The sequence below is a fragment of the Nicotiana tabacum genome, chromosome 4 (assembly GCF_000715075.1).
Source record: "Nicotiana tabacum cultivar K326 chromosome 4, ASM71507v2, whole genome shotgun sequence".
Classification (NCBI taxonomy): domain Eukaryota; kingdom Viridiplantae; phylum Streptophyta; class Magnoliopsida; order Solanales; family Solanaceae; genus Nicotiana; species Nicotiana tabacum.
The window spans coordinates 101,659,508-101,731,596 of NC_134083.1; the positions used below are offsets into that span (position 1 = coordinate 101,659,508).

At 37.5% G+C, this 72,089-nt stretch overlaps 2 protein-coding genes, 1 non-coding gene and 1 pseudogene across 3 annotated transcripts; all 4 read left to right on the plus strand.

Moving 5' to 3' along the window:
• The first annotated feature begins 19,071 nt into the window (after window positions 1–19,071).
• LOC142180057 (uncharacterized) lies at window positions 19,072–19,938 on the plus strand (annotated as a pseudogene).
• A 476-nt stretch (window positions 19,939–20,414) lies between these two features.
• Window positions 20,415–21,618, plus strand: LOC107825181 (uncharacterized). Its single transcript, XR_012708869.1, has 2 exons — window positions 20,415–20,501; window positions 21,196–21,618. It is a non-coding gene; the product is annotated as an uncharacterized LOC107825181 (transcript).
• A 19,922-nt stretch (window positions 21,619–41,540) lies between these two features.
• LOC107777157 (zinc finger BED domain-containing protein RICESLEEPER 2-like) lies at window positions 41,541–43,054 on the plus strand. The gene is made up of 5 exons (XM_016597145.1): window positions 41,541–41,824; window positions 41,925–42,420; window positions 42,507–42,753; window positions 42,841–42,918; window positions 43,011–43,054. The coding sequence occupies exons 1-5, from the start codon at window positions 41,541–41,543 to the stop codon at window positions 43,052–43,054; spliced, it is 1,149 nt and encodes a 382-aa protein (XP_016452631.1).
• A 25,280-nt stretch (window positions 43,055–68,334) lies between these two features.
• On the plus strand, window positions 68,335–70,934 carry LOC107826236 (superoxide dismutase [Cu-Zn] 2). Its single transcript, XM_075252280.1, has 7 exons — window positions 68,335–68,499; window positions 68,591–68,692; window positions 69,086–69,181; window positions 69,300–69,331; window positions 69,431–69,506; window positions 70,240–70,293; window positions 70,727–70,934. Exons 1-7 carry the CDS (start codon window positions 68,418–68,420, stop codon window positions 70,753–70,755), a joined length of 471 nt encoding a protein of 156 aa, XP_075108381.1. The 5' UTR covers window positions 68,335–68,417; the 3' UTR covers window positions 70,756–70,934.
• The last annotated feature ends 1,155 nt before the right edge of the window (window positions 70,935–72,089 follow it).

Sequence of the window (72,089 nt, forward strand, 5' to 3'; positions counted from 1 at the left end):
TATCAAATCACATACTTATGGATTGATAAATAGCATGCTACAATGTATGCTTATTGGAAATGTACAATTACAACTCAAGTTAGGCGGGTACGCCATACAACATCGAATATCGTGTTCAAACAGGAAATCAACACCTACACATGATCTCTAGCATGATTCACGGAGTTCACGTAGTCATACAAACATGTAAATCATGATAGCAAGAAATATCCAAATCAAGGCATAGTTCATACTAAAGACAACTCCGATCATGAATCAAACATAGCACTCGTATATACGCTCGTCACCTCTCATATACATCACTTCTAACACATTTCAATTAGAAAAATAAATTCATATCCTAAGGGTTATTCCCTCAACAAGATTAGGCAAGATACTTACCTCAACTAGGCTATCCTCCAACCACAAATCGCGTAGAAGTCTCACTCTACACCTCCAATTGCGAAAATCCGAGTCAATAACCAACCAAGGAAGTCAAACAATGTTATAGAATATGATCACAATCCAAAACTCCTCGATCTTGATGATTTTCAAAAAGTCAACACAAGTCAACCTGGACCCGCGTGCCCAAAATTCAAAACCAATACCAAAATTCGATGACCTATAATTTGTCGAGTCCAAATATGTGATTATATTCCAAAACTAATTCCAAATCGGTACTCAAATCCTCAAAATACACTCTCTTAAAGTGTAGGGAAGAACACGAAATTTTATTTCAAAATTCCATGTTCTTTCTAACTCCATGGGGAAACAAGACATATAATCAAATCTAAGTAGAAATTACTTACCCTCAAAGTAGTAGTGAAAATCTCCTCCAAAATAGCATCTTTTTATGCACCAAAACTCAAAATAACGAGAAAGGAATAAACCCTTGAAATATAACATGCTACCAGGGCTACTCACATCTGCGAGCTCGCTTCTGTGCCACAAAGTTTGCATATTCAAACCCTTCCCAGCTAACCCTCGCACCTGCGACAAATAACTTCGTAGATGCGGCTCCATAGGCGCGCACAAATCCCGCAAAAGCGATACCCGTCTAGCTTGACGACTCTCGCAGATGTGCCTCTTCCTCGTAAAAGTGAACCCCGCATCTGCGCTATCACATCACATATGCGGCTATCTTTAGGCTTCTACGACATCGCTTCTATGATACAAAAAGTCACAAATGCGATAGTAGATGCGAACACCAGGCCGCAGGTGCGACCATACTAGAAGAAGCCTTGCCATCAACTCCCAAAACACACCCCGAGCCCCTCTAGACCCCGTCCAATGATACCAACGAGTCTAAATACATTAACCAAACCTATGTTAAGTCTCAAAACACCACAAACCACATCAAAATCAAGAATCAAAGATCAAAATCCTCCTTTGAACTTCCAAACATTCTAACATTCGCTGAACGCGTTCGAACTCACTTAGACATTCCGGATTCTAGCCAAACTTCGCGCACAAGTTTCAATCGACTATGTGAACCTATACAAGGTCTCAAAACCGCAATAAAAGCCTGATAACACCAAATCCATCTCCCAGTTAAACCTTTGAACTCTCTAATTCATCAAATTGCTAAATTTCGACGAATATAGCCAAAACCCTCTACGAACATCCAAATTCAAATCTGAACATACACCCAAGTCCAATCACCATACGAACCTATTAAAACCATCAAATCCTAATTCTGGGGTTGTTTACTCAAAAGTTAAACCTTGGTCAACTCTTCCAACTTAACACTTGCAAATTGGGAATTCTAAGCTCTTTCACCCAACAAGAACAATTGCCAAATTCTAAGCTAACTAATGACATTCTTCTCCAAACATACCTTATCTAAATCCGATTGCACTAATTATAGGTCCAATGACCTCATCTCACCCAGTACAAGTTGCTCGACCGATAAGCCCCACCAAATGCAACCTAAAGCCACATATGATGCAATTTTTGCACCCAACAAGCAACAACTCGAATATGATCAATAATGGAAACAGAACCAAATAAGAGAGCTATCCGAAAAATTCAACATATACAGCCACAAAAGCAAAATGCTATGAATCCATCCCACAAGGAAGAAGTAGAACACACGAGATGAACACAAAGGATCATATCCTAACATAACTCTGTTGTGGGGCGTAACTCGATCCAAAATACCAATCCATATGGAATACACATCGAGCCATAATGCTCATAATCAACAAACACACCTGTATCAATAGTAAGCACGCAAAGTGCGTGACCATAACCATGGAGAGAAGGATAGCACAACATACCACATACATGAAAAAGCACTACTAAGGTGCAATAAGCAACTCAACATCCCAAGAGCTGTCTCGCTCAAATCTTGCCACAAGGCCTAAACGGAACCACAACATGCGTGTGAATAGTCAAGTAGTGTCACAACCCATCATAGCATCAGAGAGTAACATATGAATTGAATCATGGCATGAATAACATCCATTCCGCTCGATAATACCCCCATAGTATATGTTACGCAAAAGTACGTAAACCTCATCCGATATAGAATACACATTCTAACTAGGCCTACCAATGGGCCCCAAATCAATTCCAAACATCTAAAAATAGGTAAATAACCATCCAAAAGTCCACAGTACCCTATCCATAACATATACTGCCAGCTTTCTAACTTTTAACATACGTTCACAGTCCGCAACCAAGGAATAGTCTGCCTCGGAGAACATCTATTCTCTAAACCTCAAGAATACATGAATATCCATATTTGACCTCTAACTCTCCTACTCAAATGACCCGTACGTCACTTATACACAATCCCTCATGAAAAGTACTCCCCTAAAACCTCTACATCGAGTGGTAAACCTGAACATCAACAGTCACAAACAATGCGATTTCTGTAGTACTAGTTAAGCAACTGCAGATCATTACACAATGCATCTTCTGCATGCTGCATCCTTCTCAAACGATACAAGGTAGTGCTAGCATAATTCTAAACCTCTAAAATCTCCCATGCTGTCTAGAACTCATGACTTTCCTTTCGAAACTGAACTGTAACCTCGTGCGTGCAAATCTCAATCCCACACGACCCACTATATCTATCATGCTATCATATGAAAATGCGAGAATATCATAATCAACTCTAAATCACAAGTAGGATAGACACTCCATCAACTAGAAAACTTCCACTTAACTCAATCCAAGAGAACATCGCAACACGCAATAACCTTCCAAACCTATAGAAGACATCAGTCCCACCTGTTAATACTTAGACAACCCATCGGAACTGAATTCCTCTAAATCAACCAAGCCACATAGACTTTCCAAACCCAAATTATTGCCACAAAACACCTGTAAAGCCGTATCATACCAAAGGAACTGATCATTGCTATTACTATGCTGATCCAAATCACTGCTAAGTTGACCCCAACTTCTTCCAATTCTTCCTGTCTGGCCTTCAAGATAATACTTCCCTTTCCCAATACACTATGTTCCTCAACCAAAGCCCAAGTGACCCTAACATACAATCAGGTCGTCCTAAGACCCATAAGCCACTTTATTTCCTATATGCCCCCAATAGTACTGCAAACCGAAATGCTCGCTCTGAAGAGACCTTCTATGAATCTGAAGCTATTTCTTTTATTTTTCTAATATTGCAATATAGAATCAATAATAATACAAAAATACCGCAAGTCTTAGTGTCATCCAATGCAAATCTCAGATCTTAGTGATACACAAATCCGGAATCCTTAAATACCACATATAAATCTTAAACCCATTAGAACCTTCTCTAGAGTCATTCACCTTGTTCTAATCTCCAATGGACAACCAATATGCGCCGAACTACTTGGGCTCCTCTAGCACATGAATACCCAAAAAAGAAGCAATTGGGCTATTCCTTTTAATTGCACACTACATCCACAATGATTATCAAAGCTAAATCATTCCAAGATTTTCATATACCCATAAAGTATAGTAGATCATGCACCCAACAAATCCCTTGCTTGAATCATCCTCGAAGTCATCCTCTTCAAGTCAGAACTATTCCACAAACGTCCCTTAGCCCAGGAACTAATATAACACATGACCATGCAATTCGATCATCGATATTAGACTCCCCCACTTTGCTCGAAGCCATAGAACGCATCATCTGTTAAACCACAGTGCTCTTCCTTCATAATTGCCATGATCTAGCACTGCTATTCAGCTGAATTATTCATAAGCTCATGTAGCATTAGTCATAAACCACTCCAAATCATCTTCCAAGTGCATCCTCATCCTCGTGGCAGTCATGTGAATTTCCCCAAGTGATCCGAACTCTAATCGTAGAACATACATCCCACTGTATAGGAAGAAAACTCTTCATAGGAACCTTATAAGTGTTACACAACCTCACACCTCCTTGTAGGAGATAGCCCACATGCTTATCCTCAAACCAACATCTCTCTATGATGGTCACAACCATTATGCAATCAATTAACCCTCCCAAGTCTACAATCATCATCAAGATATAAGAATCTACTTTATCCCATAAATTAACAACTGAAAGATTTAATAACACACTCGTAACGCAAAACTGTACAACATATCAAGACAAAAAACAAGCATCCAAAGCAAATCCTTCCTGTGATATCCAACCATATAGGCGTAGTCCTATGTCATATAATACTCATCACATAGCCATCTGGCAACTCACTGAGCTATCAATCCCACCACTAGGGACACCACCGGACGTAAGAGTCCAAAGTCACATATTTATACAACTGAATTTGCCGAGCCCAAACTGTAGCCTAAATTTAGCCTCAAGTCCTCCAGACTGGCCTACCTTCACAACATAAAAATACATCCTCCACCTCATCCACGACATCGCAAGCCACCGATGCATAGCAGATATCGAGTGTTCAACATCACATACACGTAATGGAAAGAAATTAAAAATATAAGCTTCAAGCTAAATCAAGGTTGCATGATAAGAAAATAAAGAAGGTGAAGTTTCCTAGATGCCCTGTATCCTCTCGAAGATAAGTATGGACGTCATTATACCGATCCGCAAGACTCTATTAGACACTTACTCATGACTCGTAAAACTTATGAACCTATGGCTCTAATACCAACTTTTTACAATCCAAAATCTCACCTAGTTATGATGCACCTAACCCAGTATGCTAGGTAATCCAAACTGTAAATGATGCAACTCAAGTGAAAGATCATCAATATAAATGAATATAATAGTTGCATGATATATAATTTCCCTAGGATTGGTAGTAAATATTATGAGCCACTAAGATTTAGATTTACAAGCTGGTACGAAAATAATACAACATCTATTAGGATATACACGAACAAAAGTACAAGTCCTAAACTACCAACAACAAGGGGTATCTATATATGGAAAGCAGGTACATCTTCAATGCTAGCCTCCGTCATCCTCAGCAGCTCAACTCCAAGATCTGCACATAAGGTGCAGAAGTATAGTATGAGTACAACTGACCCCGTGTACTCACTAAGTAGCTTGACTAACCTCGGTGAAGTATTAAAGAGGTATCGGGTCAAGGATACTCACTTTACATAACTTGTGCAACTCAATACATTTATATAGGTACCCCAAAAAGTATCGAATTTAAGCATAAAATACAAGTACAACCAATCAGTGCACATAGAGATGATGTGTGCAAGTCTCTGAATGGTTCAGCATATAAAAAAGATTTGCATTTGATATCAGATAACACATCAACAATTGCATATAGAGAAGATATGCACATGTATTGTACCAGTTTAACAGCTCAACATATAGAAAAGATATGCATCTAACATCCTTAGATCATCAAGCTTGCATATAGAGAAGATATGCATGAAATATATAATAATCCCTCAATAGTTGCATATAGAGAAGATATGCATGAATAAGAAAGTCAGGTTGCATAGTTGAACATATAGAGAACATATGTATTTTGAATCAAACCAATCAATTCTTAAATCAAGAGTCATATAGGGAAGATATGCTTAAAATGGCATGTATACATTATGAAACTAGCATATAAAGAAGATACTCAATAAAAATATCATGTATACACCCAAGGAGTCTGTATATAGAGAAGATATATAAAATCCAACCACTGGCCAATTTTTCATAATCCGTGTATATGTCATCAAGGAGAAACATGAGCGGAGGACCCTAGGGGGATGGATCCTTATCCACGCGCTGCATGAACAATTCACGTGCCATAATCATAATCACTGCACGGGTAACTCGCGTGCCATAATCATAATCATCGCACTAACAACTCACGTTCCATATTCATAACAACCACACGGACAACTCACGTACTCTAATAGCTCAAACCGTATGGACCATTCACGTGTTGTCAAACCAATCCATATCACATAAAACATATACAATAATATGTGTATACAATCAACAAATATCAAATCACGTACTTATGGACTGATAAATACCATGTTACAGTGTATGTTTGTGCGAAGTGTACAATTACAGCTCAAGTTAGGCAGGTACGCCATAAAACATCGAATATCATGTTAAGACAGGGAATCTACACTTAGATATGATCTCTAGCATGATTCACAGAGTTTACTTAGTCATACAAACATGTAAAGCATGACAACAAGGAGTACAATATCCAAATCAAGGCATAGTTCAGCCTAAAAACAACTATGGTCACGAATCATACATAGCACCCGTATATACGCTCGTCACCTCGCATCTACGTTGATCCTCACACATTTCAATTAGACAAACAAAGTCATATCCTAAGGGTTGTTCCCTCAAGAAGATTAGGTAAGATACTTACCTCATTCGGGCTAGCCTCTAACCACAAATCGTGTAGAAATCTCGCTCTAGCCTTCAATCACGCAAATACAAGTCAATCACCAACCAAGGAAGTCAAATAATACTATGGAAAATGATCCCAATCCAAAAAGCCTCAATCTTTGATGAATTTCAAAAAGGTCAACAAAAGTTAACCTGGGCCCGCATGCCCGAAATTCGAAACCAATACCAAAATCTGATGATCCATAACGTGCCGAATCTAAATATGTGATTAGATTCCAAAATAGAGTCCAAATTGGTACTCAAATCCTCAAAATATATTCTCTTAAAGTGTAGGCTAAAACACCAAATTTTCCTTAAAAAATCCATGTTCTTAGTGTATAAATCCATGGGGAAACAAGATACATAATCAAATCTAAGTAGAAATTACTTACTCTCAAAGTAGTAGTGAAAATTTCCTCCAAAATCACATCTTTCCGTGCTCCAAATCTCAAAATAATGAGAAAAGAACAAACCCTCGAAATATAACATATTGCTAGAGCTACTCGCATCTGCGACCAAAAAGCTTGTTTCTACGCCACAAAGTTTGCATATGAAAACACTTCCCAGCTGACCCTCGCACCTACAACAAATAACTCTGCAGATACGGCTCCGCAAGCGCACACAAAATCTCGTAGAAGCTACGCCCGCCTGGCCTTACAACTCTCGTAGATGCGTCTTTTCCTTGCAAAAGCGAACTCTGCATCTGTGTTACCACATCGCAGATGCGGCTCTCCTGAGATTGATCCCACATTGCTTCTGTGATACCAAAAGTCGCAAATGCGGCACTGTTGATGCGAACACCAGTTGCAGGTGTGACTACACCAGAACCAGCCATGCCATCAACTCCCAAAAGGGATCCGGGACCATCCCGAGCCACACCCAAGCCACTCGGGACCCCATCCAATCATACCAACAAGTCTAAATACATTAACCAAACCTATGCAAAGGCTCAAAATACCACAAACCATATCAAAACCAAGAATCAAGGATCACAATCCTTCTCTTAACTTCCAAACATTCCAACATTCGTTGAACGCGTTCGAACCACACTTAGAGATTCCGGATTCTGGCCAAACTTTGCGTCCAAGTTATAATCCACTAAGTGGACATATACAATTTCTCAAAACCGCAATAGGAGTCCGATAACACCAACATCTACTCCCGGTAAAACCTTTAAATTCTCTAATTCTTCAAATTGCTAACTTTTGACAAATAGAGCCACAATCCTTTTCAAACATCCAAATAAAAATACGAACATACACGCAAGTCAAAATCACCATACATACCTATTAATACTATCAAATCTCGATTCCGGAATCGTTTACTTAAAAGTCAAACCTTGGTAAACTCTTCCAACTTAAAGGTTCCAAATTGAGAATCACTCTATCAAATCAATACCAAACCACTCAAAAGTCAAAACTAACCATGCCTGCAAGTCATAATACACCGTATGAAGCTGTTCGAAGTCTCAAATTGCAGAACATAATGCTAGAACTTAAAATGACTGGTCTAGTCATTACAACATGAGCTCTATAGAATACTAAATACAGAGTCTGAACAAATACAATATTGTCCGTAAGACTAAACAATAACAGCATGATATAAAGAGGGGACTTCAAGGCATGCGAACGGAATAGCAGTGCTACCTCGAAATCTCCTACTAGTCTGGATCCGGCTCACTGGTAATTACCATGATGAGCAATACTTGGATCTGCTCATAAAGTCCAGAATGTAGTATGAGTACAACCGACTCTGTACTCAATAAGTAGCCAGCCTAACATTGGGCTGAAAGCAGTGATGAGCTTGGCAAGGTCCAATACTCAATTTCAACAGCCAACAACAATAATAACAACAGAATAATGGCAAAAACATCACAAATTTTGCACACAAGTTCCAAATAATATAACGAACCTATTTCAATTCCCGGAACAACAATTCGAACCCGATATCATCAAAGTCAACTTGCGGTCAAACTTATGAACATTTCAACCTTCAAATTTCTAAGTTTCGCCAAATAGTGTCAAAACCTTCTAGAAACATCAAAATGCAAATTTGGGCATACACCCAAGTCCAAAATCATCATCCGGACCTAACGAAATTATCAAAACTTTAATTCGACGTCAAATACACAAAAGTCAAACTTGGTCAACTCTTCCAACTTAAAGCTTCCTAGTTGCGAATCATTCTTCCAAATCAATCCCGAGTCACCTGAAAACCAAAACCGACAATCCACACAAGTCATAATACGTCATATGAAGCTTGTTACATCCCGTACTTTTCTACGTTGGATTTGTCATAAGATAATTGACATAAGTTCAATGACAAGACTATTTATGAGGTTATAAGTGCTTATGATATTTATATCAAGTGATAAGTAAGTGTTGTGAAGGTCATAGGGTAAACAAATCGAAGAAAGCGAGTTTCGTTGATGTTTGATATTTTGGGATAAAATACGGATCATGATAGCAAGGTATATGAAATATATTAGTATTTAAGTGAATCGAGACCTAGAAATTATTGTATGAATAATTGGTTAACTGTTGATATAAAGTCATGGAATATGAAATTAGTTATAAGTGGATAAGTGTCATTTATATGAATCCACGTGGAATCATGAGGATAAGGGGGCTCATGACTAATCAACTTTATAAGGATTAAGGTGGCAGCAAGTAGGGAATTCAATATTGACTAGGCAAGTCTTGGAGCTAGGTGGCAAGATTAGGGAGTTTTGGTGGCTTAGTCATCAAATTATTGGGATGGATAAGTAATTAACATGTTTGGATAGGCTTGACTTGATAAGACTCCCAACGTGGCAGCCAAGGAAAGCCCAATAAATGATTCTTAAGTCATAGAGCAAGATGGAACATTTAGTAAATTGGTGGATAAGTTAGGTGGTAAAATCAACCCCCACGTGGCAACAAGTGAAAATGACTCAAACATCCAAATGGTGACTCTTTGATTTATGGGATTAGGTGGAGTTTCAAGGGAAATTGTGGGCTGCCACATAGCATGAAGTTGGCCAAGGGTGGCACCAATGTGCACATGAGTCATAGCACTTGGTGTGCCTTGTTTACACTTGACAATGCAAGCCTTTAAGCCTTCATATTATACTTCTTTTGCAATTAAGATGTAGAAAGAAGGTTGAAATCTTTCCTTCTATTATTAGGAAGTCTCTTACTTTAGAAACATAGCAAAAACATACATCCATGATACTCCATATGTCAAGCAACATGAAATATGCCATGATCATAAGAAGTGCTTAGTTCTTGGAAAGCTCAAGTTAAAGTAGTTGATAATTTCATCAAGTAAGGTATGTTAAGGCTATCCCTTCTTTTCTTTTGGCATGATCCATATGATACAAACGAAATGAGCAAACGCTGAACTTTCAGAAATGATTCTATTTTAGTACTAGGGTTGCCTATGTTCTTGAATCCCCATGTGTCCTACTATCATATCGTTTGTTCATGGGTCTCATGACATTTCAAGAGATCGTATTGACTTACTTCATTATGTATTGTATTCATTTATACATATACATTTACCCATGATCAGATGGCGTTATATATGCCTATATTATATATATATATGGGGTATGAGAAAAAGTTAAGGCGTTATATACGCACCACCACTTGATCAGTTAGTATACGTTGATGATTTTGCCCACTGAGGCTGGGATGATATGATGGGATGCCCTCAGAGGCTTGATGATATTATGTACGCACATACCTATGCATTATATGACATTTATACGCATATGCATGACATTATAAATATTTCATGATTTACAGAGCTATCCAGACTTACAGGTTAAGTCCTTTATTCCATGTTTCTTCCATGTCCTTTATATACTGATTTGCATGCCTTACATACTCAGTACATTATTCATACTGACGTCTTTTTGTTGTGGATGTTGCATTCATGCCTGTAGGTATAGATAATCAATTTGATGGGCCCTCATAGTAGACGAGGTTAGCATTCAGCGAAGGATCGGTAAGACTCCACCTCATTTGGAGTGCAGCCGAGTCTATAAGTCATCGTGTCAGCATTTTGTTACAGACTTATGGGTAGGCCGGTACTCTGTCCCATTTGATGTCGAATAATCTTAGAGACTTTGTAGACAGAGATTTATTTTGTACAGTATGTCAGAGGCTTTGACAGCCCGTATGTATTCATGTTTTAAGAACGATGGTTCATTGATACAACGTTTTCCCACTTATAGTTATACATTACGAATTGTGGTCATGTTGGCCCATGATAGTTGCAGAAGAAAAAAAGTGAGTTACAGAGTGGTTCGCTCGGGCCGGTACGGCACCGGGTGCCAGCCACGCCTTTGCAGGTTTGGGCGTGTCAAAGCTACTCAAGACTTCAAATAGCTGAACGGAACGCAACTGCTCAAAATGATCGGCTGGGTTGTTACATATATCATTAAAGTCAACTCCCGATCATACTTGTAAACTTTTAAAACCTTCAAATTGCCTGCTTCTAGTAAATAGAGCAAAAATATCTTAGGAACCTCCAAATCCAAATTCGAACATACACCTAAGTCTAAAACCAGCATATGAACCTATTTGGACCATCAAATCACCAACTCGAGGTCGTTTACATAAAAGTTAAACCTTCGGCAACTTTTACAACTTAGCTTTTGGAACTAATTATTCAATTCATTCCAAAACCTTTTTCGGAACCAAACCAACCATCACTGCAAGTCACAAACCAATAATAAAACATACATGAAGCATCAAATAGGGAAACATGGCTCAAATATACAAAATAGTTGGCCAGGTTATTACAACATTATTTATTATTTGGGACTGGGGAATCACTTTCGTTCAACAGATTGAGTCATTAATTTTGCACATTATACTATATAGTGCATAATTTTACTCTTTTTCCTATTTTTGTCTAATTTAGCCAACAAGAAAAAATCTTAAAAAACATAAAAGCAGAACTGGTGCATGGCAGCTTCAACAATAATGGCTAGCTTAATGTCATTACTATTATATACAATCTCTTCATCGGTGTCATATATCTGTTGGGAATATCCTTTATCATGTTAGAAAAAAATCAAAACACCATCCTTGGTAATTTATAAAAACGCTCCACTTTTTCTACATGTATGTGCAACGTAACATTTGGTAATTTAAATCCATTAAAAATTTAGTTACCTTATATAATTTATTTTATTTATACAATGTAATAATTATAATTCCTTTCATGTTACAATCAAATGTTTAATATTTGGAATGAGCTAATATTAAATATTTGGAATGAGCTAATATTAAGAATTGAATCAACAAAATTAAATTAATTCTTTAATGTTGAGAATAAATAATTAAATATTAATTAGTTAGCCAAAAAATAATTCAATTGTATTCTATTCATTAAATAAGTAAAAATTATTTTTTCAAGTTAACAAAACTCATAGACTCTATAAATCTATTTCCATAAGAATAGTATTTGCAGTAAACGAAACCAGACAAAGGAGTGAGACATGAAGCAATAAGGATGAAACATTGCAAAATGTGTTATAAGAAAAATCAAATTATGGTGGATGTCTATCTTCCTCCATGATCTTACTCTCAAATGCTTAATGACATATTCAATGATATATTTCTTCATTTTTTATGCCTATATAAAGGCATTGTAATAGATGGAAAGAACATACAATTGAAGAAGAAATAAAATCTCTTCCTTCTCTCTATCTCCATTTCTTGTTCATATTTTACTAAATTACTTTTATTTCATAACACGTTATTAGCACGAGACTCTACCATCTCAAGAAGCTCTTTGAGAAGACTAAGGTATAATTTTTCTCCTCTTTTTAATTATGACTGATATTATGAAAAGAAAGTTCGTTGCCCTTGAAATTTCGGGCAAGAACTATATAACATGGGTGTTGGATGCTGAAATCCATTTAGATGCAATGGGTCTTGGAGACGCTACTAAAGATAGAAATAAAGCATCTACCCAAGACTGTGCTAAGGCCTTGATTTTCTTGTGCCATTACCTTGATGAAAGGCTGTAAATAGAATAATCTAACAGTCAAATATTCACTTATTTTATGAAATGGCTTAAAGGAAAGAGATGACAACTTAAAGTTGGTCACTCTTCCACAATCAAGATATGATTGGGCTCATCTGAGACTTCAAAACTTTAAGTCTGTTTCTGAATATAATTCAGCGATGCTCATAATTACTTCTAAATTGAAACTCAGTGGAGATAGTATCACTGACTATGATATGCTTGAAAAAATGTTCACAATATTTCATGCCTCCAATATGGTCTTGCAACAGCAGTACCGGGAGAAAGGTTTCAAGAAGTACTCTGAGTTGATTTCTCTTCTCCTTGTGGCTGAATGAAACAACGACTTGCTTATGAGAAATCACAAAAATCGACTCACTGGGTCTACACCATTGCCTAAAGTGGATGAGATGTATTCCCATTATGCTAAGCATGGAAAGGGTCGTAGCCCTATTCGTGGTCGTGGCCAAAGAAGAAATTTTCCTAGTATTAATCATTCCCCAAAGAAAAATAACTTCCAAAAGTGGAAAGGGAAAGATGAGAAGCCAAAGGCAAGGAGTTCAGAAACTGAATGCTATCGTTGCGGTGAAAAAGGGCATTGGGCAAATATTTGTCGCATACCAAAATATTTGGTTGAGCTTTATCAAGCATCTCTAAAGAATAAAGGCCCTAAAACTAATTTTGTCTATGACAATGAATTTGACATCACCCGATGTGGCAGACTTCTTTGAGCACCCTGATAGAAATATAAACCACTTGATCGGTGATGGATCTGTGGTTAAAGATGATTGAGTAGTTTGATGTTTATTTTTTGCCTATTCGTAGTAGCTAATGAATAAACATCATATAATTTTTATTGCGCTTAATAATACTGCTTATGTAGTTCTTAAAAATATATGTATTTTCGAAAAAAAATTAAAAAATAAATGAAGATTCAATGTTTCACAAATCTCACAAACGAGGGGTAATATCTAATTAATTAGTATCCTAGTCTAAGTGATCTTTTAACGCTTTTGATTTTCCTCCGTTACTTTAATTCTTTTTAAAAAAAGTTTACAAGCACCCTGGAACAACTTTTGTTACTTGACCCTCAATTCCCATCTTTCTTTGGGAAAAAAAAAAGAAAAAAGAAAAAAAAATCTAGTACATCGGGGCCTCATTTTTTTCATGTACATGGATAAAATATTAGGAATAAAGAAAAGAGAACCTGCTAAGTATGTTCTTTTCATACACGAATCAATTATTTTTCATGCAATGTATAGGAAAATGTAAATAACTTATACATTTAAATAATTTTGTTGTAGTTGTATTAGTCATATGTGTAATGTACTTATAATTGTATTATTTTTCCTACGTAATTATTTGTATCATAATTAGAATTTGCTCGAAATTGCATTAAAAGGTCACTATTGAATCATTGGTTTAACTTTATTTATTTATTTTTTTCTCTGAAAATACTAATATTTATTCATATACATCTTTTTGTATGTCAAAACATGGGAAGCAAATATGGATATCTCTCAAAGTAAACTTGGATCAAAGTTCAATTGTAAAAATATTTGCTTTGATTCATGTACGACACATACAATATTCAAAGAAAAAAAATATTTCTCTCATTTAGGTATGTATAAGGCAGATGTTACTACAATTTTTGGTAGTAGTAATCTAATTGAAGGCTCTCGAAGAGTCACTATAACTCTGTCTAATGAAATAATACTTATCATAGAGAATGCAATATTCTCCTTCAAGTCCAAGAGGAACTTGTTGAGTTTTAAAGATATACGTCGAAATGGATTTCATATTGAGACAATAGATGAGAATAATCTCGAATATCTCATCATTACCAAGAATGTCTTTGGCCAGAAAAGGGTTATTGAGAAATTTTCATCTTTATCTTGTGGCATGTATTGGACAAGAATTAGTGCAATTGAAGCATATTCTATCGTAAACCAAAAAGTTACTGATTCCAATACTTTTGTACTTCGGCATAATCGATTGGGACATCCTGGATCAATTATGATGAGACAAATTATAGAAAACTCAAATGGGCATCCGTTAAAGAATTTAAAGATTCTTTTAAATAATGAATTTCCTTGCACTTCTTGTTATCAAAGCAAGTTAATTATTAGACCATCACCAACAAAGGTTGAGATTGAGTCCCTTGCATTTTTGGAACGTATACAAGGGGATATTTGTGGATCTATTCACCCACATAGTGGGTCGTTTAGATATTTTATGGTCTTAATAGATGCATCTTCTAGATGGTCTCATGTGTGCCTATTGTCATCTCGCAACCTGGCGTTTGCAAAATTAATGGCACAAATAATTCGATTACGGGCACAGTTTTCCGATAATCCAATTAAGTCTATTCGACTTGATAATGCTGCTGAGTTTTCATCCCAAGCATTTAATGAATATTTCTTATCAATAAAAATAAAAGTAAAACATCATGTAGCTCATGTTCACACTCAAAATGGCCTTGCAGAGTCTTTGATTAAACGTCTGTAATTGATAGCAAGACTGTTACTCATGAAAACGAGATTATCCACTTCTGTTTTGGGTCATGCTATTTTGCATGCAACAATGCTAGTTAGTCTTAGACCAACAAATTATTATAAATATTCTCCGTTGCAATTAGTTTTGGGTCATGAACCTAATATATCTCATTTAAGAATTTTTGGGTGCGCAGTATATGTGCCTATAGCACAGCCATATCGCACCAAGATGGGTCCCCAAAGAAAGTTAGGAATATATGTTGAGTTTGAATTGCCCTCCATTATTCGCTACCTCGAAACATTAACGAGATATTTGTTAACTGCTCGATTTGTAGATTGTTGATTCGATTAGGCATTTTTCCAAAATTAGGGGGAGAAATTGGTGAAATCAAACGGAAAATTTTGTGAAAAAATCAATCATTGTCTCATCGTGATCCACATGCCTCTATTTGTGAAAAAAAGGTGCAAAAGATTATTCATTTGCAGAAAATAGCAAATCAAATGGCAGACGCATTTACAGATCTGAAAAGGATAACGAAATCACATATCCTTGCAGAGAATGTTCTAATCCGTATTAATGTCCCTGTTGGATAATATTCTAGTATCATAGCTAATGAGTCAAAAGTACATCTAAAGCGTGACAGACCATTGGGTTCTAAGGATCGAAATCCTAGAAAAAGAAAAATAAATGATCAAGATGACACTACGAATGAGTCTCATAAAGAAACTCATGATTTAACCAATCTTGAGATTCATGAGGAAATCAATGAGATTGAGACTCAAGAAAATAAGGAACTATCAATAAACCCAATCGATATTGAGACAGATTTGAATCGATTGAATATAGTGGTGGATTATGTCTTTGCATACAATGTTGCATCTAGAATTATGCAAGATAATGAGGATCTTGAACCTCAATCCATTGGAGAATGTCGACAAAGATGTGATTGGCCAAAATGGCAAGAAGCAATCCAATCTGAGTTGGATTCACTTGCGAAACGTGAAGTTTTTGGGTATGTAGTCCAAACACCTAATGGTGTTAAGCTTGTTGGCTATAAATGGGTCTTTGTACGTAAAAGAAATAAGAAAAATGAGGTGCAAATATATAAGGCACGCCTTGTTGCACAATGATTTTTACAAAAAGGCCTGGTATCGATTATGAAGAGACGTATTCTCCTGTTATAGATGCTATAACATTCTGTTATCTCATTAGTTTTGTTGTCCATTAAAAGCTTGACATGCATTTAATGGATGTGGTTATAGCCTACCTTTACGGCTCACTTGATAATGAGATATACATGAAAATTTCCGAGGGATTTAAAGTGCATGACGCACATAATTCAAAGTCCTGGGAAATGTTTTCAATCAAATTGCAAAGATTTTTGTATGGTCTAAAGCAATCAGGAAGAATGTGGTATAACCGCCTTAATGAGTATTTATTAAAGGAAGGTTATATAAATGATGTCATTTGTCCATGTATTTTTATAAAGAAAATAACACCGGAGTTTGTTGTACTTGTTGTATATGTTGATGACATAAACCTTATTGCAACTCCTACAAAACTTCAAAAGGCAATTGATTATATAAAAAAGGAATTTGAGACGAAAGATCTTAGAAAGACAAAATTATGTCTTGGTTTGCAAATTGAACAATTGGCAAACGGAGCTTTTGTTCATCAATCTGCCTATATAGAAAAGGTATTGAAACAGTTTTACATGGATGGAGCACATCCATTAAGTACTCCGATGATTGTTCGATCACTTGATGTGAATAAGGACTCGTTCTGACCTCAAGAAAAGAATGAAGAACTTCTTAGTCCTGAAGTACCATGTCTTAGTGCAATTGGTGCGCTAATGTATCTTGCTAACACTACAAGGCCTCACATAAATTTTTCAGTTAATATCTTAGCAAAATATAGCTATATTCCTACAAGGAGACATTGGAATGAAATTAAACACATATTGCGGTATCTAAAAGGGACTACTAATATGGGCTTATTTTGTGGCAATGATCGCAGTCCCGATCTTGTTGGTTATGCTGATGCTGGGTATTTATCTGACCCACACAAGGCTCGATCTCAAACATGCTACAAAAGGCTCGATCTCAAACAGGCTATGTGTTTACATGTGGATGTACTACAATATCTTGGCGATCGACTAAGCAATCAATCATGGCTACTTCATCTAATCATGCTGAGATAATTGATATTCATGAAGTAAGCTGAGAATGTGTATGGTTGAGGTCTATAATATATCTTATTCGAGACAAATGTGATTTGAAGTGTCACAAACTATTCACAATTTTGTATGAAGACAATGCAACATGCATAGCCCAATTGAAGGGAGGATTCATAAAAGGAGATAGGACAAAGCACATTTCATCAAAGTTATTTTTCACACATGATCTTCAAAATAATGGTGATATCAATGTGCAACAGATCCGTTTAAGTGATAATATGGCTGATTTGTTCACCAAATCTCTACCGACGTCAATCTTCAAGAAACTAATGTATAAGATTGGGGTGCGAAGGCTCAAGGATGTGAATTGATGCTCTCATTAGGGGGAGTTAATATGCGGTATACTCTTTTTCCCTCACAAGGCTTTGTCCCACTGGGTTTTCCTTGCAAGGTTTTTGATGAGGCAACCAAAAAGCGTATTTCTAAACATGTGTACTCTTTTTCCTTTACTAGAATTTTTTAAATAAGGTTTTAACGAGACACATGATCTATGGACATCCAAGGAGTAGTCTTATAAGAAAAATCAAAATACGGTGGATATCTATCTTCCTCCATGATCTTTATCTCAAATGCTTAATGACATATTTCTTCATTTTTCATGCTTATATAAAAGCATTATTATATATGGAAAGAACATACAATTGAAGAAGAAATAAAATCTCTTCCTTCTCTCTATCTCCATTTCTTGTTCATGTTTTATTAAATTGCTTTTATTTCATAACAAAATGATATATTAAATTGCCATTTATTTTTTTCTTTCTTTTCTGCATACATTCCAATACATGACAGTTCCCTATATTTTTTTATGTATTAAGTTATTCGTCTTAAGCTTTTAAATCAATAATATTAGTTATTTCTAAACTTCAAATTGTCACTACTATATTCTCAAATAACTGAAAGACCAAAAAATCTAGTATTTTAATTTGTGTTATGTGATAAATCGTTGAAGAATCATAATAATTTTATTTTGTGTGACTTGTTGCTTTTGTCATAGAAATAATTATAATTTTCGTAAGATATCATAGAAGTCATCACAATCACAATAAAACATCGAAGAATTTTTGTAGGGCATATTCCCACAGATGTCCTCAGAATCTCAATAAAACATCTATGAACTTTTGTAGGGAAGGATTTCTTCCTTTATAGTGCTAGCTAGCTAAATGTGATCAACATTCAATATTTTCAGAGCTTGCACTTTTTAAAAAAATTACTACTATAACGCAAACACATTGTTTAATATGATTTATGTAATTTTATAAAACTACATATTAATTGATATGGGTACACACACAAAATACGTACACTAACACTAGTATTAATAACGTTGAATCCAATGAAGAGGCAATGATCAAAATGGTCATTAATATACATGGGTTGGATTATTTTGGTCCTTATTATATATCAAGTGATAATAATAGTCTTAATGTGTACAAAAAGTATATGGTTTTAGCCACAACCCTAAAAATTAACGGTACAAAGAAAATATACTGTTAACTTAACCTAGAGGTTCTGGACCCATCAAAAGAAAAGCATGACAGACCCCTCTGCTTCTCCCTTTCAGCATTCACAAAGCTTTGAAAATGCTCCAGCTAGCGTAGAAAGCAAATTAGATCAAAGTGAATTGTCTTATAGTCTCCCTGTTGGTGTGCTCTCATCACTTCCCTTCCAAAAAATCCCTTTCTTCTCCCACCGATTCGTGCCATACAAATCTAAATTTTTATTTCTACATGCATTGCAAAGAAAGAGCGATCGATCTCCCTGTACAGAAGAGGCACCAGAGCCATGAACGATCTCATTGTGGTTCATGTAGTTGAAAATGTTACTGTCCATGAACTCAAATTATTCAGCAGACTCTTCTAGGGTCCAAACTCACCTCAAAATCCAACCTTCTATTCATATTTCTGTCAAAGTCTATTTATTTTTATAATAAAAATTGCTGAAGAGAACAACTCACTCTTGAAACTCTTTCAAAGCTACCGAGAAACTAAAGCAATATCTACTTTTGACATGAACTAATTCTTGATTTTCAGTAAGAAAGTGAATGAAAGTGCCGAGCCCATAGCGGGTCGCAAAATACGGAGACATTTCAGTAAAGTACATGACAGTATGACACTGAGTCAACTCGATTGTGTAATGGCTCAGTGATCGTTTCTACGCTGAAGAACTTGACCGGAAAAATTCCTTAACTGGAGTTTAGACCATGTCCCTATGAGTTTAAGAAGATGGCTCGTTATCCAGTACACTTGGTAGAAGAAATTTCAAGCATATAATACGAGTAGATGTGAAGGAAATTTTAATACTTGGTAACCCACTAAGTTAAATCAAGAATCTGAGACTAGAATTAGTTCGTGTTGCAAGAGAAGACAAACTTCGGATAATACTCACCCTAACAAGCTAGCATTTGGGGGGGGGGGGGGCAAGAGGGATTAGATGATTATCAAATTTGATGCTAACAGAAATTCGTTTCAAAAAAACAGTGAAAGAAAGCAGCAGAGGGAGATGAGCTAAGTTTAACGGTATATTTGCTTTGTACCGTTAGTTTTTAGGGTTGAGACTAAAATGATACACTTTTTATATACATTAAGGACTATTACTATTACTTGATATATAATATTGACCAAAATAATCCAACCAATGTACATTAAGGACCATTTTGATCATTTTCCTCCCCAATGAATGTACCCCAAAAAAACCCAATGAAGGAAAGAAAAACAAAGAGAAAATAAAAAAGAAAAGAAAGGACAACCAAATGGTGGTTGACAATTTGTTCTCTGTCTGGCGATTATGCCCTCTAGACTTTTCATTGAGAAAGGGGCACCAATGTAATTGCAGAAGCAGCTCCTGCATATATATAGACATCTCCTAGGGTTTTACTTCACCCCAATAGAGCAAGGCATTTTTTCTCCTATTCGGCCGTCATAGCAATTTGCGCTTTGTGCTCGCTCGTCTGCTCCTCTCAAGGTTTTAGCCTTCTCCGTTTTCCCTAAAACCCTTTTAGGACTCTTCGTATTTTTTCTAATGCACAAGCTGTTTCCTTGAATTTTCTGTTTCTATTTTGTGGTTTAACATGTTCAACGTGTTAGTAGTTTCACCAATCTCTGTTAGTTCTGTTCAAATGCGTAGTGTGACTCAATCTGTTCTTCAAATTTTGTCTCTTTTCCATGTTGATTGCAGAAAACTCTTAATAGGATTTCTGTTTAATCTTTTGTCCATGCTCAGTTTTTTTAGTTTTAACTATCTGTTCGTATCATTGAAGTGTGAAATCTATTCGTTTTGTGTGGCTATCGTTGGTTATATAAATTAATATGATGGTGGGGCTATGTCAAGTCTGAAATTAATTTCTCCAAATTAATGTTTTAGCACAACATTTTGGCCCTTTCTGCTAATTGTTTCACTATAATATTTGATCCATTCAAAGGTTTTATCCTTGATATACCTATTGTTTTTGTCGTTTAAGTTGCTGATAGGTTAAAGATTGTTTACACTATCACTAGTTTGAGCCTGTGATTCTAGGTTTACCATCTTTACTAAATACCAAAATGTGTATAAAGAGATTTGCCTAGAATTACCCGATGAATGACCTAATTGTGTACTGTTAGTGCATATAACTTAAACACTGTTGACAAATGTAAAAATAGTATTATGCGATTTGCAGGATGGAATCTGCAACCAAGCATGCTATTGTGGTGAAAGTCATGGGCCGTACTGGGTCCAGAGGACAGGTAACTCAGGTGAGAGTCAAGTTTCTTGATGACCAGAACAGGTTTATCATGAGAAATGTCAAGGGACCTGTCAGAGAGGGTGATGTTTTAACATTGTTAGAGTCTGAGAGAGAGGCTAGAAGGTTGCGTTGAAGGGGCGTGCTTTTGAATTCCATATGGAGCTGGTTTGAGTATTATACTGTCCTAGATTTTGTTATAGTCTTTTAATGTTATGTTTTGTTTTTTGCAAGACTTGGTTAATTGTGGACGAGAATTTTAGTGCCAAGCTCAGTTGTTTTGGTGATGTTTGTAATCCATGATGGTTGAGTAATTTTGGTTGTATTGCAAGTTTTGGTAATATTTTATGATCGTTCGTAGCTGGCTTTTGCTCTCTATATCTTTACTTGGTTTAACTTGTCAGCATGCTTGTCGGATAACCCTCTATTGTTGCTAAGACGATTTTGCATTTCTTAATCTCTATTTTGATCTCCTTTGTTTTATTAGGGTTGAAGTTCTTAAGCATTCGCTGGTGTAACTTTATACTAGAAAGCCAGAGAAATGAAGATTGGAAGTACTGTCTAGGAAATGAAATGATAAGAATGGGAGAGGGAAGTCTCGATTTGTAATGAAAAGACCAAGTATATGATCCTTTTTTCTAGGGAAGGGGGGTGGTTGCTTTTTGCACTGGACAATATTTTCCAATATTAGCAGAGAAATATATGGAAAGCATTTGTTTATGTGTTTGCTCTAGTTGGGAGGTCCAAGACTGGTGTGTTCTATGGGGGACCTTTTGTTTTCTTGATTGCATTTATAGGAAGTGTCATGTTCATCCAATTTGTTTTTCTTATTGATCTTTAAAGTTGTGCCTAAGAACCCTTGTTTGGCCCTTTTTTGCTTGTTTAACTTGATTAATTCCTCTTGTAATCCATAAACTCCTTTGGAACATTAACAAAAATGGCTGATGTGAGTTGCTGGTGCATCTTCACAGCCTCTTGCTCCAAATTTCTACTGTATATATATCTGGTTTCTTGTCTTTGCCCTTAGAAGTCAGCATTTTGATGGCATAGCCTTTTATGTTGGATTTTTAAAATTTTAAGCAGTAGATAATATGCTTTGTTCATTCGTTATTAGCAGTGGAATTAAAGTAGACCATGTAACATGCATGTTATTATCATTTTCATGTTTGGTTTTAAGAATCGTTCGAATTTACATATAGCCTTAGAATGACCAAATTCCATTGCTCTGCTTCTCTTTTTCTTCCCAAAAAGACGCAAAATCGTGTTGAGTTTGAATGAATTTGAAGCATCATCACCAAAATGTATGCTTACCCTCGTTATGTGTTTGTTTTGTACCATGATACAGTGATCAAAACATATTTTTGATTGGACAAAGTAACTTTGTACAAACAACTAGCACTGTTTTGTGTTGAAGGGATTAAAGATGGAGGGAAACAAGAAGTGTTTGAATAAGTAGAACAAGTAGTTTCAGATACTATTTGTACTGCACATTCACAAAAACAAGAAGCAAAATCCCTCATTCTTGAAAAAAGAAAGGAACTGAGATTTTTGAAGATAAATGAAGAGAGGATTTGGAATTATGCTAAATGGGAAATTTCAGAGGAAGATGGAAGTAAAATTCTCCTCTTTACTTACAAGCCCACGTAAAGGGTATTAAATAGCGAAAACTATCCAAACTGTTGACAGCGGCATAGATAACTAGAATTTGTTTTTCAATTGGCAGTGCATAAACAATTTCAACCCAAATTAGTTCAAAATAAAATATCTACCAGAAATTGCCAAAATATCATTTTGTGACACGTCTATTTTGCTCAAAAATAAAGGCAGTTCGAACACCTTAATTCAGAGAATTGAACACCTTATTTCGATTTAGAAATTACTATTAAACGTTAGTTTGTTGAATTGGGTCAGTATTAAACTAAAAACTCAATGGACAATCATTGAAGCTTGCTAAACTTGATTTAAAAAATTTAGGTTTTCGAAATTGGAATTTATTTCGAGTGGTTATTGTTGGAATAGATTGGGTACATCTTAAGGAGTGTGAATCTCAATTTTGGGACGATTTGGTGGAGTATTTAGGTGGTTTGAATTGAAATTTTAGCTAAATTCGAAGTACACAAGATGAACATACAAGAAGATGATATGTGTATCTCCCCGGTATCTTTTGTGTATCAAACATGTATCTCTTGTGTATCTCCTGTGAGATACATGTTTGATTCATATGTCGTAGAGAAATTTTAAACTCGATTTCAACTACGAATTTTGACTCAAACTAGTCCAAATCACCTCCATTTTTTTTCCAAATTTTGCATATTGACTCATCTATATGTTTTCAATTAATTCCAATCATACCCATTGAAAAAAGTCCTTTTTTGCTTAGGTTTTTAAAATGTTATATAATTTTTCTTTGTATTTCATCGCCTTGTTTGTTATCTCATTCATGAAATTTTCTTTCCGTCTTATATTTAATATTGCTGATCACTCTTTAAAATATGGAAGGAGATCTTTGTGCGTGATTCTCGGAGGGAAAGAATTCTTATTTATATGAGATTTTTAATTTTTGTATGCACTTGACTAGCTAGTTTTGGTAAGTATATCATTAATGGCTAGAGATTGATAAATTTAGGCTTATTTTGAACATAAGGTGTCCTATTAAATATGATTTAAAAAAATCCTAGTAAAGAATATTTTTCCCTTTTAATAAGCCTTGTGAATTTCAGATTAATCGGGTCTCAATATGAATATCATACATGGAATAAAAGAATTTAAAAATCGTGTTTCTTGGATTAAACAAGTTTTTTAGCACCAGTTTGGCCATAGATTTTGGGTACATTTCTTGGAAAAAAAAATTGAAAACTGTGTTTGTTCATGGACTATGATCAGTTTTTTTTAAAATTTAATTTTGTTTTCAAGTTCCCAAGTTTAGGGCAGTTTTTGGGTAAAAGTTTTTCTTCCACTCACAAAATTTCAAATTTTTTTCAAATAAAATACATGTCCAAACACAAATTCAACTTCCAAAAATTATTTTTCAACACAACTTCAAAAACTTTTTTTTTCAAGATTTAACCAAATCTATGTCCAAACGCTTGCTTATATTTTAGTTGTATGTATATTCGGGTTATCAAAAAGCAAGCAAAAAGTGGATAGTCAGGAGACTAGGAATAATAATATATAAGAAAATCTCTACCATTGAAACTATTAAATTGACAATTTTGTCGATTAGGGTTAGTGCGAAAGATTGAATATTAAGAGGCAATTCAAATAATGGAATTCAAAGATCTACTAATCTAGAATATTAAGATTTTCAAAAGGGTAGAACACGAGCACAAGGATTTCATCATTTCTTTCTAACTCAAGACACGAGTTTGGATTGAATTTATGTTTTCCTATATTTTAATTTTATTTGTGATGAATTTCTCCATATCTATAGAGTAGTTCTCTTTAGGGTTTAATGGATTTGGTGTATTGATGATTGTTTGTGGATTATAACTCTAGTTTTATATATTGAAGCGTTTTTTGATGATTTAATTATTGCATCTATACTTACTAGTTCATGTAATTGAGAGAGGCATAACTTGTGATATCTTTGCATTATATTGTTGGTTGAGTTCATAGATTCTTCTAAGTAATCGAAAGAGGCTAGTTGAATCATTGATTAAACCTAGTTAGGAGAATAATCGAAAGAGGTTTTCCTAAAAACTAATCCACTACGCATTCTTGCATATCTTCACGTGCTTAAATTGGTTCATCTTGTGAGGTTAAGACTTAATCGAGAGAGAATTTTTTGTTGAACGTTTGAACTAATAATTGAGTGAATTCGAGAAACTCACTTGAACATTAGAAGTGAATTATCTAGAGTTAGATCCCAAAAAATTATCTTGCACCTCTCCTATCAAAACCTTATCTTCTCCCATTGATAACTTTCTTTGCTTATTCCTTGTTTCGATTGTCATTAGTCAATAGCTTTAGATTCTTAGTTAATTTTAGTTAGACATCTTATAAATCTCAACTATTGATCATCTGGGATAACAACCAATCTAGAAACTACGAGAATACTATTTAAATCTAATCCCTATGGATATGATATTTTACTATACTATCTTTGATTAGCGAGTATAATTTAGGTGTGTATTTCGAGCTCGTCAAATTTTGGCACAATTGCCGGGGATTGGCAATCAATAGTGTTTGAAATAGTTTGTAGTGCTAATTCAGGAATTTTTCTTTTTATTTTTATTTTTTCCTTTTTACGTTTGGTGTTCTTTGACTGTGCGCAGGTTACAGGTTGAGGTTGGTGCATGACTCGAGCTTTTGTGAAAGAAGTGCTACCATACAAGCCAGAGATAGAAAAATAACTACGACAAATGAGGAAGGAAAGAAATCTGACCGAGATGTTAGAAAAGATTGGGCAATCTTCAACCAAAAAAACTATGGCTGGAAACAGTGATGGTAATGTGGATTTGGCTGCAAGAGAGGCAGCCCAACAACGAGAAAAAGCTATGAGAGATGCACAAATTAATTGAAGACGTGTGTTTCACATGTCTAAGTGTCATCTTAATTGAAGACGTATTTTTTATATATATTTTATATGTTTTAATTCAATGTATATTTTTTATATATACGTTTTGTATATATTAACATATATTATTATCGAAGTAAGGTCTTTATGTTAAGAAAGGAAGAAAGAAGGAAGAGAAAAACTTAAAAAAGATAATTAAAAAGAAAACAAATGGAACAAATTTAGAAAATATATTGGCTTCGGTAGAAAACAAAATTAAGAAGATGAAGAAAAAGAAGGAAAAATAATAGATAAAGAGAAAAAAGGCATGATTTTTGTACAAAGAATTATTGACTTTCCATTCAAATTGCTTATGTTTAGGGATTAATAATTAATATTCCTATTTTAATGGAATTGTGTGCTGCAAATATAAATATTTTTCTGCCACAATTGTAATATTGGGTTTCATGCTAAGAATTTGTTATATTTCTTTTAAACTGTGACAGTTATGTAAAGTTCACATATTCTTTCTATCACGACCCAAACCAATGGGCCGCGACGGGCACCATGTGCCTTACTCAACCGAGTACCAACGTAACGTATCTTTCTGTCACGACCCAAAAAAATCCACTAGTCGTGATGGCACCTAACCCAACCCGTTAGGTAAGCCAATTTTCAACTATCCAATTCCAATGAAATTAATTAAAAGAAAATATCTAAAACCAATACATCTCCCCAAGAACTGGTAGTACAAATAATGAGCTTCCAAGAATAGAGTATACAAAGCGAAAATAAAATAAATACATAGTCTGTTTGAATAATACATAAACAGAGCTTTTATAAATCTAAGGCTACCCTGAACAAGAGGCAGCTACAACAGGAACGCAGGTACATCTTCAAGTCCCGCAACCATCAAGCACATCAACAACAACAGCCAACATCTGCACACAATGTGCAGAAGTGTAGTATCAGTATAACCGACCCCATGTACTGAGTAAGTAACAAACCTAGCCGTAGGTTGAAAGTAGTGACGAGCTTCTACCAAGGTCAGGTCCACAACTAATAGTACACAACAATCCATAACAAAATAAAGCAAATAATACCAGAAGTAACTCAGGAATAAAATACTCAGCCAGATAATGATTTTCAAAAATAGTAGTTCTTTCTTTCAAATACATCAGTAAAAACCCAAATTGTTTGCCGAAGTTTCCAATAATATGAATAGTTTGAAAACAATAATTTCTCCAAAATATTCTCAATAATAAATAATATATTTTATTTTCCTTCCGGATAACCCGTATAAAACAAATGCATCACTATGCCCATCTGTCAAAAATGTGTGAGAAATCAGGAATGATGTGATGTTGTACAACATGAGAAAAAATACATCTCTATGCCTGTATGTCATGTGTGCATGCCAATGCGATGCAACTCAATGATAAAATCATAAACAGCCCCTCAGGCAGAACATCACTCATATACAGCCCCTCGGGCAAAATCTCACAGTCACTCGTGCCACTCGGGCATACCTCACAATCACTCTTGCCACTCGGGCATACCTCACTATCACTCTTGCCACTCGGGCATACCTCACAATGACTCATGCCTCCCAGTCACTCAGCACTCGGCACTCGACACTCGGCACTCGCACTCAGTAGGTACCTGCGCTCACTAGGGGTGTGTACAGACTCCGGAGGGGATCCTTCATCCCAAACGCTATATCAAGCCAAATCATGGCATAAATCACTCAGGTATGCTGCAGGCGAGCAGCAACGATCCACACTCATCCTCACAAATCAGGCCCTCAGCCGATATCAAATATGCTGCGGCGTGCAGCCCTATCCCATAAATATGCAACATGCTGTGGCGTGCAGCCCGATCCCATAAATATACAACATAAATCAGGCCCTCGGCCTCACTCAGTCATAAACCTCTTAAGCCACTCGGGCATCTCAGTTAAACAGGGCATTCGACCCAAAGCATTTTTATGCATCAAAATAGAGTCATAAAACTGAGTTATGATATGCAATGAAATGAATATGACTGAGTATGAATTTTCAATTTAACACAATAATTCACAGCAATATGACCTCTGTGGGTCCCAATAATACTGGCACATAGCCTCAACATGATTTGTAATATGCTTTTCAGCTCAATTTCTTTAACACATAACACCGCATGGAAAATACCAAGGTTATTTAACTATAAAATTCTATATAAACAATTATGTCATAATTTCTATAGTGCACGCCCACACGCCTGTCACCTAGCATGTGCGTCACCTCCCAACAATTCACAAAATACATATATTCAGGGTTCATACCCTCAACTCAAAGATTAGAAGAGTTACTTACCTCAATCCAAGTAAATTCTTTAATCCAATAAACATTTTCCTCGTGATTCGGCCTCCGAACGCCTCGAATCTTAGTCAAAATAATTTGATACAATCAACACGAGGTATAGAAATCAATTCCATATGAAAATGCTAATTTTCCATAAAAATCCGAAATTTAGCTCAAAAATAGCCCATGGGGCCCACATCTTGGAACCCGACAAAAGTTACAAAATCTGAACATCCGTTCCGATACGAGTCCAACCATACAAAAATAATCAAATTCTGACATCGGATTGGCTTTCAAATCTTCATTTTATATTTTTAGAAGATTTTATAAAAATCTGATTTTTCTTCCATAAATTCACGGATTCATGATGTAAATGAGTATAGAATCATAAAATATAATCAATATAGGATAAGGAACACTTACCCCAATGTTTTTCCGTAAAAATCATCCCAAATTCATCTTACCCGAGCTTAAAATCGAAAATGGTAGAAAAATGGTCAAAAAATCCGTTTATAGAGCCTCTGGTGTTTTTGAGCGTCACTTGTAGCGTGGGGCGCTGCCTGTGGCGCAGTTTCCAGTACCCAAAAATTCCCAGCGCCAGGGCTAGCGCCCCACGCTATCCTGGGCGCTCGCGGCGACGAAAAATCGTTCCTGAAACGGAAATAGGCATAACTCTCACATACGATATCCGAATTCAATGATTCTTTTTGCTATGGCTCCGTAATTTCAATACGGATCTAATACTTTAATCAAAACTGAATTTGGAGCTCATTTGCTTAATGTGATACCACATATTCTTGAAGAATCGACATCGAACATTCTAGGTTCAATGCCGAAACATAGCAAATCAATCCGGAATGAACTCAAATTTTTGCGTACAAGTCATAAATGGTATAACAAAGCTATTCCAATTTCAAAAATATGATTCCAACCTCGATATCAAAAAGTCAAACCCCCGGTCAAACTTTTTAAAATTCAACTTTCGGTAATTCAAGCCAAATTCCACTACAGACTTTCAAATAATTTTTCGGGCACGCTCCTAAGTCCAAAATCACCATACGGAGCTATTGGAACCATCAAAACTCTATTCCGGGGTCGTTTACACATAAGTCGATATCTGATCACTATTTTAGCTTAAGCTTTAAACCTTGGAACTAGGTATTCCAATTCATTCCAAAATCTCATCGGACCCGAACCAATTGCCCCGACAAGTCACACAACAACTGTAAAGCCTAATGTGAGAAGTAAATGGGGAAACTGGGTTGTAATACTCGAAATGACCAGTCGGGTCGTTACATTCTCCCCCACTTAAACATACGTTCGTCCTCGAACATGCCAAGAGTTGTTTCCAAGCCATCAAATCACTGTTCCATCTTACCACACACGTACCCGGGGGTGAACCCACATCACCCTATTCCATATAGGCTTGACAACACAATCCAACTGAATTCATTAATTTAACTCTAGCCCATACACCTTGGAATTTAATTTCCAACCTTTAGAATTTCTTTCAAGACACAAGTCTTAAACTTACACACCGTATAAATCCGAACAAGTTGCATCGAGCTATAACTATCACCACGGATATAATCAACCAACATATTACATAACTCGCTTGCTCGTAGCACTATTGTTGATCACAGTAATTACTCCAAACCAACCAAGTACTAGTATAAAACCTCATATCAAGCCAAACCTCATATCAAAACCTTCGTACACTGTTGATAATAAAAGAAACACGTGAAATAAACAAGTCACGAAGCTTTCTCGCCCCAACCAGAACCATAATTGATTTTTGAGCAGACTTTCAATATTATCCTCCCTAACATATCGTAATCAAATATGATAGTACCTATTCGAGGTCCAATGACCTTATATTACTAAACACAACTATTTCCACAGACATGCCGCACCAATATAACTTAGAGCCACAACCCGTGCCATCTGTACACCAATACGCAACAATTCAAATGTACTCAGTCATGAAAAATGACTCAAATGAGAGAACTGCCCCGCAATATTAATAAGTACCGCCACAATGAAATGCTGAAAATTCATCATATCCCATAGAACCATCACCTGATTCTAACAAAAGGTTCATACCTTAGCATAGCTCCGCTGCAATGTGTGTCCTCATCTAAACGTTGGTCCTTATAATATACCCCGAGCCACCCTGCTCAAAATCAATAACCACGGAGAGGCAAATGACAAAAATGCCACACAAAGCCTGAAAGAACATAACCATTACGCAATCTATCATGCAATACCCAAATACTCATCACGCTCAAATTCTACTATAAAACTCAAATAGGACCGCACCATCTGTGCACATAACCAATGAATCACAACTCCTCGTAGCATGAAGGAGCAACTCACAGATCATCTGAGAACACGAATAAGCTCAACATCAACCGAATGACACATCCCTCAATAATAGCAGTATGGAGCCAACCATTCCGGCTCGGTGTAGAATACACATCTTAATTGGGCCTACCAATAGACCGCCAAATCAACTCGGGTTACCCACAATTAGATAAAAATTCTTTCGAAACTCCATAATGACTGAATCATAACACATTCTATCATCTGGCCAGCTCCGGCCACAACTTCACAGTCCATAACCATAAAACAATCCGCTCTTGAGAATTCCCAATCTCCAAATCCATAGAACACGCGAATCACCATATTTGATTCCATCTCCACCGCCCGAATGTCTAACACCTCTCTAATACAAGATCATCCCATGAGACATACTATAAAAATTCTTCCGTGCCACTTGTCAAAATTTGAATATCAGCACTCTATCAACAGTGTTAGTACCGCAATACCAATTTATACATCCGTAAGTTAAAATACAGTGTACCTTCTGAAGTCCGCCCCTTCTCATACAACACCAAGTAGTAATAGTATTCATCTAGACATCGAAAATTGTTCATGCCTCTAAGAATTTATGACCTCCCTTTTAAGGCTAAACCGTGACCTTGCACACGCCAACCTTAATCACACACAACTCACCGCATCTATTATGCCATCATGTGACAAGCACAAGAATCCCATTATCAACTTTGAGTCACCAATAATTTACATACCCTTTTAGTTAGAAACCTTTCTCTTGCTTCTTTCCAGGAGGAAATCACAATACATAACACGTTCTCTACACCGATAGAAACCATCAAGAATACTTTGGAATCTATTTACACAACCAAGCCATCAGGACCGAATCTCTCCAACTCATCCAAACCACGCAGGTCGCCAAGTCCAGGTGTATTGCCACAAAGCACCTGTAGAAAACCCCCACATCATAAGCACCCAAAGAACCGATCATATCCATTACCATACTGATCCAACCTACTACCCAGTTGTCCTATTTTCTCCGAGTCCCTTCTGAATTTGTATTCAGATTGATACTTCTTCTTGATAAAATGCCATGATATTTAACCACAACTCACCCTACAAACCTTAGCAAAGAACCACAACGCCCTACGGCCCATAAGCAACTATTTCTTCTTAAGCACCTTAAAAAAAATACCACAATTATAACACTCACTTTAGAATACCTTATGTGAATTTTAAACTGTTCTTCTTACCTTCCTTATACAAAAATGTAGAATCCTTAGTCATATAGAATTTCCGCAAGTCCAGGCACCATCAAACGCAATTCTCGGATTTTATCTATACACAAGTCCGGAAACATTCTCAATTGCTATATATAATTCTCAAACCCACTGGAATTTTCTCGGAAGTCACCCACTTTGCTCAAATCTAATTGCACCACCCAAATGGGCCAAAAGACACGTGCCCCATTAGCACCACAACACTCAAAGAAGTAACTCTACTTTAACACCACATATCAAATTCATACTCCGTGCGCACTACATCATTCACCAATAACAACTTACTCATCCCGCGAATTTCATTTACTCATACGTGCAAAATAATCCTTAACCGGGAATTTCCTTATTCGAGACATCCTGGATCTCAACTTTTGCAAGTCATAGCTATCCCACAAGTATGCCTCAGACCAAAATTAAAATTTAACACCTAACCATGAAATCAAATTGTCAATAGCAGACTCCCCCACTTGGCTCAAAGCCATAGATTAAAATATTCCATAACTCACAATACCAATACTTTTGCGGCCATAATGTCACAGTCAGTCCAACGAAACTTCTTCCCAAGTTCATACAACGCCAACCATAAAAATACCTCAATCATCCGCTAAGCTCGTATTCATCCTCTTAACACACAAGTCAACTTTCTCAACCAGTTTCAGATTCAAATCTCCACCCATACACCCCGTTGGTAGAAAAGAAACTCTCTACTCACATCATAAGGAATACTCCTACGTAGATTACTCCGCAGGGGATAATCCATCTGCTTAGCCTCAATCTGGTATCTTCGTATACCCTTTCACATTCACAATTACTATGCAGTAACTTAGTCTATCTAAGTCCAAACTCATTAACCAGACGTGAGAATTTAGTTTTACCCCAAAATTTAACAATGTGAAAGATCCATCAAAACATTCATACTGGAGACTGTACGCCACATCAATCCGTGATGGACTTTCCTTTACATTTCAAGGAAACATTTCTCGTCATATTCACATCGTCTTAACACATCCCTCAGTTATATCATACTCATCACAAAGCCATTCCACCGCTCATCGAGCCACAACTTCCACTCATAGGGATATTACCGGACATATGAGTCCAAATGTACAGGTTACAACTGAAGCTATCGAGCCTAAGCTGCGGTCTAAACTTGGCCTCAAGTCCTCCAAACTGGCCCATCACCAAAACACAAAATACACACCTCGAACCTCATTCATAGAATCATAAGCCGGCGATGCACAGCTGATACCGAGCACTCATGTGTGCATACGAATACGTGAAAGGAATTCAAAGAGTTATATTTCAAGCTGAATCAATTTTCGCACGATAAGGAAAGAAAGATGGGAAATTATCCTAAATGCCTTGTAGCCTCTCGAAGATAAGTATGGACGTCATCATACCGATCCGCAAGACTCTAGTAGACACTTGCTCATGACTTGTAGAACCTATGAACCTAGAGCTTTGATACCAACTTGTCACGACCCAAAATCCCACTAGTCGTGATGGCACCTAACCCAACCCGTTAGGTAAGCCAATTTCCAACTATCCAATTCCAATGAAATTAATTAAAAGAAAATATCTAAAACTGATAAATCTCCCCAAGAACCGGTAGTACAAATCATGAGCTTCTAAGAATAGAGTATACAAAGCGGAAATGAAATAAATACATAGTCTGTTTGAATAATACATAAACAGAGCTTTTATAAATCTAAGGCTACCCTGAACAAGAGGCAGCTACAACAGGAACGCAGGTACATCTTCAAGTCCCGCAACCATCAAGCACAACAACAACAACAGCCAACATCTGCACGTAATGTGCAGAAGTGTAGTATCAGTACAACCGACCCCATGTACTAAGTAAGTAACAAACCTAGCCGTAGGTTGAAAGTAGTGACGAGCTTCTACCAAGGTCAGGTCCACAACCAATAGTACACAACAATCCATAACAAAATAAAGCAAATAATACCAGAAGTAACTCAGGGATAAAATACTCAGCCAGATAATGATTTTCAAAAATAGTAGTTCTTTCTTTCAAATACATCAGTAAAAACCCAAATTATTTGCCGAAGTTTCCAATAATATGAATAGTTTGAAAACAATAATTTCTCCAAAATATTCTCAATAATAAATAATATATTTCATTTTCCTTCCGGATAACCCGTGTAAAACAAATGCATCACTATGCCCATCTGTCAAAAATGTGTGAGAAATCAGGAATGATGTGATGTTGTACAACATGAGGAAAAATACATCTCTATGCCTGTATGTCATGTGTGCATGCCAATGCGATGCAACTCAATGATAAAATCATAAACAGCCCCTCGGGCAGAACATCACTCATATACAGCCCCTCGGGCAAAACCTCACAGCCACTCGTGCCACTCGGGCATACCTCACAATCACTCTTGCCACTCAGGCATACCTCACTATCACTCTTGCCACTCGGGCATACCTCACTATCACTCTTGCCACTCGGGCATACCTCACAATCACTCATGTCTCCCAGTCACTCAGCACTCGCACTCAGTAGGTACCTGCGCTCACTAGGGGTGTGTACAGACTCCGGAGGGGATCCTTCATCCCAAGCGCTATATCAAGCCAAATCATGGCATAAATCACTCAGGTATGCTGTAGGCGGACAGCCCCGATCCACACTCATCCTCACAAATCAGGCCCTCGGCCGATATCAAACATGCTGCGGCGTGCAGCCCGATCCCATAAATATGCAACATGCTGCGGCGTGCAGCCCGATCCCATAAATATGCAACATGTTGCGGCATGCAGCCCGATCCCATAAATATGCAACATAAATCAGGCCCTCGGCCTCACTCAGTCATAAACCTCTCAAGCCACTCGGGCATCTTAGTTAAACGGGGCATTCGACCCAAAGCATTTTTATGCATCAAAATAGAGTCATAAAACTGAGTTATGATATGCAATGAAATGAATATGACTGAGTATAAATTTTCAATTTAACACAATAATTCACAGCAATATGACCTCTGTGGGTCCCAATAATACTGGCACATAGCCTCAACATGATTTGTAATATGCTTTTCAGCTCAATTTCTTTAACACATAACACCGCATGGAAAATACCAAGGTTATTTAACTATAAAATTCTACATAAACAATCATGTCACAATTTCTATAGTGCACGTCCACACGCCCGTCACCTATCATGTGCGTCACCTCCCAACAATTCAAAAAATACATATATTCAGGGTTCATACCCTCAACACAAAGATTAGAAGAGCTACTTACCTCAATCCAAGCAAATTCTTTAATCCAATAAACCTTTTCCTCGTGATTCGGCCTCCGAACACCTCGAATTTTAGTCAAAATAATTTGATACAATCAATACGAGGTATAGAAATCAATTCCATATGAAAATGCTAATTTTCCATAAAAATCCGAAATTTAGCTCAAAAATAGCCCATGGGGCCCACATCTTGGAACCCGACAAAAGTTACAAAATCTGAACATCCGTTCCGATACGAGTCCAACCATATAAAAATAATCAAATTCCGACATCGGATTGACCTTCAAACCTTCATTTTATATTTTTGGAAGATTTTATAAAAATCTGATTTTTCTTCCATAAATTCACGGATTCATGATGTAAATGAGTATAGAATCATGAAATATAATCAATATAGGATAAGGAACACTTACCCCAATGTTTTCCCGTGGAAATCGCTTAAAAATTGCCCAAACCGAGCTCCCCAACTCTATTTTTGTCAAAAATGGTCAAAAAACCCGTTTATAGAGCCTCTGGTGTTTTTGAGCGTCACATGTAGTGTGGGGCGCTGCCTGTGGCGCAGTTTCCAGTACCCAAAAATTCCCAGCACCAGGGCTAGCGCCCCACGCTACCCTGGGCGCTCGCGGCGACGAAAAATCGTTCCTGAAACGGAAATAGGCATAACTCTCACATACGATATCCGAATTCAATGATTCTTTTTGCTATGGCTCCGTAATTTCAATACGGATCTAATACTTCAATCAAAACGGAATTTGGATCTCATTTGCTTAATGTGATACCACATATTCTTGAAGAATCGACATCGAACATTCTAGGTTCAATGCCGAAACATAGCAAATCAATCCGGAATGAACTCAAATTTTTGCGTACAAGTCATAAATTGTATAACAAAGCTATTCCAATTTCAAAAATATGATTCCAACCTCGATATCAAAAAGTCAAACCCCCGGTCAAACTTTTTAAAATTCAACTTTCGGCAATTCAAGCCAAATTCCACTACAGACGTCCAAATAATTTTTCGGGCACGCTCCTAAGTCCAAAATCACCATACGGAGCTATTGGAACCATCGAAACTCCATTTCGGGGTCATTTACACATAAGTCGATATCCGATCACTATTTTAGCTTAAGCTTTAAACCTTGGAACTAGGTGTTCCAATTCATTCCAAAATCTCACCAGACCCGAACCAATTGCCCCGACAAGTCACACAACAACTATAAAGCCCAATTTGAGAAGTAAATGGAATGACCAGTCGGGTCGTTACACTTTCGTATTATACTATCATAGGTAAATGAGCTGGAAAGGCTGTCGTGAGATAACTAGAATAAAACATGAGGAATTACTCGACATAGGATGACCCAACATGATGTACCGACTTATACATATGACATACAGCCCTATAAGGTCAGCACGATCGTTTATATACTCAAAACTTAGGCCGACAGGGCCATACAAGTATCCATATACATGACATATGTCTTCAAGCCTCTAAGAGTAGATAAATACCATAAAGGTCGGGACGGGGCCCGCCATACCAATCAATACATGTCCAAATCATACTGACCAAATGAGCAACTCCGGAGAAAATAGAGCGCACCAACACCTTCCGCTGAGCTGATAGCCTACTTGGAGGACTCTCAACATGTCTATCGGGACCTGCGGGCATGAAACACAGTGTCCCCAGGCAACAGGGACGTCAGTACAAATAACGTACCGAGTATGTAAGGAATAAAAATCAGTAAATAAAAGACATGAGAGAAACATGGAGTAAAAGACTCAACATATAAGTCGGAATAGCTATGTGAATCGTTTCATATTTATAATGTCATGTATATGCGTATAAATGTCATACCATGCATAGGTATATGCGTACATAACATCATCAAGCCTTTGAGGGCATCCCATCATATCATCTCAGCCACTGTGGGCAAATCATCAACATATACCAATTGATCAGGTGGTGGTGCGTATATAACGCCGTAACCTTTTCCCATATCCCATATACATATAATATACGCGTATATAACGCTATTTGGTCATGAGTTAATGTACTTGTATAAATAAATGAAATGTATAAAAAAATACGTTAATAAGATTTCTCGGAATGTATTAAGATCAATATGCCTTTTGGATAAACTTTATCAACTACATATTTTTCTGAGACCCATGAACAGAAGATATAATAATAATTCACATGGAAAATCAAGAACATAGGTCTTCTATGAATAGAGTCATTTATGAAAGCTGTGCATTTGCTCGTTTCATTTGTATCATATGAATCATGCTAAAAGGAAAGAAGGGATGGCCTTAATATACCTTACTTGATGAAATTATCAACTACTTTCACTTGAGCTTTCCTAGAACAAATTTTGCTCCTTTAAATCTTTGAACAAGGACTAAGCACTTCTTTATGATCATGGCATATTTCATGTTGTTGGACATATGGAGTATTATGGATGTATGTTTTTACTATGTTTCTAAAGTAAGAGACTCCCTAATAATAGAAGGAAAGATTTCAACCTTCTTTCTACATCTTAATTGCAAAAGAAGTATAATATGAAGGCTTAAAGGCTTGCATCATAGATTCCCTTATGTCATTCTGGAACATCAAGCGAGACATCACATTGTCTCTTACTCTCTTAACTAGACCTCTCGATACCTAAAAACCATAAGCTGAAAGATATGCCACTAATTACACCACTATCATTCCTGGATACTGAATCCTAACGCTTCTAACCCTCTATCTGAAGTATAGATTATTCACAACCTTCTGCACCTGAGTATCTCGTACGTTGTTCACCTTTACCTTACTTACCTTAAAATCTCGCATCACATATTCTATCTCTTTCATGACCTCCCTTCCACATATGTATAATTCACATCCACAATTTGAAGCTCTATCATAATACTTGCACCTTTGGTGCATACACAATCCGGTGGGAGTTTCATACTGACTTCTTAAGAGGCTGATACTCTTCTAACTGGCTTTCTCGTAGAGCCGTTATAGAATATGGTTATTATACTATCTCTCTTGTACCTCTGATATTAAGAGTGATCCTGCAATGTTCTCAATCACGATTTCTATAATTTCTGGGTCCAATAATCAGACTCCTGATTTACTTGGTTGATGTAACTCTTTAGTTTCATCTTCCTTCTGATTAGCCTTTATGTAGGCTTAAGCTATCTTCCAATCTACGGCTCCTGCTATTAGTCATTACTTTAGCCTTTCATGGGCACTATAGAATATCCATACAGCATATATGTTGACAATCATACAGCCGTAGAAGACTTGTACCCGTCACGGCCCATTGGTTTGGGTTGCGACACTTTCCCAATGGCTTTTCAACTAATTATTTTCTAACTCTTAAATGTATCAATAGTTTGATCTTTTATTCACACACACACACACACACACACACACACACACACACACACACACACACACACACACACACACACACACACACATATATATATATATATATATATATATATATATATATATATATATATATATATATATATATCAAAATAAAAATATTAATATAAGCTTAAAATATCTTATAACTTTAAAAATAATTATCATATATTTGATGTATGCAACCAAATTATATATCAACACATTGATTTCACTTAACAAAAGAAATAACAAAATAAACCTTCAACCGGATGTTATAACAAATCATTACATGCATGCTAACAGACTATATATTATGAGATCACTGCATAATGAAATGTATCCTAACATTTGTAAAAATAAGATTTCATAGATAACATAGGACAGAAACGTAGAGAAAGTAAAAAAAGTAGAACCTGATATTTATTGCCACGGAGCCATTCTAGTCTTCTAGCATAATATAATTCAAAACAGGTTTCCTTTGTCAAAAGCTGCTTGAGGCGTTTGCAATTGGGTCTAAAATTAAGTTGTCATCACAAAATCTTTTCAAATGCCTTTATCCGTGATTAGTTTCTTTTGCTGGGTATAACAAATCATGCGAAGAAATGATGCGGAAGAAATTATTAATGTCAAATATCCTAGACACAACCTGTTGAACTGAGCTTAAATTACTTACATTAGTTTTGATGATTAACAAATAGCTGTGAAATAATCAGGTCTCTTGAAGTCTGTGATCAGAAGCTGAAAGTTGTTTCCTAGTACAAATTGGTTTGAGCAGAAAATATTATTTTAGTTGAAAGTCGGATTTCTTGAAGGATTGATTTCATGGATTGAATATATGGTAATAGCCGGAGGAATTTGTGGTCAACAAAGATTCATTGATTGCGGAATTACGTGAAAAGAAAAATGCATAAATGAGTCTTTTAAGAAAATAAAATAGAACTTTTAAGATTTATTTTTCTTAAGAGGTTACTGAATTATTTTAGATTTTGGAGTTAAAATTAGCTGTTTGAAGTTAACGCTTCTCACGTTATTCGCACAATTTAGAGAATTTATTCAAGGTAAATAACAATTCATAATAAGAGGTTATTTCAAGGATTCAAGCTGCTCAACTGAAACGAGGTCCAAAATATGAAGTTACTGAAATTCTTTAGTTGTTCAGGTTGAGTCAATTGCTCGTTAAATTGTAATTTATATTGCTTAATTGAAAAGTGTATTGTTAGGTTATCAAATTCTGAAAAGTTTCTTTAGCTTTCTAGGCTAGACTCTATAATATGAAAAGGGGTATCTATAATTGGATTGATTATTGTAATGACTCATCCGGTCGGTTTGAGTATTTTAGCCCTGCTTTCCCTATTTGATGCTTTCAGGTAGGTTTTGGAGTGAATTGGGACACTTAGCCCCAAGGTTGGAAATTTAAGTTGTAAGAGTTGACCGTAGTTTGACTTATGTGTAGACGACCCCATCATGGTATTTTGATGGTTTCAATAGTTTTGTATAGTAATTTTGGACTTAGGCGTATGTCCAGATGTGGATTTGGAGTCGGGGAAATCGAAAACCGAACCGAAACCGAAACTTAATGGCTTATTGGTATCGGGTTAACGGTTTAACGGACGGAAAACGGATTAAAATTTTTTTATTAACGGCTTATCGATTTGGGGACGGATTATTTAATTTTCTTAACGGATAATCCGTTAACCCGTTAAGAATATATATGTAATATGTATATTTAACCCGTTATATATATATATATATCAAAAACCCTTCCACTTCTTCCAGTACTCTATCTCTAAGTTCTAACGCCTAATTCCTAAATAATCAGAACCCTAACGCCTAAACTTCAACCAGCAGCCACCAGCAGAATTATGGTTCTCTTGATTCGACCATAATTCAACTAGTTTCAGTAGAAATTCAACCAGCAGCCACCCTAGTACTCTATCTCGTCGACTTCCAGACTTCAAGCACTCTATCTTAGTGCCCTAGTATGAAGAGCAAGCTCATATTTTTGCTTTTTAAAATTATAAATATGGCTCGAGCACAGCCTTTGTGTTGATTATTAATATATTGTTACCTTTCTAAGAGAAATGAACAAGAAACAAAGGGAAGGACCACATATTTATTGTAATTTTGCTTCGTTTGTGCTATGAATAAATTAATAAAAGCTTAGATACCATTATATTTAATGAGCTAAACTACTGAAATTGTTCCTTTGCATCTAAACCCAGGCAATCACATAGTTATCTCAATGAAATTTGATATCCTTGTATGATCCATGTTATAGCTAGCAAGAGTTACAGTAGCATATCCATTAGAACTACTTTTTCCTTAATTACATCATATTATAGTTGCAGATGACTAAGCTGTTAAACAACTCATACATGGCTTGTATAAATATTTGTTAAGCAACTTGTTATTCTCATTCCTTTTCTTTTCTTGTTGCAGTGACTCATACATGGCTAAAAATATACAAAGTGATAAGGTGATGATGGGTGAAAGTGGGGCTTCTAATTCAAATGCAATAAGTCAAGCTCAAACAACGAAGTCAAATATAACCAAAAAAAGGAAAAAAAAAGGTCTGTTGTGTGGGATCATTTTACAGAAATTATTACTTCTGAAGGGAGTACAAAAGCAAAATATGACTATTGCTTTATTGAGTATTGTTTTAAGACCAAAGACGGTACGTCGACACTTCTTACTCATATGAATAAGTGTCCTAAACGCCCTGCTATTGTTGATAAAAAACAATTAAATTTAGGCTTTCAATCTGTTCCGGGGGGTAGTCAGGGTGACGTAGCTGTTGTTACTTGAAAATTTGATCAAGAAGAATGTAGGAAGGCGTTATGTCGTATGGTAATAGTTGATGAGCTTCCTTTTAGCTTTGTTGACAAAGAAGGTTTTAGAGACTTTATGAAAGTGGCGCAACCTTATTTTCGGATCCCTTCCCGTAGTACTGTAACTAGGGATTGTTTTGATCTTTTTAATAAAGAAAAGTAAAAGTTGAAAAGGTCTTTTATAGAAATAAAAACAAAGAGTATGTATTACCACTAATAACTGGACTTCTATACAAAGAATCAATTACATGTGTATCACTGCCCATTGGATTGATAGTGAATGGAATATACATAAGAGAATAATTAATTTTTGTCCTATTGTTAGTCATAAAGGCGAAGATATGGCAAATGGTATTGGTAGGTGCTTACATGAGTGGGGGATAAATAAGATCTTCACCGTCACAGTTGATAATGTAAGCTCAAATGATGTGACAATAAAAGAATTGTCTAAGCAATTAACAAAAATGGGAACTAATTTGATGAATGGTACTCACCTTCACGTGAGATTTATGGCTCACATCATGAATCTTGTGGTCCAGGATGGTTTAAAAGAATCTTCAGTGTCTATTGAACATGTTAGACATGCAGTGAGATATGTTAGGCAGTCTCCTGCGAGGTTGAAGAGGTTTCAAGAATGTTTTGATGATGAACAACTCAATTGTAAAAAAAACTTTATGCTTAGATGTTCCAACTAGGTGGAATTCCACCTACTTGATGTTGTGCAGGGCTGTTGAATTTGAAAGTGCATTTTCACATTATGCTTCTAGTGAAATTGGTTTGAGACATTATCTTGAGCATTCTTATATTGATGTTGGAATTCCTACAGGTGAACTTTTGAGTAGTGATTGGGAGAATGTAAAAAGAATTACAAAGTTTCTTGAAATCGTCTATCTTCTTACTTTGAAGATATCTGGATCACGTTATGTTACATCGAATATTCATTTTCTTGAAACTTGCACAGTTGTTGTTTATTTGAAGCAATTGATAGCAAATGAAGATACAATTTTAAGTGAAATGACAAAGAATATGAAAGAAAAGTTTGATAAGTATTGGGGTGATCGAGGAAAAATGAATAAGATAATTTTTATCTCATGTAGTTTGGATCCATGTTACAAGCTCGAATCAGTTAGCTATGCACTTGTAAAGATGTTTGGTGTAGATCTGGGGGCAACTATACAAGCAGAAGTGACGAAGTACATGACTTCATTATTTAGTGAGTATGTAAAGTCCAGCTCAAAAGGTGTCGTGCTTGCTTCATCTTCAGATTTTTCTTCATTGGAATCTTTGACTTCCGGGCTTTTTGGCAGTCAAGCAAGCACCCAAAATATAGGACTTTTAGAATCACTCATACAAGATATAAAAAATATAAAAGTGGGAGTGGAGGTGTTGATACTAGAACAGAGTTAGATAAATATGTAGGTGAAGAAACTGAGGATGACACTAAAGAATTTGATGTTCTTCTTTGGTGGAAATTGAACTCAGCTAGATTTCCTATTCTTGAGGAGATGGCTCATGATGTATTAGCTGTTCCGATTTCAAGTCTGGCATCTGAATGTGCGTTTAGTACAGGATGACGTCTTCTTGATTCATTTAGGAGTTCATTAACTCCTAAATTGGTGCAAGCTCTAGTGTGTCTTTTAGATTGGCTTCGAAATAAAAAATTAAAACAACCTGTTAGTGTTGAGGAAGATCTTGATAAAATCGAGCAGCTTGAACAAGGTAATAATATTGTTACTATATTTGTTGTATATAAGTGTTGTTGATATGCTTATATTTATCGCATGACTCATTATTTTAATTTTTTTCTTCAGATTTATCCAGCAATGGAAAAGACCTTTCCATAATTGACGTGTAGTATTAATATATCTGGTAAGAATTCGAATTTAACTCATCAAGGCTTCAAGTATTTGTTGTATATAAGTGTGTATTTACTCTCTTACGTACTATGCATCAGAAGATCCTAGACTTGGCTTAGCTTAGCTTATTCTCCCACCCTACAACAAGATTGTTTAAGCCGTTGTCTATGGTTCATCTATGCTTTTATTTTTTTAAACTAATGTATGCTGTCTATGTTTAATATAAGAACATGAGTGTTGTGCCACAATTTTTATTCCACAATATTGACGATAGTACTATCTTGAATTATATTCTTGGGAAAGAGCGCATCTGCATTTTCTGTAAATTATTTACTACTTATAATCCATCCCTATTTCTATACATAACTGCCTTTTGCTCGGTGCTGTTTGTATGGTTAATGATATAGCGTGAAATGCCTGGTTGAGAGTTTAAGTTAGAAATTGTGGGCATAACTGGAGTTGGTGCAAACTGGAACCTTCTTTCGTTTGGTTTTGGTTCGTGGCTTATGCTTCGACTTCTGTTCAGATGCTAACGTATGCTGATGATACTGTGAAAAAAGGGTACTTTTACGTTCACCTTGCTCTATTCTGAAATGGTTTGTGTGGTCTTTAACTCTTCTTATTGCCTCAAGACCGTAGTAATTATCAGTCTCTACTTCGTTGCCTAATGCTGAAATTTGGTGTATGCATATTTTTTATAGGGATCTGCTCACTTATGGATTAAGCTGTTGTTTGAACTTTGAAGCTGCAGAAATTCAAGCACTGTTAGGCGTTAGCTACAGGCCAAATATTTCTATGTAGTCTGCTCACTTATGGATTAATCATTTTGAAATATGTATTCTGGACTCACTTTGAATATAGACTGGAATTTCCTATTCTGAATTTGTATGTTAGGCGTTAACAAACATATGTATGTCTGGACTCATGTAATGTAGTCTTCTTTGGGATTTAATGGTAGGCATTAACAGACATGCATGTCTGGACTCATATGTAGTCTGCTTTGGGATGTAATGTAGCCTATAATGTGTTCTGATTTTTTCACTCTACAACACATGACACACTACATCATTCTTATGTAGGCGTTAACATACATGTATGTCTGGACTCAATGTGTAATTTCCTATTCTGAATTTGTATGCTAGGCGGTCAGCAAACAATTAATGCACGCAATATAGATTGAATTAGGCCGATAAATCACCCGATAAGAGCTAAACCAATACCAATCCGCCCGATATCTTATCGGGTAGCTAGCAGATTAATACATTTAAAAGCCGATAACCGTTAAGAGTAATTAACCGCCCAATACGCCCGATAAGCAGCCCTAATATGGAGGTCTGTAGGTGGATTTGGTGCTTTTTGGTGAAAGTTAGAAAGTTGAAGGTTTGGAAGGTTGATAGGTTTGACTGAGAGTTGACTTTGATGGTATCAGGTTCAAATTTTTGTTTTAGGAGTTGGAATAGGTCCATTTTTTTATTTGGGACTTGCATACAAAATTTGAGGTCGTTCTGAATTATTTAGGCTTGATCGACATAAGTTTTGAATTTGGAAAGTTGGATTAGTTCCTTGGGCTTGAATTGAAGTGTGATTCATGATTATGATGTTGTTTTATGTGATTTGAGTCCTCGAGTAGGTCCGTATTATATTTTAGGATTGGTTGGTGTGATTGAACGGGGTTCCGGGGGCCTAGGGTATGATTTGAGACTTCGAGTAGGTTTGTATTATATTTTTGTGAGTTTTGTCAGGTTCAAAGGTGCGGGCTTGGGTTGACTTTTTGATTTTGATAATTATCGAAGCTTTATTATTTGGGGTTATTTCATATGGTATTATTTGATTATATTAAGTTGTTTGTGACTACCTGAATCTAGTCAATTATTGTTCAAACAAGTCAAAACAAGCTTTAGAAACTATCATGTTATGATAAGGGTTCAGTTTTTAACATAATTGAAAAGGTCAACAAAAAGTCAACCCGTACCCAAGTGGTTATCCGAAATTAAGAGCAAATCATAATTATCGATTCATCCCCGAGTCCGGATATGTGATTTATTTCGAAATCCAACCTCAATTTGATGTCTAAATCTCATTTTTACAACATCCCTAAATTCTATCAAAAACTTCAATTTCTAGTCTATGAAATCCTAGATTTGATGATGAAATTCATGAAAAAGTAATCAAAATTGAATGAAAACAAGTTAAGATTACTAACCTATGAAGTTGGGAAGAAATTTCTCTCCAAAAATCGCCTCTATGGAGTTTAAATTTAAAAAATAATGAAAAATGAGCTAAATTCCGAAATCCCCACATTTTATCCAGCTGCAAGTATCGCAAATTGCAAAGCCTTGTTCGCAATTGTGATGTCCGCAAATGCGAACAACTGGTCATAATTCGATCCAGACCCTAAGCCACAGATGTCGCAAATGCGAGGAAGCCATCGCAAATGCGAAGGCCCCCTTTCCGCAAAAGCAATCCTAGCTTCGCAATTGCGAAGCTGTCCTAAATTACCCAGTGTCGCAAATGCAACACACACACGTCGCAAATGCGATACCTCAGTTCACAAATGCGATTGATACTTTTCAAATGCAAAGGTCCCAACCCCCTTCCCAGTCATTGCAAATGCGAGCCTAACTTGGCAAAAGCGAAGCTCACGTTAGCGAACATGTCATCGTAAATGCGAGACTTGTAGGCCATGCACACCAGCAGTTGCCTTCAGCTGCCAAAACCATCTGAAACTCACTCGAACCCCTCAGGCTCCAATCCGAACATGCGCACAAGTGTAATAACATTATACAAACTCGCTCGCGAACTCAAATCATCAAAATAACATCAAAATCAAGAATCGACCATTAAAACTCAAGATTTTCAAGTTCAAACTCATTTTTTCCAACTTTTTACATAACGAGCCGAAATGGCCTTGGGTCACCCGGAACCCCAACCAAACATGCGTATAAGTCCAAAATTATCATACAAACTACTGAAATTATGAAGATATTGATCCGAGGTTGTTTATCAAAACGTTGAGCATGGTCAACTCTCGTCATTTTTAAAGTCAAAAATCATATTTCTTTAAAATTTTACATATAAACTATTTGAAAATCGATACGGATCACACACGCAAGTGATAAATCATCAAATTAAGCTATGAAAATCATGAAACACAAATATGAGAGTTAATACTCAAAATGACATATCAGATCTGTAATGACCCAATCAGTCATTTTAACTTTTAGAATCCCGTTCCCTAAAATAAAACTTCCTGTAGGTTCTTGTAATGATTTATGACTTGCGGGGATGGTTGGTTCGAGATTTGAAAGTGTTTAGGGTGAAATCAGAACACTTGGTTCCTTAAGTTGGCCTTAAAGTGCTAAGTTTGACTTCGGTCAACATTTTGTGAAAACGACCCCGGAATAGAATTTTGATGATTCCAACAGCTCCATATAGTGATTTTGGACTTAGGAGCGTGTTCGAAATTTTATTTGGAAGTCCGTAGTTAAATTAGGCATGAAATGGCTAAAACAAGAATTTAAGTTTGGAAGTTTGACCGATGAGTTGAATTTTTGATACCGGAGTCAGAATCCAGTTCCGAAAATTTTCATAGCTCCGTTATGTAATTTATGACTTGTGTGTAAAATTTGAGGTCAATCGGAGTTGATTTGATAAGTTCCGACATTGAATGTAGAAGTTGAAAACTCTTAGTTTCATTAAGCTTGAATTGGGGCATGATTCATGGTTTTAGCGTTGTTTGATGTGATTTAGAGGTTCGACTAAGTTCGTATGATGTTTTAGAACTTGTTGGTATATTTGGTTGAGGTCCCGAGGGCCTCGGGTGAGTTTCGGATGGTTAACGGATCAAAAATTTGAGTTAAAAAGCTGCTGCAATTTTTCCTCTTCTGTTGGACATTCTGGGCTGTGATCGAGCCCAGATATCGAGCCAGATATCGAGCCCAGGTATCGAGCCCAGGGTTGATGAGGTACTAGCTCGAGCTAGTGTATCGAAGCCATGATCGAAGGTCCATCTCGAGGGCCATGATCGAAGGTCCAGCTCGAGGGTCATGATCGAAGGCAAGGCTCGAGGGCCAGGATCGAGAACCAAGATCGAGGGTCACAATTGAAGGCCCAACCTCGATGTCCTGATCGAGGCCATGACCGAGGTCCAGGCTCGAGCCTGTGATCGAAGCCGCGATCGAGGCCCAGTTCGAGGACCAGTTCCGAAGGCTGCTGGGCAGTTTTATAAAAATAGGGCATTCGTCCCATTTGCCATTTTTGACGAACTTGAGCTTGAGCAGAGACGACTTTTGGCAGATTTTTAAGGGAAAAACATTGGGATAAGTGATTCTAACTCGGATTTGGTCTACATATACAAATATATCATTATTTTCACAATTTAATTAGTGTTTTGAGATTGAAATTTGGAAAAGTTTAGAAATCTCATAGAAACAAAATTTTGAGATTTCGGTATCGATTCGGAGTCGGATTTGAGTGAAACTGGTATGGTTGGACTCGTAATTGAATGGGTTGTCGGATTTCATAACTTTCGCCGCATTCCGAGATATGGGCCCCACGGGCGAATTTTTAATTAATTTCGGGATCTTTTCTTTAAAATGTAGTATTTTTGTATAGAATTGATTTCTACAATATTTAGTGATTTTATCAAATTATTTTGGCTAGATTCGAGCGAGACGGAGTTGGATAATCGTGGAAAAGGCCTTATAGTGGATTAAATTGGAGCAAGACGATGTAAGTCTCTTGTCTAATCTTGTGATGGGAAAATTACCTCATAGGTGATTAAAATTAAATAATTGTTGCTAATTGTGGGGGGCTACGTACGCACGAGGTGACGAGAGTCCGTGCGTAGCTACTATTAATGCTAAAGTCCGGGTAGTTTAGGACTCAAAGCATGCCTTACTTGTGTAAATTGTATTCTTTGATTTATTTATATTAATTGATATCTATATGAATATATTGTGAATTGTTAGATAAAGATATTAAAGGATGAAAATCTCATAGGCTTGATTGTCTGTTTAAATCAATTAATTGTTAAAAGAAATTGTTCTCCTCCCGAATTTACCTTATAATAAATATACTTCTCCTTCCGGAGGCACATAAGAAAATGTCCTCCTTTCTTGTGGAGCGGGCCAAATGCCTCGGCAGGATAGATGCATCTATGGATCGCGCCGCACGTCCCTCGGCAGTGTACATGACACTCTAGATCGGGCCGTACGTCCTCGGCAGAAATCGTGCTTAATAATAATAATTACACGATACTTTAATAATTTATTTCAGCTTGTGAAGCTAATTAATAAATTGAAAAATCCTTGGGATTTAATGAATTATTATTCTTTCTTGATAAGGAATTAATTGTTACTCCTGTAAATGAGGCTTAATTGATAAATTGGAAACTATTTGAATTGAAGGAATTTAATTAGTATATTGAGAATTGTTACATTTGAAGGAATTTGATTATTTCTGCTGATTAAATAAATTATTGTGAATTATGTAAATCATGCTGATTTAAATATCCTAGTTTTATTTCAGTTATTATTGACCCATAGTGAGTGTCAAAATCAGCCATCTCGTCTCTACCACTTCGAGATTAGGCTTGATACTTACTGGGTACACGTTGTTTACGTACTCATACTACACTTGCTGCACTTTTTGTGCAGGACCTGAGACAGGTACTAGTGGAGGACCTATCATCACATACCCACGTCATCCCGAGGCATAGTGGTGAGCTGCCTTTCTGAGCCGTTCTGCAGTTACCAGTGTCTCTTCTTATATTTATATTCTATCTATTTCATTTCAGACAGTATTTGGAGTTTTGTATAATCTACTAGATGCCCATGCACTTGTGACACTGGGTCTTGGCACACACATTGGTAGAAGTTGGTATTTTATTATTTTCTTGGAATAAAAGTTTAACCAATGTACGATTGACTTATTAGTTGGCTTGCCTAGCTGTAGTGTTGGGCGCCATCACGACCTATAGGTAAAAATGGGTCTTGACAACATGGTATCAAAGCACTAGGTTCACGTAGGTCTCACAATTTATGAGCAGACCTAATAGAGTTTTGCGGATCGGTACGGAGACGTCTGTACTCATCTTCGAGAGGCTATATGGTGTTAGGAAACTACCTTTCTTCAAATTCCATCATGCAATTGATGTAGTACTAAATATCCTTCTCTTATTCTCTCACAGATGGTGAGAACACGCTCTAATGAGATTCCAGACCAGGGAAGAGCTACTCCCCCAGTTGCTAGAGGCCGAGGCAGAGGCCGAGGGAGGGCTCCAGCCCGTGGTAGAGGGCGAGGACGTCCCAGGACTATTCCAGTTATGCTGCCAGTGGATCCAGTAGAGAATCCCATTATTGAGGAGTAGGGTGAGGTGACTGTGGCAGAGCCAGCTCAGGTGGACTTCACATCTGCACCGGGATTTCAGGATGTCATGGGTCGTATGCTGCGATTCATGGACAATATGACTCAGGCCGGTTTATTTCCGATAGACCCAGCCACATCTCAGGCAGGCGGGGGAGCACAGACCCCTACCGCACAGGCTCATGGACAGGCAGTTATTGTATATCAGACCCAGGGTGCACTACCCGTGGGTGGAGTCCAGCCAGTGGCAGCAGCTACACCTGAGCCCAGGCCAGCTGTAGCCGCCGATCCTCAAAAACTATTGGACAGATGGACTAGACTACATCCTCCTATCTTCGGGGGTGAGCGACATGAGGATCCATAGGATTTCATTGATCGTTGCAAGGATAGACTGTACAATATGAGGATATTGGAATCCCATGGGGTTGATTTCGCTACTTTTCAGCTAGAGGGTAGAGCCCGTAGATGGTGGCAGTCTTATGCTCTTGGCAGACCAGCAGATTCTCCTCCCATGACTTGGGACAAGTTCACCCGTATCTTCTTGGACAGGTATATTCCACCCTCCCAGAGGGAAGAGTTGCGGTTTCAATTTGAGCAGCTCCAGCAGGGTCAGATGTCAGTGACTGATTATGAGGCGAGGTTTTCTGAATTATCTCGCCATGCACTAATGATACTCCCTACTGAGACGGAGAGAGTGCGAAGGTTTGTAGCCGGTTTACATACTGGTATTCAGGCCATTATGGCTCTAGAGGTTAAGATGCGTACTTCTTATGAGCGAGTTGTGGAGATAGCCCGGAGGATTGAGGGTGTACGTCAGCGGAGCCGAGAGCAGATTATGAGAGATAAGCGGTTCAGGTACTCTGGAGAGTTCATAGGTGCTCCGTCCGGGGGCAGAGGTCAGTTTGTGAGGGGACAGTCCAGCAGACCCCCATATCCAGCACCACCACCTCCTCGAGGTGCTCCAATGCGACCTTATCTCAGTGCTATCCCAGAGAGTTCTTACCGCCCACCAGCTATTCAGGGTCCTCCCAGTGGGTATTCATGTCCCCAGGGCCAGACACTTAGTCAGCAGCCCATTGCACCGAAGAGTTGTTACGAGTGTAGGGATCCCAGTCACATGCGGAGGTTTTGCCCCAGGCTTTGAGGTAGACCAATACAGCAGGGTCACCAGCCTATGCTTACCAGACCAGTTGCTCCACCAGTAGTCCGACCACCAAGAGGTGGAGGACAGGTGGGTAGGGGCCGTCCTAGAGGTGGAGGTCAGCCAGGCGGAGGCCAGACAGTTGGCGCTCCAGCTCGGTTCTATGCTTTTCCAGCTAGACCAGATGCAGAGGCCTCAGATGCCGTGATTACAGGTATTATTTCTATTTGTGGCAAAGATGCCTCAGTATTATTTGATCCAGGATCTACGTATTCATATGTGTCATCTCTATTTACTCCATTCCTGAGCGCTTCTCGTGAGTCCTTGAGTACTCCTATTTATGTGTCCACTCCTGTGGGCGATTTTGTTGTTGTGAATCGGATCTACCGGTCCTGTATTATTACATTATGTGGTTATGAAACTAGAGCAGATCTCCTATTGCTTGAGATGACCGATTTTGAAATTATTCTGGTTATCTCCATATCATGCTATTCTAGATTGTCATGCCAAGACTGTTACCTTGGCTATTCCAGCATTGCCTAAGCTGGAGTGGAAGGGTTCGCCTGTTAGTTCATTTAATCGAGTTATTTCTTTTATAAAGGCTCAACACATGGTTGAGAAGGGTTGTTTGGCTTATCTAGCCTATGTTCGGGATACTACTGGCAGAGACTCCAGCTATTGATTCAGTGCCTGTAGTTCGGGAGTTCCCCGATGTATTTCCGTCAGATTTTCCAGGTATGCCACCTGATCGTGATATTGATTTCTGTATTGACTTGGCTTAAGATACCCAGCTTATATCTATCCCATCGTATCGTATGGCTCCGAAAGAATTGAAAGAATTGAAAGAACAACTTGAAGAGTTACTAGCCAAAGGGTTTGTCAGACCGAGTGTATCGCCTTGGGGTACACCAGTATTATTTGTGAAAAAGAAGGATGGAACAATGCGGATGTGTATTGATTATCGCTAATTGAACAAAGTCACTATTAAGAACAAGTACCCGTTACCGCGTATTGATGACCTATTTGACCAGTTGCAGGGTGCTAGGGTATTCTCTAAGATCAACTTGAGGTCGGGGTACCATCAGTTGAAGATTCGGGATTCAGATGTTCCGAAGACTGCTTTCCGTACTAGATATGGTCATCATGAGTTTCTGGTAATGTCTTTTGGTTTAACTAATGCCCCGGCAGCGTTTATAGATCTGATGAACAGGGTATTCAGGCCATATATTGACTCATTTGTCATTGTCTTTATTGATGACATTTTGATCTACTCACATAGTAAGGGGGAGCATGAGCAGCATATGAGAGTAGTACTTCAGACATTGCGGGAACAAAAGCTATATGCTAAGTTCTCTAAATGTGAGTTTTGGCTAGAGTCTGTAGCATTTTTGGGACATATCGTATCGGGCGAAGGTATTAAAGTTGATCCCAAAAAGATTGAGGCAGTTCAGAATTGGCATCGTCCCACTTCAGCGACGGAGATAAGGAGTTTTTTGGGTTTGGCAGGTTATTATCGTCGTTTCGTGGAAGGTTTTTCATTTATTGCAGCACCTTTGACCAAATTAACCCAGGAGGGTGCTCCATTCCGATGGTCCGATGATTGTGAGGTGAGCTTTCAGAAGCTTAAGACATCATTTACTACAGCACCGGTGTTAGTGTTGCCTTCCGGTTCGGGGATGTATACAGTGTATTGCGACGCTTCGCGCATTGGCTTGGGTTGTGTATTGATGCAGGAAGGGCAAGTTATTGCATATGCTTCACGTCAGCTGAAGCCCCACGAAAAGAATTATCCGGTACATGATTTGGAGTTAGCTGCGATTGTTTACGCTCTTAAGATTTGGAGGCATTATCTTTATGGGGTGTCTTGTGAAGTTTACACTAATCATCGCAGTTTGCAGCATTTGTTCAAGCAGAGGGATCTAAATTTGAGGCAGCGCAGATGGCTGGAGTTACTAAAAGATTATGATATTACTATCCTGTATCATCCGGGCAAAGAAAATGTGGTTGCAGATGCCTTGAGCAGAAAGGCGGAGAGTATGGGTAGTTTGGCTTTCATTTCAGCAGAGGAAAGGCCATTAGCCTCAAATATTCAGTCCTTGGCTAACAGACTTGTGAGGCTGGATATTTCAGAGCCCAGCCGAGTTCTTCCATGTGTTGTGGCCCGGTCTTCACTATTTGAACAGATCAAGGCTCGCCAGTATGATGACCCACACCTGGTGGTTCTTCATGAAACAGTACTACAAGGTGGTGCCAAGGAAGTCACTATTGGTGCAGATGGTATTCTACGACTCCAGGATCGTCTATGTATTCCTAATGTGGATGAACTAAGGAAAAAGATCCTGGAGGAGGCACACAGTATATTCTATTCATCCAGGTGCTACGAAGATGTATCGTGACTTGAGGCAACATTATTGGTGGCGACGAATGAAAAAGAACATAGTTGAGTATGTAGCTCGGTGTCTAAATTGCCAGCAAGTTAAATATGAGCACCAGAGGCCAAGTGGCCTACTTCAGCAGATGACCATACCAGAGTGGAAATGGGAACGAATTACTATGGATTTTGTAGTTGGGTTGCCGCGGACCTTGAGGAAGTTTGATGCAGTTTGGGTGATTGTTGACAGGTTGACTAAGTCGGCACATTTTATTCCTGTTGTGACTACGTATACTTCAGAGAGGTTGGCCCAGATTTATATTCAGGAGATAGTTCGGTTGCACGGTGTGCCAATTTCCATCATATCAGATAGAGGTCCTCAGTTTACTTCATATTTCTGGAGAGCAGTACATAGTGAGTTGGGGACCCATGTAGAGCTCAGCACAACCTTTCATCCGCAGACCGATGGACAGTCAGAGAGGACAATTCAGATTTTGGAGGATATGCTCAGGGCATGTGTGATTGACTTTGGAGGTCAGTGGGATCGTTTCCTGCCTTTGGCCGAGTTTGCTTATAATAATAGTTACCAATCCAGCATCGAGATGGCTCCATTTGTGGCTTTATATGGTCGGCGATGTCGTTCACCTATCGGATGGTTTGAGCCAAGTGAGGCTAAGTTATATGGTACTGATTTGGTAAGGGATGCCTTGGAAAAGGTAAAGTTGATTCAGGAGCGACTTCGTATAGCACAGTCCAAACAAAAGAGTTACGCGGATCAGAAAGCGCGTGATATATCATTTATCGTAGGTGAAAAAGTTCTCTTGAAGGTTTCGCCGATGAAGGGAATTATGAGATTCGGGAAGAAGGCCAAGTTGAGCCCAAGGTTTATAGGCCCATTTGAGGTGTTAAAACGAGTTGGGGAGGTTGCTTATGAGCTTGCATTGCCTCCCAGCCTATCGGGAGTTCATCCGGTTTTCACGTATCTATGCTCCGGAAGTATCATGCCGACCAATCACATGTGTTAGACTTCAGCACAGTTCAGCTAGATAATAGCTTGGGTTATGAAGAGGAGCCAATTGCCATTGTTGATAAATAGGTTCGCCAGTTGAGGTCCAAGAGGCTTTCTGCAATAAAAGTCCATTGGAGGGGCCAACCAGTCGAGGAAGCGACTTGGGAGGCCGAGGAAGACATGCGGAGCAGATATCCACACTTATTCAGCACTCCAGGTACAATTCTAAACCCGTTCGAGGACGAACGTTTGTTTAAGAGGTAGACAATGTAATGACCCAACCGGTCATTTTAACTTTTAGAACTGCGTTCCCTAAAATAAAACTTCCTGTAGGTGCTTGTAATGATTTATGACTTGCGGGGATGGTTGGTTCGAGATTTGGAAGTGTTTGGGGTGAAACCAGAACACTTGGTTCCTTAAGTTGGCCTTAAAGTGATAAGTTTGACTTCGGACAGCATTTTGTGAAAACGACCCCGGAATAGAATTTTGATGATTCCAACAGCTCCGTATGGTGATTTCGGACTTAGGAGCGTGTTCGGAATTTTATTTGGAAGTCCGTAGTTAAATTAGGCATGAAATGGCTAAAAATAAGAATTTAAGTTTGGAAGTTTGACCGACGAGTTGACTTTTTGATATCGGAGTCAGAATCCAGTTCCGAAAATTTTCATAGCTCCATTATGTAATTTATGACTTGTGTGTAAAATTTGAGGTCAATCGGAGTTGATTTGATAAGTTCCGACATTGAATGTAGAAGTTGAAAACTCTTAGTTTCATTAAGCTTGAATTGGGGCATGATTCATGGTTTTAGCGTTGTTTGATGTGATTTAGAGGTTCGACTAAGTTCGTATGATGTTTTAGAACTTGTTGGTATATTTGGTTGAGGTCCCGAGGGCCTCGGGTGAGTTTCGGATGGTTAACGGATCAAAACTTTGAGTTAAAAAGCTGATGCAATTTTTCCTCTTTTGTTGGACATTCTGGGCTGTGATCGAGCCCAGATATCGAGCCAGATATCGAGCCCAAGTATCGAGCCCAGGGTTGATGAGGTACTGGCTCGAGCTAGTGTATCGAAGCCATGATCGAAGGTCCATCTCGAGGGCCATGATCGAAGGTCCAGCTCGAGGGCCATGATCGAAGGCAAGGCTCGAGGGCCAGGATCGAGACCCAAGATCGAGGGTCACAATTGAAGGCCCAACCTCGATATCCTGATCGAGGCCATGACCGAGGTCCAGGCTCGAGCCTGTGATCGAAGCCGCGATCGAGGCCCAGTTCGAGGACCAGTTCCGAAGGCTGCTGGGCAGTTTTATAAAAATAGGGCATTCGTCCCATTTGCCATTTTTGACGAACTTGAGCTTGAGCAGAGACGACTTTTGGCAGATTTTTAAGGGAAAAACATTGGGGTAAGTGATTCTAACTCGGATTTGGTCTACATATACAAGTATATCATTGTTTTCACAATTTAATTAGTGTTTTGAGATTGAAATTTGGAAAAGTTTAGAAATCTCATAGAAACGAAATTTTGAGATTTCGGTATCGATTCGGAGTCGGATTTGAGTGAAACTGGTATGGTTGGACTCGTAATTGAATGGCTTATCGAATTTCATAACTTTCGCCGCATTCCGAGATGTGGGCCCCACGGGCGAATTTTTAATTAATTTCGGGATCTTTTCTTTAAAATGCAGTATTTTCTTATAGAATTGATTTCTACAATATTTAGTGATTTTATCGAATTATTTTGGCTAGATTCGAGCCAGACGGAGTTGGATAATCGTGGAAAAGGCCTTATAGTGGATTTAATTGGAGCAAGACGAGGTAAGTCTCTTGTCTAATCTTGTGATGGGGAAATTACCTCATAGGTGATTAAAATTAAATAATTGTTGCTAATTGTGGGGGGCTACGTACGCACGAGGTGACGAGAGTCCGTGCGTAGCTACTATGAGAGAATCACTTACCTTGACATAGATGACGAAAATTTCCCTTCCAAGAGCTCCAAAAATAGCCCATCCAAAAGCAAAATAGCCAAATCTCGTCTTTAAAATGACACTGCCCAACCCGACTTCTCGCTTCTGCGGTCCCACAACCGCTCCTGTGGCTCCGCACATGCAAAAATTCAATCGCAGGTGTGGTTCAAGCTCGGCCCAACAGCCCCCGCATCTATGCCCCTTACATGCTTCTGCTACTCCACGTGCGCAGGTGCGGTCCCGCTTCTACGGAATTCGACCGTGTAATGACCCAACCGGTTATTTTAACTTTTAGAACCCCGTTCCCTAAAATAAAACTTCCTGTAGGTGCTTGTAATGATTTATGACTTGCGGGGATGGTTGTTTCGGGATTTGAAAGTGTTTGGGGTGAAACCAGAACACTTGGTTCCTTAAGTTGGCCTTAAAGTGATATGTTTGACTTCGATCAACATTTTATGAAAACAACCCCAGAATAGAATTTTGATGATTCCAACAGCTCCGTATGGTGATTTTGGATTTAGGAGCGTGTTCGAAATTTTATTTGGAAGTCCGTAGTTAAATTAGGCATGAAATGGCTAAAAACAAGAATTTAAGTTTGGAATTTTGACCGATGAGTTGACTTTTTGATACCGGAGTCAGAATCCAGTTTCAAAAATTTTCATAGCTCCGTTATGTAATTTATGACTTGTGTGTAAAATTTGAGGTCAATCGGAGTTGATTTGATAAGTTCCGACATTAAATGTAGAAGTTGAAAACTCTTAGTTTCATTAAGCTTGAATTGGGGTATGATTCATGGTTTTAGCGTTGTATGATGTGATTTAGAGGTTCAACTAGTTCGTATGACTTTTTAGGACTTGTTGGTATATTTGGTTGAGGTCCCGAGGGCCTCGGGTGAGTTTCGGATGGTTAACGGATCAAAAATTTGAGTTAAAAAGCTGCTGCAATTTTTCCTCTTCTGTTGGACATTCTAGGCTGTGATCGAGCTAGATATCGAGCCCGGGGTTAACGAGGTACTGGCTTGAGCTAGTGTATCGAAGCCATGATTGAAGGTCCATATCGAGGGTCATGATCGAAGGTCCAGGTCAAGGGCCATGATCGAAGGCAAGGCTCGAGGGCCAGGATCGAGACCCAAGATCGAGGGTCACAATCGAAGGCTCAACCTCGATGTCCTGATCGAAGGCCCAACCTCGATGTCCTGATCGAGGCCATGACCGAGGTCCAGGCTCGAGCCTGTGATCGAAGCCGCGATCGAGGCCCAGATCGAGGACCAGTTCCGAAGGCTGCTGGGCAGTTTTATAAAAAGAGGGCATTCGTCCCATTTGCCATTTTTTACGAACTTGAGCTTGAGCAGAGACGACTTTTGGCAGATTTTCAAGGGAAAAATATTGGGGTAAGTGATTCTAACTCGGATTTGGTCTACATATACAAGTATATCATTATTTTCACAATTTAATTAGTGTTTTGATGTTGAAATTTGGAAAAGTTTAGAAATCTCATAGAAACGAAATTTTGAGCTTTCGGTATCGATTCGGAGTCGGATTTGAGTGAAACTGGTATGGTTGAACTCGTAATTAAATGGGTTGTCGGATTTCATAACTTTCGCCGCATTCCGAGATGTGGGCCCCACGGGCAAAATTTTAATTAATTTCGGGATCTTTTCTTAAAAATGTAGTGTTTTCTTATAGAATTGATTTCTACAATATTTAATGATTTTATCGAATTATTTTGGCTAGATTCGAGCCAGACGGAGTTGGATAATCGTGGAAAAGGCTTTATAGTGGATTAAATTGGAGCAAGACGAGATAAGTCTCTTGTCTAATCTTGTGAGGGGGAAATTACCTCATAGGTGATTAAAATTAAACAATTGTTGCTAATTGTGGGGGGCTACGTACGCACGAGGTGACGAGAGTCCGTTCGTAGCTACTATTAATGCTAAAGTCCGGGTAGTTTAGGACTCAAAGCATGCCTTACTTGTGTAAATTGTATTCTTTGATTTATTTATATTAATTGATATCTATATGAATATATTGTGAATTGTTAGATAAAGATATTAAAGGATGAAAATCTCATAGGCTTGATTGTCTGTTTAAATCAATTAATTATTAAAAGAAATTGTTCTCCTCCCGAATTTACCTTATAATAAATATACTCTCCTTCCGGAGGCACATAAGAAAATGTCCTCCTTTCTTGTGGAGCGGGCCGAATGCCTCGGCAAGATAGATGCATCTATGGATCGCGCCGCAAGTCCCTCGGCAGTGTACATGACACTCTGGATCGGGTCGTACGTCCTCGGCAGAAATCGTGCTTAATAATAATAATTACACGATACTTTAATAATTTATTTCAGCTTGTGAAGCTAATTAATAAATTGAAAAATCCTTGGGATTTAATGAATTATTATTCTTTCTTGTTAAGGAATTAATTGTTACTCCTGTAAATGAGGTTTAATTGATAAATTGGAAACTATTTGAATTGAAGGAATTTAATTAGTATATTGAGAATTGTTACATTTGAAGGAATTTGATTATTTCTGCTGATTAAATAAATTATTGTGAATTTTGTAAATCATGCTGATTTAAATATCCTAGTTTTATTTCAGTTATTATTGACCCATAGTGAGTGTCAAAGTCGGCCATCTCGTCTCTACCACTTCGAGATTAGGCTTGATACTTACTGGGTACACGTTGTTTACGTACTCATACTACACTTGCTGCACTTTTTGTGCAGGACCTGAGACAGGTACTAGTGGAGGACCTATCATCACATACCCACGTCATCCCGAGGCATAGTGGTGAGCTGCCTTTCTGAGCCGTTCTGCAGTTACCAGTGTCTCTTCTTATATTTATATTTTGTCTATTTCATTTCAGACAGTATTTGGAGTTTTGTATAATCTACTAGATGCTCATGCACTTGTGACACCGGGTCTTGGCACACACATTGGTAGAAGTTGGTATTTTATTATTTTCTTGAAATAAAAGTTTAACCAATGTACGATTGACTTATTAGTTGGCTTGCCTGGCTGTAGTGTTGGGCGCCATCACGACCTATAGGTAAAAATGGGTCGTGACAAGAACGTTACAATAAAATATGGGTTGCACTCTTTTTTCCTTAGCAAGATTTTGTCTCACTGAATTTTCTGTCAAGATTTAAATGAGATAATTACCAATATGTATTAGTAGATATATGTACTCTTTTTCATTGACGGGGATTTTCCTCCCACTGAATTTTTTCTTAATAAATTGTTAATGAGCCACATAATCTATCCAAGCATGAAAATCCAAGGGGAAGTATTATGAAATAATAGTGCAGATGTCACGACCCAAAATCCATTAAAGGTCGTGATAGCGCCAGACACCGCTGTCAAGCAAGCCAAAAATAAATACTTAATTTGGTTCTCATTTTTAATATTTCTGAAATCATATTTCATTCAATTAAATAGTAAAAGATGGAGTTTACAAAATAAATAATAATATCTTTAAAAATTCCAATACAGTGCAGCCCATAATCGCCCAAAACCCGGTGTCACAAGTGCATGAGCCTCAACTAAGAATGTAAAATAAAATAAAACATCTGTCAGAAATACAAATTGGACAGGAAAATATAAATACTCTGAAGGAGACTCTGCTGGCTGCGAATTCGTAACGTGGAATGCAGCTAACCTAAGTCCCCACAATAACTGCGCCTGTGCGCCCACAAGGCCACTAGGCATATATGCACCTGCACAAAAATATGCAGCAAATATAGTATGAGTACGTAAATCAACGCATACCCAGTAAGTATCCCACCTAACCTCGAAGAAGTAGTGACGAGGGGTCGGCTCCGACACTTACTATGGGCTATAAATAAAATGTCAATGATATAAATAAGCATGAATTACGTAGAACGGTTGTAAGCTCAATGTCATGAAATAAGTAAACAATTCTTTTGTTCATAAGAAATTTTTAAATTTATTTTCCATTATTTAACAATTTATCTCATGCCGAGGAGGTATTATCATTTATTGTAAATTCCAAAGCAATCAAGTTCAATCATGCACAAATCATGCCAAGGTCATACGGCCCGCTCCAACATAAGTATTTAAACTGTGCACTGCCGAGGGTCGAACCGCGCGAACTATAGATGCATCTATTTAATCTACCGAGGCGTTCGGCCCGCTCCACAAACGATAAACACATTCAACATTCAATCAAGGTTTCTTAAAGGAGCAATTATCCAAGAAAATGTTAATTCTCATTTAACGGTAAAGAAAAATGAAGTTTAACCTTTTAAAAATTCATTTACCAAGTTCAATATGATTTAAGTAATTTAAATTAACAATAAGGTTGCAAGTATCGCAAGTATAGTATGATTTGGGTCCTAAACTACCCGGACATAAGCATAATAGTAGCTACGCACGGACTGTCACGACCCAATTTCACCTATAGGTCGTGATGACGCCCAACACTACAGCTAGGCAAGCCAACTAATAAATCAAACGTACATTGGTTAAACTTTTATTCCAAGAAAATAATAAAATACCAACTTCTACCAGTGTGTGTGCCAAGACCCGATGTCACAAGTGCATGAGCATCTAATAGATTATACAAAACTCTGAATAAAATCTGAAATGAAATAGACAGAATGTAAATACAAGAAGAGATACCGGTAGCTGCAGAACGGCTCGGAAAGGCATCTCACCACTATGCCTCGGGATGATGTGGATATGTGATGATAGATCCTCCACTAGTACCTGTCTCAGATCCTGCACAAAAAGTACAGCAAGTGTAGTATGAGTACGCAAACAACGTGTACCCAGTAAGTATCAAGCCTAATCTCGAAGTGGTAGAGACGAGATGGCCAACTTTGACACTCACTATGGGTCAATAATAATAATTGAAATAAGACTAGAATATTTAAATCAGCATGATTCCCAGAATATAACAATAATTTATTTAACCAGCAGAAATAATTAAATTCCTTCAAAATGCAATATAAATCCTTAAATTTAGAAATAATTAAATTCCTTCAAAATGCAATAATTCTCCGTATATATATAAATCCTTCAATTTCAATAAAATTCCAATATATCAAATAGCTTTACAAGCTGCAATTCAATTTCAATGAATTTTCAATTTATCAAATAGCTTTACAAGCTGCAATAAACCGTCAAAGTATCGTGTAATTATTATTATTATTATTAAGCACGATTTCTGCCGAGGTCGTTCGGCCCGATCCAGAATATTGTGTACACTGCCGAGGGACGTGCGGCACGATCCATAGATGCATCTATCCTGCCGAGGCGTTCGGCCCGATCCACAAGAAAGGAGGACATTTTCTTATGTACCCCCGGAAGAAGAGTATATTTATTATAAAATAAATTCGGGAGAATGAACAATTTGTTTTAACAATGAATTAATTTAAACAGAAAATCAAGTATATGAGATTTCCTTCCTTTAATATTTTTATCTAACAATTCACAATATATATATATATATATATATATATATATATATATATATATATATATATATATATATATATATATATATATATATATAAACTACCCGGACTTTAGCATTAATAGTAACTACGCACGGACTCTCGTCACCTCTTGCGTACGTAGTCCCCACAATTAGCAACAATTATCTAATTTTAATCACCTATGAGGTAATTTCCCCCTCACAAGATTAGACAAGAGACTTACCTCGTCTTGCTCCAATTTAATCCACTATAAGGCCTTTTCCACGATTATCCAACTTCGTCTGGCTCGAATCTAGCCAAAATAATTCGATCCAATCACTAAATATTATAGAAATTAATTCTATAAGAAAATACTATATTTTAAAGAAAAGATCCTGCAATTAATTAAAAATTCGCACGCGGGGCCTATATCTCAAAATCCGGCGAAAGTTATGAAATTCGACAACCCATTCAATTACGAGTCCAACCATACCAGTTTCACTCAAATCCGACTCTGAATCGATACCGAAATCTCAAAATTTTGTTTCTATGAGATTTCTAAACTTTTCCAAATTTCAATCTCAAAACACTAATTAAATTGTGAAAACAATGATATATTTATATTTATAGACCAAAACCAAGTTAGAATCACTTACCCCAATGTCTTTTCCTTGAAAATCTATCAAAAAACGTCTCTGCTCAAGCTCCAATTTATTAAAAATGGCGAATGGGACGAATGTTCTCTTTTATAATTCTGCCCAGGCAGCCCTCGATTCACGACCTTGATTGGCAGCCTTGATTCACATCCTCGATTCACATTCTCGATTCACAGTCTCGATTCACAGCCTCGATTCACAGTCTCGATTCACAGCCTCGATTCACAGCCTCGATTCATAGCCTCGATTCACATCCTCTATTCATAGCCTCGATTCATAGCCTCGATTCACATCCTCGATTCATAGCCTCGATTCACATCCTCGATTCATAGCCTCGATTCACAACCTCGATTCACAGCCTCGATTCTTGGGAGCTCGATTTTTGGGCCTTGATTTTGGGCCAGAATTTCTAGCAGAAAGGGAAAAAAAATTGCAACAACTGTTTTTAGTCCGATTTTTGATCCGTTAACCATCCGAAACTCACCCGAGGCCCTCGGGACCTCAACCAAATATACCAACAAGTCCTAAAACATCATACAAACTTATTTGAAACCTCAAATCACATAAAACGACGCTAAAATCACGAATTATGCTCCCATTCAAGCTCAATGAAACTTAAAATTTCTAACTCCTATATTCGATGTCAAAACCTATCAAATTAACTCCGATTGACCTCAAATTTTACACACAAGTCATAAATGACATAATGGAGCTAAAAAAAATTTCAGAACTAGATTCCGACTCCGGTATCAAAAAGTCAACTCCTCGATCAAACTTTCAAACTTATATTCTTGTTTTAGCCATTTCAAGCCTAATTTAACTACGGACTTCCAAATAAAATTCCGAACACGCTCCTAATTCCAAAATCACCATACGGAGCTGTTGGAATCATCAAAATTCTATTCCGGGGTCGTTTTCAGAAAATTAGACATCCAGTCACTATTCGAACTTAAACATTTTAATTTTTCTTCAAAATTCCATATCTCGGGTTAGGGACCTCGGAATTTGATTCTGGGCATATGCCCAAGTCCCAAATCACGATACAGACCTACAGGAACTGTCAAAACACTGATCCGAGTCCGTTTGCTCAAAATATTGACCAAAGTCAACTCAATTGAGTTTTAAAGCTCTAATCCACATTTTAAATCCATTTTTCACGTAAATATTTTTCATAAAATTTTGCGGATTGTGCACGCAAGTCAAGGAATGATAAATAGTACTTTTTAAGGTCTTATAACACATAATTAATTATTAAATTTAAAGATAATATTTTGGGTCATCACACGGACTCTCGTCACCTCGTACGTACGTAGCCCCCACAAGTAGAAGTACATATTAGATTAATACACCTATGGGGTAAATTCTCTCTTACAAGGTTAGAAAGGAGACTTAACTCGCTCCGAAGTTCCATCTCCCAAGCCCTTCCAATAACTCAAACCGATTCCCAACGCTCCAAAACTAGTCAATAAACGTGCAAATCCATAAATATACACTCTAATACTTATTATAATCCAATTTATAACAATTCCTAACTCCGCTTGAAAAGTCGATAAAATCACCTTCGGGCCCATGTGCCCGGATTCCAAAAAATTTCGAAGATAAACCTTACCCATACCACACAACAAGCTCAAATATATAATTTATTCCAAGTTCCACGTCCAATTTCGTGGTCAAAATCCAAAAATATAATTTATAGGTTTTCTACCAAAACTCTCACGATTTCTACTAGTTTCCATGTTTAAATCCTTATATAAACCATGTATTTAACTCATAATATGAGAGAATCACTTACCTTGACATAGATGACGAAAATCCCCCTTCCAAGAGCTCCAAAAATAGCCCATCCAAAAGCAAAATAGCCAAATCTCGTCTTTAAAATGACACTGCCCAGTCCGACTTCTCGCTTCTGCGGTCCAACAACCGCTCCTGCGGCTCCGCACCTGCGAAAATTCCATCGCAGGTGCGGTTCAAGCTCGGCCCAACAGCCCCCGCATCTACGCCCTTTACATGCTTTTGCGACTCCACGTGCGCAAGTGCGGTCCCGCTTCTGCGGAATTCGACCGTGTAATGACCCAACCGGTCATTTTAATTTTTAGAACCCCGTTCCCTAAAATAAAAATTTCTGTAGGTGCTTGTAATGATTTATGACTTGCGGGGATGGTTGGTTCGGGATTTGAAAGTGTTTGGGGTGAAACTAGAACACTTGGTTTCGGTCAACATTTTGTGAAAACGACCCCAGAATAGAATTTTGATGATTCCAACAGCTCCGTATGGTGATTTTGGACTTAGGAGCGTGTTCGAAATTTTATTTGGAAGTCCGTAGTTAAATTAGGCATGAAATGGCTAAAAACAAGAATTTAAGTTTGGAATTTTGACCGATGAGTTGACTTTTTGATACCGGAGTCAGAATCCAGTTTTGAAAATTTTTATAGCTCCGTTATGTAATTTATGACTTGTGTGTAAAATTTGAGGTCAATCGGAGTTGATTTGATAAGTTCCGACATTGAATGTAGAAGTTGAAAACTCTTAGTTTCATTAAGCTTGAATTGGGGTATGATTCATGGTTTTAGCGTTGTTTGATGTGATTTAGAGGTTCAACTAGTTCGTATGACTTTTTAGGACTTGTTGGTATATTTGGTTGAGGTCCCGAGGGCCTCGGGTGAGTTTCGGATGGTTAACGGATCAAAAATTTGAGTTAAAAAGCCGCTGTAATTTTTCCTCTTTTGTTGGACATTCTGGGCTGTGATCGAGCCAGTTATCGAGCCCGGGGTTAACGAGGTACTGGCTTGAACTAGTGTATCGAAGCCATGATTGAAGGTCCATATCGAGGGTCATGATCGAAGGTCCAGGTCGAGGGCCATGATCGAAGGCAAGACTCGAGGGCCAGGATCGAGACCCAAGATCGAGGGTCACAATCGAAGGCTCAACCTCGATGTCCTGATCGAAGGCCCAACCTCGATGTCCTGATCGAGGCCATGACCGAGGTCCAGGCTCGAGCCTGTGATCGAAGCCGCGATCGAGGCCCAGATCGAGGACCAGGTCCGAAGGCTGCTGGGCAGTTTTATAAAAAGAGGGCATTCGTCCAATTTGCCATTTTTTACGAACTTGAGCTTGAGTAGAGACGACTTTTGGCAGATTTTCAAGGGAAAATCATTGGGGTAAGTGATTCTAACTCAGATTTGGTCTACATATACAAGTATATCATTGTTTTCACAATTTAATTAGTATTTTGAGATTGAAATTTGAAAAAGTTTAGAAATCTCATAGAAACGAAATTTTGAGATTTCGGTATCGATTCGGAGTCGGATTTGAGTGAAACTGGTATGGTTGGACTCGTAATTGAATGGGTTATCGGATTTCATAACTTTCGCCGCATTTTGAGATGTGGGCCCCACGGGCAAATTTTTAATTAATTTCGGGATCTTTTCTTAAAAATGTAGTGTTTTCTTATAGAATTGATTTCTACAATATTTAGTGATTTTATCGAATTATTTTGGCTAGATTCGAGCCAGACGGAGTTGGATAATCGTGGAAAAGGCTTTATAGTGGATTAAATTGGAGCAAGACGAGGTAAGTCTCTTGTCTAATCTTGTGAGGGGAAATTACCTCATAGGTGATTAAAATTAAATAATTGTTGCTAATTGTGGGGGGCTACGTACGCACGAGGTGACGAGAGTCCGTGCGTAGCTACTATTAATGCTAAAGTCCGGGTAGTTTAGGACTCAAAGCATGCCTTACTTGTGTAAATTGTATTCTTTGATTTATTTATATTAATTGATATCTATATGAATATATTGTGAATTGTTAGATAAAGATATTAAAGGATGGAAATCTCATAGGCTTGATTGTCTGTTTAAATCAATTAATTGTTAAAAGAAATTGTTCTCCTCCCGAATTTACCTTATAATAAATATACTCTCCTTCCGGAGGCACATAAGAAAATGTCCTCCTTTCTTGTGGAGCGGGCCGAATACCTCGGCAGGATAGATGCATCTATGGATCGCGCCGCACGTCCCTCGGCAGTGTACATGACACTCTGGATCGGGCCGTACGTCCTCGGCAGAAATCGTGCTTAATAATAATAATTATATGATACTTTAATAATTTATTTCAGCTTGTGAAGCTAATTAATAAATTAAAAAATCCTTGGGATTTAATGAATTATTTTTCTTTCTTGCTAAGGAATTAATTGTTACTCCTGTAAATGAGGTTTAATTGATAAATTGGAAACTATTTGAATTGAAGAAATTTAATTAGTATATTGAGAATTGTTACATTTGAAGAAATTTGATTATTTCTGCTGATTAAATAAATTATTGTGAATTTTGTAAATCATGCTGATTTAAATATCCTAGTTTTATTTCAATTATTATTGACCCATAGTGAGTGTCAAAATCGGTCATCTCGTCTCTACCACTTCGAGATTAGGCTTGATACTTACTGGGTACACGTTGTTTATGTACTCATACTACACTTGCTGCACTTTTTGTGCAGGACCTGAGACAGGTACTAGTGGAGAACCTATCATCACATACCCACGTCATCCCGAGGCATAGTGGTGAGTTGCCTTTCTGAGCCGTTTTACAGTTACCAGTGTCTCTTCTTATATTTATATTCTGTCTATTTCATTTCAGACAGTATTTGGAGTTTTGTATAATCTACTAGATGCTCATGCACTTGTGACACTGGGTCTTGACACACATATTGGTAGAAGTTGGTATTTTATTATTTTCTTGGAATAAAAGTTTAACCAATGTACGATTGACTTATTAGTTGGCTTGCCTAGCTGTAGTGTTGGGCGCCATCACGACCTATAGGTAAAAATGGGTCGTGACAGACCGCATCTGCGGTCCCAGCCTACCCCAGCCAGAACCGCTTCTCCGACCCTCTTGGCCGCTTCTGCGGCTCCGCACCTGCGGCCAAAACCTCGCAGGTGCGGTTACACCAGAAGACAGATGCTTCAGTTTTCCTTCCAAGTCCAAACTCGATCCGTTAACCATCCGAAATCCACCCGAGGTTCTCGGGACCTCACCTAAATATACCAACACGTCCCAAAACACATTACGAACTTAGTTGAGGCCTCAAATCGCGCCAAACAACATCGAAACTACGAATCACTCTCCAATTCAAACTTAATGAACTTTGAAATTCCAAACTTCTCCAATTGATGCCGAAACGTATCAAATCACGTCTGATTGACCTCAAATTTTGCACTCAAGTCAAAATTGACATTACGGACCTACTCTAACTTCCGTAATCGGAATCCGACCCCGATATCAAAAAGTTCACTCCCGGTCAAACTTCTCAAAATTAACCAATTTTTTAACTTTCGCCAAATGACCCCGAAATGACCTACGTGCCTCCCAATCCACATCCGGACGCACTCCCAATACCATAATCATGCTACGGAGCTATCACCAGACTCAGAATCCCAAACGGACATCGATAACATTGAAATGCACTTCAACTCAAATTTAGGGAATTCTTCCAAAATGCCAATTTTCATAATAGGCGCCGAAATGCTCCCGGGTCATCCAAAACCCGCTCCGGGCATACGCTCAAGTCCAAAATCATCATACGAACCTGTTGGAACCTTCAAATCCCGATTCAGTGGTCGTTTACTCAAAAATCATACTTTAGTCAATTCCTCCATCTTAAGGCTTCCGAAATTAGAATTTTCTTTCCAAATCAACTCCAAACTTCCCGAAATTAAATTCTGACCATACGTACAAGTCATAATACCCGAAGTGAAGTTGCTCAGGGTCTCAAACCGCTGAATGACGCGCTAGAGCTCAAAACGATTGGTCGAGTCGTTACAACATATGTCTATTTGCATCGACTACTCTAGGAATAAATACTCGCTACTATTTTATGTTATGTCTATAACTCACACTACTTTATTACTTATATTTGTAACTTTTACTACTTATTCATGATTTTAATGTTTAATATCATATTTATGATAATCCTTTGTATTACCTCAATGGAATCCTACAAATAAAGAATTTGGACGTCCTATTGTATATACTTGAAAACACTTGGGAGAAATTAAGAAAAAAAAGCTCTCATTGTTTCTCTCTATATTTCTTCCTTTCATATTTGTTATTATTACTTTTTAGCTTAATTTCTTTACATGATTGAAGGAAAAATTAGCAATTCTTGGAACAAATTTTTAGCAAAAGAACATGTAAAAGGGATGGGAGAAAGTAATGATTATCAGTTCGGAGAAATTTAATGGAAAACATCAGAATCAAGGGGATCTTTTATCTAAAATGTAATTTATCCATGAATTTTGAGTTCCCGAAGCAAAAAAAAGGACCAACAGATAAATGGCTGCGTGGCAGGCACCTGGCAGCTGACCCTTATACAAGCCCAAAACACACACAAAAAATGGAGAAAGAGTCTGAATATTGTAGGGAAAAATGGGCGCCTTGAAAGCAGTGGCTGTCATCTCTGGTAACAATAGCGTCAAAGGCTCCTTACAGTTCATCCAACAACCCAACGGTAAATCCCCACTTTTGTCCCCCATATCTTTTTATTATGTGTATCAATCAACGTTTCTTCTTCTTCTTTGGATTTGTCTCTCACAACACAGGCGCTACCCATGTGAGAGGAAGAATAACTGGTCTCGCTCCAGGTCTTCACGGTTTCCATATTCATGCTTTGGGCGATACTACCAATGGCTGCAATTCCACTGGTCAAAAGCTACATCCTTTGCTCTACTTTTTTTCTGCTTTCTTTTCCCCCCTTTTTGTGTAGTTCAAGATGCTTGCTTTTTCTTGTAATACTTCAAGATTCTTTTGGGGGTTTCTGTTTAGCTGTAAAACCACTGTTGCTATTGTTATTTGATGGTGCAATTTCTTTTTGGGGTTGTGGGGGTGATTGACTTCTGTACTGTTTTGTGTACTGACAGTGGAATAATACCATTAGTATAATTTAAACTATTATAACAGGTTACTACCAATTAATTAAAGATTACCCTTCAATTCTGTTACAGAGTGTTACCTGCCATTAACTTTTATATTACCTGATTGTGTAAAATACTTTTTACATCGTCAATGCACACAACTTAAAACCCGTTGGTGTTTAGGACCTCATTTTAATCCACTTAAGAAGGATCATGGAGCTCCCACTGATGATGTGCGTCATGCGGGCGATTTAGGCAACATTGTTGCTGGTCCTGATGGTTAGTTTTACTATTGTTCATGCATAATTCATATTTTTCAACTTCCAAGTTGAGCTCTAATTAGATTATTCCCTTGAGAGATTTATGATTTTTTTCTCTCTTTCCTTTTTCACTCAAGGGGTGGCCGAGATATCAATTTCAGATATGCTGGTACTGCTATTGGATTTTTTTTTAAATTCTGTAGTTGGCTGAAATATTGCCTGACAATACTAATGCCAACTTTTTTTTTTTTTTTTTTTTTGTAATTAGATTCCGCTTAGTGGAGTACACTCCATCTTGGGGAGGGCAGTAGTTGTGCATGCTGATCCTGATGATCTGGGAAGAGGTATGGTTCTTGGTCCAATATATTTTACTTTTTTTCGAGTAATGTTTGATGGAAGTTGATGTCAATTCAAGATGTTGCATGGAGTCCATCACAATTTTCCTTTCGGCTTGCTGTGTAAGCAGCTATGCAGACCTTATACACCCTTTATAATGGTTTCAAGATAATGTACAGTACAACACTGTGATAATTCTTGATGTTCTGTTATATGGGAATTCAGTTGAGGTTTTGTGCAGAATTGTATTATTAAACATTTTAATCAAGTAAACTATCTTCAAGTAAGGATTAAGTAGCTTGTTTGAGGCAAAGCTTGTTGTTACTTCTTCTGTAACGATTTATTTCACTGTACACAATATGTTGTTCGGTCACAGCAGCAACTTTTGTTGCTTTAAGTTCCATCAAACCTTGTGTGCTCTAAACTGCTGCTTTTCTTCAATTAGACGTCATGGATTGTGACCATTAATCCTATTGCTCTCGTGCCCCCCCCCCCCCCCAAAAAAAACCTGGGCCTTTCCCCCTTGAGGATGTCTTTTACACTGTTGCACGCCGTATCATCTATGAGATCTCTTCATTTGGTTCCTAATATCATTTTGAAACCTGGTCTACTGTTCATTTCTCTTGAGGTTAAAAACGCCATTGTTCATGTTTTCTATGTGTTTACCATAAATATCAAAATATTTTGAAGTATTTCTCTCTCTGAGTCTAGATCTGGCTAATTATTGCAACTCTTCATCAGGTGGACATGAACTTAGTAAGTCAACTGGGAATGCCGGTGCAAGAGTTGGTTGTGGTAACTACATTTTCTCTCTATTCCTTGATATTTTGGTAATATCTGCGTACTGGTTGTTGTTAAATTTGTCTCCTGTGTTGAGCTAGCGACATATAAATGCAGCATGTTATTAGCTCAAGTTAAATCTTCAAGCCTACTAAAATGTCTTAAGCGTGATACTGATTTTCAAGCTAATTAATTAGTAATTTTACGGCTGGATATGAACTTGAACCTAAATTGCAGTATTCTCCAACAAAGAGCCTTAGCTTTCAGTCACGTGCCAACATTTTAGGTCCAGATAATGACTGCTGCTTAAACTTGAAGTTCCAAGTTGCTACATTGATGGAGATATTTACCTCTTTTCCGAAATTGCAGATCTATGTTTATCCTTATTTAGGATTTTCCTTTTTTGTATATCTGAGGCACTAATATCTGTTGCACCTGTCTTCTGCAGGCGTTATTGGGCTTCAGTCATCTGTTTAGTACTTGTGTTACTCACTTCATCTTGTTGCTCCTGTCAAAGTACTCGTTGTTGTAGCTATACTTAACTTTCAGACATTCCTTACCCTATACCCCAAAGAGCTAATGAATAAAATACTTCTAATGCGCTACCAGGTAAGTGATTTTACTTCTCTGGTCAATTTTTTGAGGTTTCCTCCTAATGTGAGACATTATTTTTCCTACTCATATCTCAGGCATGAGACACCTTTCCTGGTTGAATATCATTCGTAAAAGGAGGAATTGGCATCAGTTTATAATTAGGACAGTAAATATTGAAACGGCATGCCTAAGAATTAGGATAAATGTCTCAAAATCCAAGAGAGAATAAAATAAAATTGTTGACTAGAATGATATATAGGCTGGCCAACGACATCTAGTCGTGATATCTTCTTATCTCAAAACGGAGCTAACTGAACCTTAAAACCTTCTCTGCTTAACTTCTCCCTGTTTAAGTTGGCTTTAGATATTTGTGATCCTACCTTTGTACATTTGTCCTGACCATGTAGATCAAAGGAACGGAGCAATCCTTTTTCCTTTGTGGGGCAGTTTTGAAATACACTCAAAATGCAAGCACCAAGGAGCTATAGGTGGAACTTGTTTGTTAACCTCTGCCAGCTAACGCTACGTAACAGTTCCTCAGTTCGATGAAATTTAAGAAAAAAGGAAGACTCTTGAAACTTGTGATCTTAAACATGTCATAATATGTTTGGTCATAAGACATTTGAATCTTATGATCTTAAATATTCTATAACATTTTTGTGATTATAAAAACGCTTCCAATTAAGGGTAAAATAATAAAATGAAAAGCTTAGAATTAAATTATTTTTAAATATATAAATGTGTCATTCTTTATAAACGAACTAATAAGTATGTCACATAAATTGGAATAAACATAGTATTAACTCCAACGAACTAATAAGTGGGTTGCTCTAGTGGTAAGCACTCTCCACTTCCAACCAAGAGGTTGTGAGTTCGAGTCACCCCAAGAGCAAGGTGGGGAGTTCTTGGAGGGAGGGAGCCGAGGGTCTATCGGAAATAGCCTCTCTACCCCAGAGTAGGGGTAAGGCTCTCTAGTGAGATTATACTGGGTTGTTGTTATTGTTAACTTCAAATGACGTTTCTCACTACCAATAGCATCAGTTGGAAGAAAAGAGATTTATTGTTGCGGTGAAAGTTACCAGAAAATTTATGGAAAAGGGCCAAATATATCTTTGTACTATGAGAAAAGGTTTAAATATACCCCTTGTTATACTTTCAGTTCAAATATACCCCTGCTGTAATACTATTGGTTCGAATATACCCCCTTCCATTAAGTT

Bases quoted from the DNA above. Each gene is read 5' to 3' on its own strand.
- LOC107777157 (XM_016597145.1), top strand. From the start codon at position 41,541: ATGGCAAATGGTATTGGTAGGTGCTTACATGAGTGGGGGATAAATAAG. The intron at 42,754-42,840 runs GTGCGTTTAGTA...TGTGTCTTTTAG, and splicing joins TTCAAGTCTGGCATCTGAAT to ATTGGCTTCGAAATAAAAAA. The intron at 42,919-43,010 runs GTAATAATATTG...TTTTTTCTTCAG, and splicing joins AATCGAGCAGCTTGAACAAG to ATTTATCCAGCAATGGAAAA.
- LOC107826236 (XM_075252280.1), top strand. From the start codon at position 68,418: ATGGGCGCCTTGAAAGCAGTGGCTGTCATCTCTGGTAACAATAGCGTC. The intron at 68,500-68,590 runs GTAAATCCCCAC...CTCACAACACAG, and splicing joins GTTCATCCAACAACCCAACG to GCGCTACCCATGTGAGAGGA. The intron at 69,332-69,430 runs GTACTGCTATTG...TTTTGTAATTAG, and splicing joins TATCAATTTCAGATATGCTG to ATTCCGCTTAGTGGAGTACA.